This window comes from Quercus lobata, chromosome 2, assembly GCF_001633185.2.
Source record: "Quercus lobata isolate SW786 chromosome 2, ValleyOak3.0 Primary Assembly, whole genome shotgun sequence".
Lineage (NCBI taxonomy): Eukaryota > Viridiplantae > Streptophyta > Magnoliopsida > Fagales > Fagaceae > Quercus > Quercus lobata.
Window position 1 is genome coordinate 45,909,416 of NC_044905.1, and position 72,089 is coordinate 45,981,504.

At 37.1% G+C, this 72,089-nt stretch overlaps 1 protein-coding gene across 4 annotated transcripts; it reads right to left on the reverse strand.

The window, feature by feature from the left end:
* Positions 1-12,651: 12,651 nt before the first annotated feature.
* Positions 12,652-17,620, reverse strand: LOC115975699 (RNA-binding protein FUS). 4 transcript variants are annotated; one of them, XM_031096595.1, is made up of 4 exons: positions 17,206-17,620; positions 14,180-14,483; positions 13,219-13,881; positions 12,652-12,928 (listed from the first exon to the last, which is right to left on the reverse strand). In XM_031096595.1, the coding sequence occupies exons 1-3, from the start codon at positions 17,396-17,398 to the stop codon at positions 13,251-13,253; spliced, it is 1,128 nt and encodes a 375-aa protein (XP_030952455.1). In that variant the 5' UTR covers positions 17,399-17,620; the 3' UTR covers positions 12,652-12,928; positions 13,219-13,250. The 4 variants fall into 4 exon arrangements, with proteins under 4 accessions (XP_030952455.1, XP_030952452.1, XP_030952453.1 ...); XM_031096592.1 differs by having other exon boundaries at positions 12,652-12,958; XM_031096593.1 differs by having other exon boundaries at positions 12,652-12,963.
* Between the last annotated feature and the right edge of the window lie 54,469 nt (positions 17,621-72,089).

Below are 72,089 nucleotides of genomic sequence, written 5' to 3' on the forward strand. Positions count from 1 at the left end.
ACCCTCCAAGCCTAATCTACCCAATGTACCTAAGCTCTCCAAGCTCCTACTCAACTAAGGTTACGCCAAACCTATTTTTTCTTTAGCTTACCGGATTCCGCTATAACCTATAGCATCAACCAATATGAATTGGTCCCTTTCGAACAAAGCACCAAAAAGCCTTCTCACAGATATGGGTAAAGTGAGAAAAGTATTTGGTTAAAGAACCTCTCAAGGATGTAACAATGAAGAGGGTGAGAGTTGAGGAATTTGAAGAGCCACTATGTAAAGATTGTGGATGAGTCAATCTTGTTTTTCTTTAGGGTTTCTCTCTCAAAATTCTCTCTGGAAGCTCTCAATATTTCATGGGTATAAAGGGTATTTATACTAGGGTGAGAAAGGAATGTGAAGAGTCAGTTTTTCCATAACAAAGTGAACTGGCGACTTGGTCTCGCAACTTGACTGAGTCACAAGTTCAAGCCGCGAGCTAATTGAATGGCCAGTCTGGACTTTTTGTCCTGTAGTGCTACAGTTGGCATGACGGTTCAGCTTATCTGCATGCTTCATTCATGTGCATCTTCTGGCGGCTTGCAAGCCACGAGCCACCCATAAGATCCAGCCACAAGTCCCTGCTTCACTGCACAGTCTTAAGCATTTCTTCACACTTTCTCGCACACTATCCTTACATGATTCCCACCTAAACATAGGGTTACTAATTGCTAAATTATAAGCAAATTTGGCATGGAATAAAGTCAATAGGATGGTTGATATAATTCAACCTTACAGCCACAATTCAAGATTGAGATTGAGAAGCCTCTCAATTAGCCAGGTTCTAAGGTAGAGAAGCCCCTTGGTTACCTTACATTTAGATCGAGGTAGAGAAGTCAATTACCCAGGTTCTAAGGTAAAGAAGCCCCTTGGTTACCTTACATTCAGATTGAGGTAGAGAAGCCTCTCAATCGTCCCAGGTTCTAAGGTAGAGAAGCCCCTTCATTACCTTCCATTCAAGATCGAGGTAAAGAAGCCCCTTAGTCGTCACAATTCAAGATTGAGTTAGAGAAGCCTCTCAATCACCCCAAGTTCCGAGGTAGAGAAGCCCCTTGGTTACCTTCCATTTAGATCGAGGTAGAGAAGCCACTTGATCGACCCCCACATGCAGATTGAGATAGAGAAGCCTCTCAATCCATCCCAAATTCAGACTGAGATAGAGAAGCCTCTCAGTCATCTCAGATTTCAAGATTCATTTCAAGTTTATCAGTTATCAAGTAGGTCAAGTATTCCTAATTTTGATTTTGTCAAAACAGCAAAACACTAGTTCTATGTTCCCAAGGTTTTAGGTTCTAGGGTTAGGTAATCTTTGAAAAGTCAACCTCAATTAAATCATGGCTGCTAAAACCAGTGTCTTTGTTTTACAGTGACATTTGCTTTGCAAGCTATGTCAATGAGGGGCATTCTGTAGACACTTGATTTTTCACCTATAATTTAATCAAAGAAGATGGCTAGATTGACCATTCATATACCCGATATTTAGAGTTGTATTACATGCATTAATTTATTTATTGCATATCATAAAAATGATCTTAAGGTTCTAATGGTCGTGATGGTGTGTCCGATTTCCAAATCAAACCGTTAGATTGAAATATATCACATGATCAAGTTTGAACGGTCTGCATGCATTTTGTTTAAGTGGAACCGACCACTCATTATTAATTTAAATTAATTCTGATTGGCTAAACAATTAAAATTAATTAATAACTTTGTGATTGGTTGTTGGTTAGTGTCAAAAATAGAATTTCTTGCATGGGAATAAAGTGGATAATCAGAAAACAAAGAAGTTATGGATATTCAAGACTTTTTGGAATATTTATCTACAAGAAAATTATCACTTTAAAGACTTGAATATTCGGAAAAAGGGATTAATTTTTATAAAATTGATTAAAAATGTGTATAAGTACAATTCTCGGCTAAAAAATCCTCAAAAAAGGGAGTCCAAATTGGACCAAAACTCAAACATGGACTTGGCACCCAAGAGGACCATTTAGCACTCTTGGAGTGCCGATTGGCCCAAATTTTTGGCACGGCCCAGGGACTCCCTGATTGAGATAAGGCCTATCTTTTATGATTTTTTTAGAGATAAGGACGCGTTCCAATTCATATCCAATCTCATTTTTTAAGCATCCCAACATCTATAAATAGAGGAAACAAATCAGAATTAGGGGCTCTTCTCTTCTGACTTTTCAATTCCCCTTACGTTAAAGACGTTCTGGAGGCTTTTGCTTTAGGAACTTCTTTTTTGTAAGTAAGGTATTTTAGACCTCAAAGAGGTGAACAAGCTTCTTTGATTTCTAAAATATTCATTCATTAGAAGAGCATGCTCATGCAAGAGGTATTCTGTTTTCTTTCTTTTCTTTTTTCCATTAATTATTATGATGCATGAATATGTTTAGCATATTTCTATTATGTTCTGTTCTTGATATGGTTACCATGCTTAAATATGTTGCTAGAATTTTCTTTAACATGTGCTTAGGTGATTGTTTATTGTAACTCTTTTTCTTAAGTTTCTCTACAATGGCTAACAAAATTCTTTTATGAAAACTAAAAAAAAAAAAAAAAATGATCTGTATTTTTCAGATCTGATTTCTCTAAACACAAAAACTTATCTGTATTTTTCAAATCTGATTTTCTCTAAACACAAAAACTAATCTGTATTTTTCAGATATGATTTTCTCTATACACAAAAACTGATCTGTACTTTTCAGATTTGAATTTTTTTTTTTAAAAGACTCAAAAATTTATATGTATTTCTCAGATCTGATTTTTTTTTTTTAACACAAAAATTGATTTGTATTTTCATTAAATACGGATTTGACTTTTTAACACAAAAACTAATCTATATTTTCATTAAATACAGATCTGATTTTTTTAGAAAAAGTTTTATTTGTTACAAAATTGAAGAGTTTGAAGTTTAAAAGAAGGAATTGAAAGTTAGGTTGAACTCTTGCCTTTTTTTTTTTAATACATGATGCATGAATAATAAATTTATCTCATGAATGTGGATCCACTTTCAAAAAGTTTTTTATTTATTTCTTTTACATAAAAACGGATCTGATTTTCTTTACAAATCCAATTTTTTTATTCACAAAATAGATCTGAATATTTTTTTAAAAGAGGACACATCCATAAGGCAAATTTATTTAAATTAATTTTGTCAAGTATGTGTTGTGTGTGTTCAACATATCATTCAACATCATGCAAAGAGGACACATCCATAAGGCAAATTTATTTAAATTAATTTTTTCATGTGTGTTCAACATGTCATTCAACATCATGCAAAAATGGTATATTGGTTATTAGAGTCTAGAAAACCAAACTCTGTCTAGGTGGAATGGGTGCCTAACACCTTCCCATTCTGTAACCTAGCCCCCGAGCTTAGGATTTTTGGATAGGTGGATTAGTGTCTTGTCTTTTTATTTTGGTAGATTGTAACTAAGACCAAAGTTTTGTATTCTTTTGCCTAGATTGTAACTTGGACCCAAAGCCTTGTAAGGTTAATTTTTGAAAGTTGTACTTTTCTTTATTCAATCAATGACAATGAAGTGTTTTGGTCATGTAATTTGTATTTATTTTTTCTTATTTTTTTGTATAAAAAATAAGTGGCGACCCACACCACTTACCCAAAAAGAGAGGAGCCCTTAAAAACACCCAAATCTCTTTTTTGAGAGCACCCAATTTCTCGGTCTCTCACATTGCTGATTATTTTATGAAGTGGGTGGAAGTTGAGGCCTTAGAGAACATTCAGGACGTTGATGTAAAGAGATTTGTGTGAAAAAAATATCGTCACATGGTTCGAGGTACCCGAGGCACTGATCACAGACAATGGAATGCAGTTTGATAGCAAGGTATTCCAGAAATACTGCAATGATCTAGGAATCATAAATAGGTACTCATCCCTGGCATATCCCTAGAGTAATGGGCAGGTAGAAGTGATGAACAAAATGATTGTCAACGGATTGAAGAAGAGACTAGAGGGGGTGAAAGGGAAGTGAGCTGAGGAGCTACTGAGTGTGTTGTGGGCCTACCGAACTACACCGAGGAGGTCAACACGAGAAACCCCGTTTTCCAGGACGTATGGGGCAGAAGCAGTTATACCGATGGAAATAAGCCTTTTGAGCATGAGGGTTGCTAGTTTCTTTCCAGATAGTAATGATATTCAAGCAGTTAGACCTCTTAGAAGAGAGTTGAGACATGGCTTCCATCCGGCTTGCCAACTATTAACAGAAGTTGGCTCGAGGATACAATAAGAATGTAAGGCCCAAAGAGTTTGTTGCAGGGGACCTGGTTTTGCAAAGAGCAGTGGGTAATATGAAAGACCAGAGTGAGGGGAAAGCTCACCCCGAATTGGGAGGGACCTTATTGAGTGATTGTAGTGGCTAGCACCAGGGCTTACTACCTAGAAGATATGGAAGAAAGACCATTGCCCCGACCCTTGAATGTAAATAATTTGAAGAGGTATTAACATTAGCCGAAGCCAATGTACTCAGGAGTCCAAGATGTTATATAATGTAGTGTTAACAAGAGGAAGTTGAAAAATTGTTTATCGCCTTTTTTATCGATTTTGACGTTAGTATATTGTTCAACAAGAAACATAATCTAAGGATAGAAATTATCAACTAAGGATAGAAACCTAGCCTCGGCCTGACCCCGGTCATCGACTAGGTGAAAACCTTAAAGAGATTACTGTCTAAAGATAGAAACCTAGTATCGGCCTGACCCCAATCATTGACTAGGTGGAAACTTTAAAGAGATTACTGTCTAAAGACGAATGCATGACCTCGATCATCGACTAAGCAAAGATCTTAAAGGAAACACTAAGTGCATAAACATGTCACCAGCCTAACATCAGTCTTCTATAAGATAAAAATCAAAATGAAGAGTGCGTAGTTATATCTAGGAATTACTAGCACTTATGAAATACAACATATCATCCCAAAAAATATATTGAGCAGAAAGAAATGTTTTTTAATAAAATTGTTCACAAAATGGTAGCTGGAACCTGACCACAATTTCCTAAAAAAAAAAAAAAAAAGGAAAACAAAAAAAGGGGGGCAAACAACACCAATTGAAAAGATTAAAATTTGCATAAGTAAGTCTAGTCGGCAAGGGCCTAAGTAGTGTTTGGCTGAGTTTGGGGCAAGGTAATGCCTTCAGTAGGAGGAATGCTCGGTGATAGATTAGGCTTAGAAGTGCTTGTACCCTTCGAGGCAATATTAGAGTTCGGATTGTCGAGGTCAATCAATATAGGACTTTATCTGTTTGATGAGCTCCCTCATACTATGGCTATCCTCCCCTTCCCCCGTGACCCCATCTCTCATGGGTAATACTTGTGTTTTATCACCATCTTTACCTACTCTAATAAGGCTCTTGCCTCGGGGTGACCTTGGTCTTTATCTCTATCTCTACCTCTTCTCTTATGCTTGCATATTCAATTCCCTTGGGATATGTGCACAAATTTTGGCTTTCTTCTCTTCTGACTTGCATGGGATCTGTGCTTGCATATTCAATTCCCCCAGAGGATATGTGCACAAGTTCTATATTCTTCTCTTCTGACTTACATGGGATCCATGCCTGCATATTCAATTCCTAGAGGCTATGTGCACAATTTTTGTATTCTTTTCTCTGACTTGCATGTGATTTGTGCCTACATATTCAATTCCTGGAGGATATGTGCACAAGTTCTGTATTCTTCTGACTTATGAGGAAGTCCTTGATGTGTGATCTACTGGGGAAAATAACTTTGCTGAGGAATGTGTTGGTGGCCCACGGGAGAGCCGTCTTGGTGATTTTGACTTACGAGGAAGCCTCTGATGGTGTGTAGTCCATTAGGAGAATTTCTCTTTTTTTCTTCATGACTCAATGGGGAACTGGTATTGATTCTACTCACGAGGGAGTTTCCTCAATTTCATGGGGAAATCCTTTTCTTCACAACCCTCAAGGGAGTTGCCTTTGTGCCTTGGACCCTAGGGGGAGTCCTCCATGATACTTGGGAAAAACTATGTATTTGTAACTTACTAGGGTCTTGGTTGATGGTTTTAGCTCACGAGGGAGCTGCCTTTGTGATTTCCAATCCACTGAGGGATGTTCTTGATCCTTTCAATTCCACTAGGGATGCTTTGAAAGTCCATGTGTCTTCTACCCAACTGAGGGTATTTTCGTCATTTTTGGATGAAATTTTGAATTTTTCCTTTTGCATTTCTTACCTTCTAGGAGTCCACTGGGGATATTTTGAAAATTTGAATTTTTTTTTACTAAAATACAAGTAGTTTAGTGGGAAGGCCTAAACTTCATGTAGTTTAGCCACCAGGTGCCTTCCCCCCCTCTTCATATTTTCCCAACGATTACCAACTGTTAGTTTTTCTTTACATTCTTCTTCATTTTCTTCACCCTTTCATTTTCTTTACAAAACCCTCTCTCATTCCTTCACTCTCACAATCTGATTCTCTCTTCCTCTCCTAAACTCTCTCAAACCCTCTCATCTCTTCCCATGGCACCCAAGTCCAAAACCAAGAAAACCTCTTATGTGATTTTCGGGGTTGTGTTCAACCTTCCCCATTGGAATGGGGCTGTAAGACTAAACGAGTCTCCTCCACTGATCTACAAGCCATAAAACCCTCTCTTAGTAGGTGCAAGGACTGGATCGATAATTTTTTCAAACTTTTCTCATTTTCAAGTTCTGCTTTGATCTTCCTTTTAAATCCATTTTTAGATTTGTAAATGCTTGGGTTTTATTGTGGGATGGGTTTAGATGAAAACCTAATACCTTAGAAAGGGTAGGAGCATGTTTAGAGTGAGTTTTGATCAAAAATTGGCTAAGAATGTCGAAGAACACTCTCTATCTGTGCTAATGCGTGCGCATGTATCGGGCCTGCGTATGCAGCTTATATTCTTGCATACGCAAAATTACTCCTGTGTACGCGGGCTGTGTTCATGCATACGTGTTCATATTCTTTAGTTCATATGGATGCGTGTTCTAACATGCGTACGTATCCAAGGACCCTGCGCACACATGCACGGACTTGCGTGCGCATGCTAGCACTTAGAAACCCTAATTTTCTAGTAACTGTTCCTAACTTTTGAAAATATTTTTTATCTTGCAGATGTTTTTATGAAACATTGTAACTCTCCATTGGTGCCTATTGAAGGATAAAAACCATTTGGGTATAAATAATGGTTCATGTTCACTTGATAACTAATTTTCTTTTCTCTCTCAAATAGTTTCTAAGAAACACAAGAAATTATGTGGGTATTTTCCAAAGTTGCTATTTGTAGAACCCAACAAATTGTTGGAAAAATACATGTTTGTATTGCATACAAAACATATGCAATGGAAAAATTAACAGATCTACTTCATTTGCAATTGATAACATATACTATGTAAATTTCAAAAATTAAGAATAAGAGAGTGTACCTTGGTGTGGTGAATTTCAAAAACAAAGATTAGAAGTAATTGGGAACACTTTTAATCTTCACTCTAATTCCACTAATGCCCAAGAAGTGTGGTCTCTCAATCAGTTATATGAATTTGTTCAAGGGAGAATTAGAGTGTTCAACACTCACATACAAATCATTTCATGTCTCATACTAAAATTCTATATGTTTCTCTCCTTATAACTGATTATCTAATTGGGTTAGCCTTTTGGGCCTTTCCAATTGGACTCTATTATATGACTTGGAGTGGGACCAAAAGGGAACAAACAAGACACTAGCTACAATGGGCCTTGGTTTTTCTGTCAACTCTTGACAAGTCTAAAGTTAGCATTTATTATATTTAATACCACTATATAAATATAATTGCACTCTAGGCCTTATTAATAAATTATATCCCAAGACTTTATTGTACATGGAACCCTTTCATAAAATATTCGTAGTAATACAAAGTCATGAATATAGACTGCCAATTTGTAAATTACTACATCTTAATCCTTGATTACCCGGTTTAATCCTTTAAGTTATTCATTATATATTTATGAAATCCAATTTCATAAATATATACTTTAGTAACTATTTACTAAAGTAGTTAGGCCTAACATTCTGAATAACAAACTCATTAAACTTATCTCAAGAGAATATTTTGTAATTTCGTTGAGAGACTATGAATTCTATCTTAAGAATATATGTTCCATCATGAATTCTATCTTAAGAATATATGTTCCATCAACACTAAATGTGGCTGCTCAACATACTGAGGTTTTGACCGTAACTTTAGATCTCACTCCTGATATATCAAAGCAACCTACACTTCATGATCAGGTCTATTATTCTCTCAGGATTAAGAGTTCATGTAAATAAAAGTCGTGAGATTTATTATTCATTTGATAGTCGTTAGGAGAATAATAAAACTCATAGCGGTCCAATTCAATATGTTTTAACGTTTAAAACATATCAACATATCAACTAGAAGTCTTCACTTCCATGATCAAGACAAATCATCTTAGTTGATATGTTATAATCTTTGCAGAGGAAATGCCCAATTTCATCACTGACTACGAACTAAAGTTCTGAGTTTACAAAGAACTTGTGATTTATAGTTTCTGTGACTTTTCACATAAATCACATACTATGCATCTCATGGACTATATGATAATGTTCAAATATTCGTGTTACCATCATTTTAGATAATAATAAAGTAACTTTATTAATCACAACATTAAGTCATACATAATAACATACATAGCATCATACAATAGGATTTTAGGGCACAATCCTAACACAAACTTGGTTGTATTCTAAAGATAAATTTGTTGAAACCCTTTAGCAACATTTGTGTGGGGGCAAATATTGTCTAAGGATAATAATTTTGTGCCTCTAAGTTATATAATTTTCTATTTACTTTTTGTGTTCATTTTGTTCTTTCTTGATTGCTCCTTGTATTGTTCCCAACAAGACCTAGTGAACCCCAAACGCAAAAGCCATCTGTTGCAGGCATCAATATCACCACGCACCCCAACCAACCCACCCATAGCAAGATCGATGATGAGTTTGGTGATTAGAGAGAGAGGTTCATTGAGGAAGAGAGAGAGTGAGAAAGAGAGAGAGAGAGAGAGAGAGAGAAAAATAATAAATAATAAATAAAATAAGTATTTTAAATAAAATTAGGTGTAGAGTATTGAGTTTAATGTAAAGGTATCTACAAAAGAATAAGTCAAAATAGGTTTTGGACCAGATTTGACTAAAAAACCTGCTAGGCTAATGTGAATGTGTTTATGAACGATATCTCTTGGATAGAAGTCAGAACATTATCTCAACTAATGTTGAGAAAGAAAAAAAATTAAAGAGAAGCCAAATGTCATGGAGTGGAGAATATCATGTGAGATAGAAGATGTAGACTCGTTTACATCAATGATTAAACTATTCCTTTGAGTGAGTGCTGGGTCTTTGGCTTAAATTAATTACGGCATAATTATTAAATTAGCGCCATCGCAAGGCATAGATTTTGGGTGAGAAATCTACCCTACATCACATACTGAGAAAGAGGACAATTATTCATAATTCAAATGAAACTACTATTAAAAATGTTGCATTTTTCATACAACGGTAATGAAGTTTAACGTTTTGCTTAAATATTTTTACGATGTTTTAATTCAAAGTATATCACATGAAAATTGCAAAAGTTAACAAACTGTTATTGTTTAGTTTTCCGAAAAAAAAAAAAAAAATGTAATTATGTTTAACCTCAAAAGTTAAGCCGTCAATAGTCTTGAATTGCCTTTATTAGTGGATAATCCAATTTTTAACTCAGAATTTCTGTATAAAGCCAAAATAAAGTTGAAAAGTTAAGGAAAAATAATTGTAAGAAATATGCATAAAAATATTTTGGTCATTTTTTTATTATTAAAAAAGCAATATTTTGGTATTTATATTAGTACATTACTAAAAAAGTCATTCAAATCCACCATCACTTTCTCAAAAAAAAAAATGCTAGAGTTACAAATTATTTTAACAAATGTTAATGTGATGAGTAGTTATTGATAAATGAAAGAGTGATATTAGTAATGGATCCAAATAAAAACCAATAATACTTATCATTAACATTTTATAAAAATGTTGTAAGATAGTTTGTATCTATAACATTATTCTTCAAATAATGGTACCCATAAAAATTATTACAAAAAAAAAAGAGGGGAGGGGGGGGGAGGGGGCCCTTAAAGACAATGTTCATTGTCCACTTCTTAATCCTCCTTTTGATGTTTTATTTTTATTAAAATTGGATGCAGTATACTAGTTCCTATTTTTTATTTTTTTCGTTAGGTATCTTACTAATTTTTCGGGTGAGTGGAATCCACCCATTTTATGCATCGAATAATTATGAGGAATGCTTTAGGGGTCATATATTAGCTAAAGATACTTGGAACCATTATCTTATGGATCACAAGTCTTGAAAAACATTAACCAACCCTCTGAGCCTGAGGTTGAAATACTTATAAATTTGTGTTAGTTCTGTTTGATTTCTCTAATAAAATCTTAGAGAGAGAGAGAGAGAATTGATTATTTTCATTCATACATTATTGCCGTAACAATCAATGTCCTCGTATAACATCATAACTCACAACAATAAAACCAATTTCCATCTGATCTGATTTAATGCCCTCGTATCATATAATTGGGAGGGCAAGCAATAGTTTCATCAGATTACTTCGTTACTGCTTTCAGTATATATTTTTTTGAAGGCCAAAAAAAAGGGTCTTTGTTGTAGATTCACTAACCCCACACCCCATGGGTTGTTGTAACCAGTCAATGGGTACCACCCAAGCCATCACGGAGCTACCCAGACACCTCACCCCCAAACTGGACAAATAGGGGAATATAGGTGCCACTACTCGAACCACAACTTCCAGACTCGTAGGCATGACAGAACTAGAGCTCTTACCGCTAGGCCACACCCTTGGGTGGTTTTCGGCATATATTAGAACTATACGCACTGAGAACTGAGACGCATTGGATTCCTACTTTCTTTGTGTAGATGATGAGGTGGAACCCGACAAGACTTATTACACTATAAACATCCAACACGGCAACAATAATATCTTTTTAACACCAGTCCAGTTGCAATGGACAGTGAAGATTATAGGCAAATTACATTTAGATCATCATCATGTCATTATCCATCTTTGGAACCGTAAGTTCCATTTTATTATGTGACACTCTTGATTTTTGTTGCATTTTATTTTAACGTTAAAATAATTTGGATTAAAAAAAAATACACTGATAAAAATGTCATTTTGTTTCATGCTAGAAGAAGGAAGGAAAGACAAAAATGAGGACGTAATTATAATTCTATGCTATCCATTTATCCATTTTCTGTGACCACATTCCACTAGATCAAATGTAACAAATAAAGCAAAGGGAAATCATCCTACATTTTTTAAGGCAAACCACAAACAATGGATGTTCTTAAAGATCCAAAATTAGAATCATTATATAGCGTTCTTGATTAATAATATAAAAGCAGGTAATATACCCCATATACTACAGTCTAGACACCTTTCTTTTTAGTTCATTTTTTTTTCTCTCTTTCAGGACTCAATTTTGATTTGAATATGAGTTAATTCTACATATCAGATCTTCAATTTTGAATTGAAAATGAATTAATTTTACATTTTAGATCTTCGTGAAACCTTGAGTTCAAAACTTCCTAATTGTTATCTTAGGGTCATCCCCAAAAGATTTCTTTGTAATTATAATATTTGTGAGATTGAAGGACTACACACCCTTGAAGAATAATCACATGCTCAAAGAGTTACAAACACAGTTAATATAAAAATATAAAAAAATAAAAAATAAAAAATCCAGATTTCAGACACATAATAGCTTGTCAGAGCAAAGTCACAGCAACTAGGTTTAATTGAGTTGTGACAACACCATTTGCTGTAAACACTTCACTACTACCATAATCAAATCCTTGGAGCAGTGTTTCTCAAAAGGATGAGTCAGTAGCCATTAAACACAACGCCGGAGATATAATATATTATAACAGAAAAAAAAAAAAAAAAAATTATACAGTAAAAAGGAGAAAGTTTAGATACAAAATTAGTTGTAGCTTAAAACTACAAACTCATTCAATAAAATAAATATTACTACATATTTTGAAAATTTAATCATTGAATTGCATGTTTTTTACATTTTTTTTAAGTTGTTTTTTATACTCTTAATTCACATGTCAAATTTTGTGTCAATCAGATATTATTTACTATATAATTTATAAACTTAGATTTTATACATAATTTCAAATTTAAAAAATTTGCAATTTAAAAAACTTATTGATAACATAACTATTGATCTTTAAATTTTTTTTAAAATTTTGCAATCATAAATGATAAAAGAAGATGTAATCCAATGGTAGATTTGTCAAAATTTATCTCTAATAAAAAGATATTGAGTAAGTTTATAGCCTTAAAGTACAACCAATTTTATAGTTAAACTTTGTCAAAAAAACAACACATACGATATGATCATGGTTGAGTTCGAACAAACAATACTGGCACCTATAGGCTGGAACAAACAATACTGACACCTATAGGCTGGCTATAGGCACAACCGAAGTCCTGCAGACCGCTTAGTCAAACAAAAAAAGTCTAGTATCACAATTTTTTCACAATTTTTTGCCACAAAACAGACTGATTGGTGAAGAAAAAATAGTAAGTCCATACATAAGTGATAGTTAATTACTTACAATCTGCTACATCAGAGTTGTGGCAAAAAAAAATAGTGAAATAATTTGTGGTCCTAGAACTACTCAGCAAAACACTAAACATTCCCTTGAAGAGTCAGTGGCACAAGAAATTATGAATTTATCACATTGGCTAAAACGATTTTTTAAAGCAATAGAGTGGACCAAAACAATGCGAGAAGCGCAGGCGGCCTCCACAGTGGGAACTCCAGGCTCAAGCATCATCTACCAACAACAAAATAAGCAATCCAAGAGCTGAGCTGAGGGGAAAAACAAAAAGAACATAAAAATTCGAACAATAACAACAGACATTTTTCCCTTTTTTATGTCAAAACCAGGAGTAATGCTTGAAAAAAACGGGAGTTTTTTTACCTATTGAGAGTTCTACAATAATACATGGTCAGGAACAAATTAACCAAGTTTAGTCCTGAGCTGTGAATATTCCTCCCTAAACAAAAACACAACACTGACTAATTAAACCAAAAATACACCTGCAAATTCTGCCCACTACCCACCTTGCTAATACGCATCTCCAATTCTCTCCTTGCTAATATGCATCTCCAATTCTCTCTCGCCCCACGGCACGCCGATCATCCCGCCCCCGCTCCATGTACATATCTCGTCGATAGTCTTTTGCCGGTGGGCCACCCCTTATTGGGGAACGGCTCCTCTCTCTGGCATCACGAGCCCAGCGGCCACGGTGTGGAGCAAATGGTGGTGGTGGTGGTGGTGGTGGTACTAGTGGAGGTGGAGAGGGTGGCCTCCTCTCAAATCCTTTCCTTTCATTGAATAAAGCATCTCGTCCACGGTCCCTATGACCCCAGTCCATTGGCATTGGCCTATCAAACTTGTTCCTCCCCCTGTAGTCATCTTCTGGATAGTCCAGCCGATCTCTACGCATGTGGTGATCAGAAAACCTGCCCTCATGCCTGGGAGGTGGTAGACCACCAGCCCCAAATTCCCTAGGGCCATCCCTAGCCCAGCCACGAGGAGGAGACCTATATCCATTCATGGTCCTGCCAGGGGAACATTCAATTGGAGGGCCAGGGAAGCGTCTAGGGGGAGCATGTGGAGGAGGTGGGCCAGGATAGCCTCTCCGAGGACTTCCCCCAGGTCCATAGCGAAACTTGTTGCAGTTGTTACAGTACTCCCGCCTTGCAAAATTCAGGTTTCCACATCTGATGCATGGCTAGAATAAGTGAAGCATGACCAACAATGTACACAGATTCTCTAATTACAGATGCAGAGGTACTAAAAGCAAAAAAGAAGGGGGCACAAAAGAACCTAATGCTTACAGGAAAACTAGGAATAGAAAAGCCAAAGAAAAGGAAAGTCTGCACCAAGAACTTGCAATACGCAATAAACAAAAGCAAATGACATTGTAAATGGCAAAACAGTAGCATAATCATGTATTACAGAAAATCAAGGGAAAAAAAGAGAGTAAATTGCAACATGAAATGCACGATAAGTACTTACAAAGGATCTGAGCAAACCCAATCTCCATCTCTTGGGCGCACATTTGGATTATTTCTACTCATACCTTCACCTCTGAATGGGCCAGGACCAAGCCCAGGTCCATCAAAAGCTCTACTAAATGGCCTGCCACCACCCCTTCCTCGACCATAAGGGGGTGAAGAGTCTCTATATCTACCAGGATCCCTCCCACTGCCAAAATCACGGCTCCGTGGCAGACCACCAGAATGATTAAAATCAGGACTGTAACGATGATCCACATCTCTATGCCGTACAGGAGAACCAGAACCTGCACGAATTCTATATCCTGGAAAAAGAAAAGCCAGCGAAGTCTTGACATAAGCAACCCCTAATAAGATAAGGGGAAAAGTGAAAGTATAGTAAACTTATGTAGCTGAAGGTCTGTGACCATGAAACTGCTAATTCAAAAGTTTGCAAGGACAGTTACCACCGTTCAGGGAATCTCCTTGCAATAGGTAGCAGAAAACAAAATATTTATGTGAAAGAGTAAGCAGTTCATATGATAACCACCCCATTGTCACTTCCAAAAAAAGTGGTCAATTAGCAAGTACAGCGGTTACTTGTGCTCACCACATACAGTAACTGCTCATAGTCTTCAAAAAGAAAACAATCCCAGTATTCCTATATACAAGAGCCAGATCCATTACCTTGTAGACCATTACATACTTTATATATATATATATATGTATATTTGAACCTAAAAATCTGAAAAATCAACCCTGAAAGTCATGGATCTGGTTCAACCATACTTAATACAGCATTGTAGTAGTGATAAGGAAGTGAGCTTCATCTGCAGATAGAGAAGACGGATATGTGCCTAATAAATACTAACCCAACACAAAAAGCAATATCCCAGGTACAACGTTTTCCAAAACCTCACAGTTGAAACATGCCAGCAAAAAGGAGCAGCAAGAGCAATAGACTGAACCACAAGAGGACCCTAACGCCAAAAGAAAATCCACCAAAGAGGAACCAGCCCAATTTCCCAAAAACCCAAATTTATCCACAACCAATTTGGTCTGCTTCTTTTCAATAACCATCTCAGCATCTTGTTAACCCCCCTAACTTGACTCTTTTTTATAAAGTAACCCCCAAAATTTGACTTAAAAGAAACACGAACTTTAATTATATCCTCCAACCAAATTTAACATTGCTCAGAACAAGAAAGTGAGCTGAAGCCATAAAGGCATGTCAAATCCCAAAAGTGTAGTCCATCATTACCATCTGCCACTAACTATGCCTTCTATAACTAAAAAACGATAGAAGTACAAAAGATAAGGAAACATCAAGAAAAACAATAGTCCAAGAGTTTTTAAGACCTGAAGCCATTTTCTGTACCAACTCACCATTCATCAAAAATGTGATTATAACAAAACCTACTGAAGTTCAGCAGAAGCTATAAAGTAACCCACTAAACTTCCACACAACTCTGAATAGTACAATGTCATATTAGTTATCATAAAACAGTCTGAATAAACCCTATTTCACCAACCAACTGCACTAAACAATGAAAGCCCAAGCCAAAACATCATCCTCACAAGTATAATCCAAATCCATACACCCACAAAAGAGCTGCTATAATCTATCAGCTAGCAGAAAGCACACCAATATATATTTCCATTTACTAAAGAAACCAGAGAAAACCAAAAACAATAAAGCTCAATGTTCACCAGTAAACATCAGCTTCCAAATACTAATTCATCTTTGGAAAGGTAAATTTGGTACCATTTAACCACACCAAACTTATTGCAGTAGACAAGTCCGTTAACTCTCTTTCTTTCTTGTATGCTTCTCTTGATTAGTTACAAAATAAAAATACCATCACAGAAATGCTTAATGATGTTGTAATTTTCCAACATTTTATCAAGTCATATGACCATCTTGGATCCTTGCAAATTCCTCTTGAGATTGTCTGGCATTCCCGATTAGACACTTTTTGATTTGAACCCAACCCATCAGCTTCATTCCCACAAAACGAAATCCAATACCCAGGACCATAACTTGTAACAAATCAGAACCAGGGCCTTATTTTTTGTGGAGCTGCACCCAGCAAATTCAAACACAAAGAACAATATCCATCAACAGCAAGTACCACAAACATATTTACTTTTAAAACAAAAACCCATTTCCCTCAGACCATGATCCAAGACTGCACTCACACTAACATGCCTTCCTCAAGGCCCAGGTGCTTGTAGGCAACATTCAGAGCTGTAACACATAATAGCAAAATTTATTCACAGTTTGATACTCCATAACTGGTAGTAGATCCACATGCTTGACATGCAACACAAGGAATAGTCAACAGGTTGTAAAGAACCATCGTTGATTGACTAGAACAGACCCATCAGGCAATATAATTTGAACAAAAAAGTCTACGGGTGAAGACAATATATATATATATATATATATATATATTATTTTGGAAAAAAAATATAACAAAATAAGAAATTCACTGGCAACTAGAAAGTGTATAGCTATAATTTTAATTAGGTGCAAACATGAAGATGAGGAATCATAAAAGAGATATCGCATGGAGATCCAATATTGTATGAGAAACATGCAGGAATCCAATGAATATGAAGATCAATCACTCAATGTTACCCTGAATATGCACATGCCTTCAGAGAAAACTCAGAATATAACCCTGTCCGCTAGCATGACTTATTTGCTCAAATGGAATTCAACTCCTTCAGTACCAATCTATTAATTCCCTAAACTCATGCTCGATGATAATCCCAGCAAAAAAAAAAAAAAAATTTGACATAACAATAACAAACAAACAAAATTAAAACCGATTTCTAAGCTAATCGATCATAAACCTAACACCAAGATCTAGGGTTTAAAAAACGCGTCGTTTTCTCTAATTTCAACAGGTACAGACTTCAAGATCTGATGATATAAATAAACAACTAACCCTAAAAAATATACAAACAAGTTGAACAATTAATTAACAAAAAATAAAAAAATAAACGAAAATTAATTAAAAAACGAGAGAGAGAGAAACGAACCAGGGTCGTCGGAGTAACGATCAGAGCGAGAATAAGAAGGAGGCTCACGGCGAACCTCACCGGGCTCGTAATCGCTGACACGACCACTTCCGGCACCGTCAGCGCCACCGTCGCTGACGGAAGGGCGGACAACGAGGCTGCTAAGTAGAGGCGGGTGGTGCGGTGTGATTTGGTCCTTGTCTCTCGAGGTCATTTCTTTCTTTCTGTGTATCTATGACCGATGGTTCCGTGTCTGATCTCTGAGATTTCGATGACGAGTTAATCTGAGCCAGAGCCAGAGGTAAATAAACCCTACACTCACTCCGACTCCGAGAGAGGAGAATTGTTGTTGCTCAATTTTACACGCTACTGCAATGCAATAATAATTAGTCTTCTCTTTTAACCTTTGTTTTTTAACTTTCACTCTTTCTCCGACACTTTCCGTTTTGGGAAAGTATCACCTCTAATTTTAAAACCTCCTGTTTATACTAGGTGAGTGACACGTGTATGTAAAATGACCTATCGGTTTGAAAAAGAAAAACCCAACAGTTTCTTATCTCTCTCTTACGTCTCCTTTCACTATCTTTGGAGCCAAATTAATCTACCAAACATACCACCATTCAACTCAACACTACCACTACCTTCACCACCTCCACAAGGCCTCTCCGCCGCTACATCACTGCTATCAAAAGCCACAACTGTCACACCATCAGTTCGAGCCTCCCTTGAGATTTGTTAGTTTTTCTCCATCCTTTCGTGAAACTGATGCTGCAAATCTCTTCTTTGGCCTTTAATTTGCAAAACCCAATAGTTCGATCTCCATTTTTGGAGACAAGCGCTGCCACGCACGGTGGCCATCGACCTACGCACCGTCACAGATTCCCCGTCGATTGGTGGTTCATGAAACCAACACCACAGATCTCTTCTTCGGCCTCCGATGTGTAAAACCCAAGAAGCCAGCGTCCATCTTCAGCCTCATGCGCCTCCACATGCGGCTTGAAGTTTTGCTGTCAACCCACACACCGTTGAAGAATGCCATCGACCCACACAAATTGCTAATTTCCTAACTGTTGGATCATTGTTTTTACACATGTCACTCATCTATTTTAAAATGGGAGGAAACTAGAGGTTTTAAAACTGGAGGTGATCCTTTCCCCTCCGTTTTTATTGGTAAACACTAAAAACTAAAATTTTTTTGAATTAGAGCATCGTCGTTTTGTCTCCACAAACTCCACGTCCTACTATTATGCCTTTTTTTTTTTTAAAGGAAAATGTCATGTTAAGTTAATAGTAGTCACTAACCCATACAACGCATGAGATACTTAAATAAAAAAAATTGGTCAAAAATACAATTAGTTTTTATTTATTTGAAATTGAACCTATAAAACATATAGGCTAGGACAATAAAAATGATATTGGATATCATTATGATGACCAAATTGAAAACAAATATTTGGTCAAAACAAACAGAAGATCAAAATTCATCCTTAATCAAAATCAGGATAACTGTCACGCCCCAAACCCAAAAAGGGTCCAAAGCATGAGGAAACTACAACCCAAAGTACATGTAAATATTTTAGCAATTCAATCCAAAGAATTTCCACAAGCATCAAGTAATTTTCATAATAATTTCATCAAAAGTGCTTCCAAAGTAACTTAGAGCTCTATGCAATAATTACAAGGACCATTGCCACAAAAGAATGGAGGTCTGAACAAATATAATTACACATTATCAACTTGTCCTATCAGTGGGAATAGAAATCATCACCACTATTAGATACAAAAGAATGAGCCAAGCCTCCTCTAGGATGTACAACACGTAAGGATCATCATCACAAAAGTTCAGCCACCATTAGTAGTTTGTCTAACTACTGCTATCCTCAAAAACCTGTCTCAAGAGATCATTGCATTCTTTAAAGAAGTTTGTGAAAGAATGGGATGAGACAGAGCCTTGTATGTAGCATAATTAATGGAGGTAGGAGAAATGCAAGTTTCATAATAATGAATATTTTACAAAGCATGTTATAATTTGGGAATTTCTATATAAATTCTACAAAACCATTTCCAATGATAATATGACAAGAATGATTAAAATGATACATCACAAAGCTTCTCAAAATGCTCACATGAAACTACATACTATATTTTGTGAGCAATAGCAATACAATTCCAAACCCAACGCCACATGACAATGCCATCATAAAGACAGAACTAATCTGCCGTCACAAAGAAGGAACTAATTGTCGACACACAGCCAGAACTAAATATGCTGTCACAAAGACTGAACTCAATAACCATCTTAAAGACGGGTGCTAAGATACCAATGTTACACAGACTATAGTATCTAGCTAGGTAATCAACAAGTAATCACATGTCACAACATAAGAGTAAAACATAAAGAGCTCACAAATTACATTTTATTCAAAATAAGTAATTCATTTTCAAGTAGTTTCATAAAAACCTTTAAAATACCCAATATATTCACAAGGTTCTCAAAACCATTTCTTGTCAAAAAGATTTTGTATTAACTTGCCAAGTAACAAAGGTCAAGATAAATCATTTTTAGAAATTGCAAACAATGCAATAATTTCATGAAAGCCATCATCAAAGGATTAAATTAACAATGCTTATATTTTCCATACTAACAACTCATGCATTTCCCCATATGCAATACCAAATATGATGCAATAATAATATGCATAAAGGTTACAACACAATAGTTTTTAGGAAAATATAGTTTCCATAAATAGTTTCCAAAAATGTGTCTAACCCAAAAACAAAGTTTTAGGCAACATGGTTATTTTTTAAAAATCCCATTAAAAAGCTACTTACCTTGCAACTCACAAAAAACCTAATTCTCCAAGCTCCAAAGGAGATTAGCTAGAACCTAAAACAACACCAAGCAAACTTATCACGATAAGCATAAAGCCTGACATTGTATCTAGTTACAAATTTGAAATCACTAAATAAAAAATTAATTAGGTAAGCCTAAGTATTTAACCTCACAAATAATGTATTCCACTTCAAAAGTTTCTCAACAATTTAATTTACAAGGCATAGACTCCAATTTATAAACTTAAGTCATTCAAAGTGAAAGCTCAAAAGTGTTAAAAACACAAGAGCTGTTTAGACCCTCAATTAAAAATTAAAGTTAGATTGCTTTTACTCTAACTTATCTAAGTGCGGAAACAAGAGTAAATGAAGTGCATGTTGGAAATATGCATATACGCAGCGGAAAGTTAAACGGATCTACTTCATTCACAATCTATAACATGCACTATGTAAATTTAAGAATTCAAGTATAAGAGAGCATACCTTGAAGTGGTGAATTTCAAAAACTAAGATCGAAGCACTTGGGAATATTTTTAATTTTCACTCCAATTCCACTAACGCCCAAGAAGTGTGGACTCTCAATTGGTTACAAATGATGAATTTTAGAGTGACATACACTCACCCACACCATTTTTTACAATGATGTTTCTCATACTCAAAATTCTGTACGTTTTTCCCTTTGTATCTAACCAATTATCTAATTGGGCTGACCTTTTGGGCCTTTCCAATTGGGCTTAAGTGTGTGGCTTGGAGTGGGACCAAAAGGGACCCATAAGACACTAGCTCCAATGGGCCTTGAGCTTTTCTGTCAACTCTTGACAAGTCCAAAGTTACCATTAACTATATTTAATACCACTATATAAATATAGTTGCACTCTAGGCCTTATCTATAAATTATATCCCAAGACTTTATTGTACATGCAACCCCTTCATAAAATATTCGTAGTAATACAAAGTCATTAATGTAGACTGTCACTTTGTAAATTACTACATCTTAATCCTTGAGTACCTGGTTTAATCCTTTTAAGTTATTCACCATATATTTATGAAATCCAATTTCATAAATATATACTTTAGTAATTTCTTACTAAAGTGGTTAGGCCTAACTCTCTGAATAACTAAACCCATTAAACTTATCTCAAGGGAATATTTTATATCTCCGTTAAGAGACTATGAATTTCATCTTGAGAATATATGTTCCATCAACACTAAATGTGGCTGCCCAATATAATGAGGTTTTGGCCGTTACTTTAAATCTCACTCCTGATATATCAAAGCAACCTACACTTCATGATCAAGTCCATTATTCTCTCAGGATTAAGAGTTCATGCAAATATAAGTTGTGAGATTTATTATTCAATTGACGATCTTTACAAGAATAATAAATCTCACAGCGGTCCAGTTCAATATGTTTTAACTCTTAAAACATATCAACATATCAACGTATCAACTAGAAGTCACCACTTCCATGATCAAGACAAATCATCTTAGTTGATACGTTATAGTCTTCGCAGATGAAACGCCCAATTTCATCACCGACTACGAACTAAATTCTGAGTTTACAAAGAACTTGTAATTTATATCTTCTGTGACTTTTCACATAAATCACATACTATACATCTCATGGACTATATGATAATGTCCAAATATTCATGTTACCATTATTTCAGATAATAATAAAACAAATTTATTAATTACAATATTAAGTCATACATCATGTCATACATAATGTCACACATAATATCATACATAGCATCATACAATAGGATTTAAGGGCACTAATCCTAACAATCTCCCACTTGTCCTAAAGACTATTGTGCACTAATCTAACTCCCATTCCCTCCAAATGCGACTCGAAGGTCTTTTGAGGCTATGCTTTGGTAAAGGGATCTACTAGATTATTTGCACTTTCAATCTTTGCTACCACCACATCTCCACGAGCAATAATATCTCTAATGATGTGGTACTTTCTCTCAATGTGCTTTCCTTTCTTGTGATTCCTTGGATCTTTAGATTGTGCAACTGCTCCACTATTGTCGCAAAACAAAGTAATGGGAACTTGCTCAATTCTTACTACACCAAGGTCAGAAAGGAATTTCTTGAGCCATACAGCTTCTTTTGCTGCTTCACAAGCAGCAACATATTCTGCTTCCATGGTGGAGTCCGCAATGCAAGATTGCTTGACACTCCTCCATGTTATGGCTCCACCTCCCAAGGTGAAAACACATCCTAATGTGGACTTTCTGAAATCTAGATCCGATTGAAAATCTGAGTCTGTATAGCCAATGGGAATCAAATCCTCACAACGGTAAACAAGCATATAATCTCTCGTTCTCCGAAGATACTTGAGAATGTGCTTTACAGCTTGCCAATGTTTTGGTCCTGGATTTGATTGATATCGACTGACCATGCCTACTGAATAACAAATATCTGGTCTAGTACAAAGCATGGCATACATGAGACTTCCCACTGCAGAAGCATAAGGAACTTGTCTCATCATATCTACATCCTCTTGAGTCTTAGGTCTTTGGTCATTAGATAGAGGAACTCCATGTCTAAAAGGAAGTAAACCTTTCTTGGAGTTTTGCATGCTAAACCGTTCTAGAACCTTATCTATATATCCAGCTTGTGATAAGCCTAACATCTTATTCTTGCGATCTCGACAAAGCTTGATCCCTAGAATAAAATTAGCCTCACCCAAGTCCTTCATATCAAATTGGCTTGACAACCAAACCTTTACTGATGACATTACCCCTACATCATTTCCAATGAGTAGAATATCATCAACATAAAACACTAGGAACATTACTACTTTATCTTGATGTCTTTTGTACACACATGGTTCATCAAGATTTTGTTCAAAACCAAATGATTTGATTGCTTGATCAAATCTGATGTTCCATGACCTAGATGCTTGCTTAAGTCCATAAATGGACCCATATAGATTTCCTCATCAAGATTGCCATTAAGAAAAGTAGTCTTGACATCCATTTGCCAAATCTCATAATTATAATGAGTAGCAATGGACAAGAGAATTCTGATAGATTTAAGTATTGCTACTGGTGTAAAGGTTTCTTCATAATCAATGCCTTCTTTTTGTGTATATCCTTTCGCCACTAGCCTTGCTTTAAAGGTTTCAACCTTTCCATCTATCCCTCTCTTTCTCTTGTAAACCCATTTGCAACCAATAGGTTTAATGCCCTTAGGTGCCTTTACAAGATCCCAAACTTGATTGGAATACATGGAATCTAATTCAGATTTCATAGCTTGAACCAAATGATGTGCATCTATATCATTAATAGCCTCTTCATAAGTGTAGGGATCCGATTCAGCCTCTTCTGAGATAGCTTCATAAGTTTCTCCTAAACCTATGAATCTTATAGGAGGTCGAACAATTCTCCCACTACGACAAGGCACCTGTGTACTAGACACCTCTTGAGTAGTATCTTGTGATGTATCTAATGCATTCACATCATCCCTAGTTTCATCTATTGGTTGTACATTTACAGGTTCATTCATTTTAGCCAACACAACTCTACTTCTAGGAGTATAATCATTCATTTAGTCATTTTCCAAGAATTTGGCATTTGTGCTAACAAACACTTTATTATCTTTATGACTATAGAATAAACCTCCAATAGTTCCTTTTGGATACCCTACAAAGAAAACCACTTCTGTTTTAGACTGTAACTTGTCAGATTTTCCTTTCAACACATGTGCTGGACAACCCCAAATATGGAGATGTCTCATACTAGGCTTACGCCTATTCCACAACTCTACAGGTGTTTTAGGAACCGACTTCGAAGGTACTAAATTCAGAAGATACATTGCAGTATTTAAGGCATATCCCCAAAAAGAAATTGGTAAAGTTGAATAACTCATCATGGACCTAACCATATCTAAAAGAGTTCTATTCGTTCTTTCCGCTACACTATTTTGTTATGGAGTTCCAGGTGCAGTCAATTGGGATACAATCCCATTCTTAGTTAAGTAATCCTTAAAATCCCCAAGAAGGTATTTGCCACCACGATCAGATCGAATGGCCTTTATGCGTTTACCTAATTGATTCTCAACTTCAGCCCTAAACTTTTTGAACTTTTCAAAGGATCCGGACTTCCGTTTCATTAGGTACACATAACCAAATCTAGAGTAATCATCTGTAAAAGTGATGAAGTACTCATAACCACCTCTTGCTTGGATTGACATAGGACCACATACATCTGAATGTATTAGTTCTAGCAAATCTTGGGCTCTTCTACCTTTTGCATTAAAAGGTCGTTTGGTCATTTTACCTTCAAAACAAGATTCACAAACTGGAAATTCATCAAAGTCCATGGGCTCTAAGAGACCATCTTTGATCAGTCTTTGAATCCTATTTGAGTTAATATGACCTAAACGCAAGTGCCAAAGATATGCATCACTAGTTGAAGGAAACTTTCTCTTTAATGATTTTAGATGAGAATCATTATCTAATTCAGAATTATATAATTCATGCTTATTAGGAGTTAAAATATAAAGACCATCCACAATATTGCCAGAACAGATAAACATTTTACCCTTCTTTATTACAACATTGTCTTTAAGGATAACACAATATCCATGTTTACCAAAGTAAGTAGCAAAAATTAAATTCCTACGAACATTAGGTACATACAAACAGTCTTCCAATATTAAAACTCTAGACTCAAAACATAAATTATAAACACCAATAGCTACAACCAGAATCCTGCTCCCATCAGCCAAAGTAAGAAACAATTCTCCTTCTTTAAGCTTTCTAGTCTCTTGGAACCCCTGCAAGGAATTGCAGATATGATTAGTACAACCTGAATCCACACACCAGGAATCTGTTGGATTCTGTACCAAACATATTTCTAGAAGGAATGTATTATTCATACCCTTATTCTTGGCAGTCTTGAATATTGGACAATTCCTCTTCCAATGTCCTTTCTCACCACAATGGAAACATTTTCCTTTGATCTTCTTTCCTTTATCAGCAACCCTTAAGGCAATTTGTTTACCCTCTTGCTTGGTGAAGTCCTTCTTCTTCTTCTTCTTACCCTTGCCTTTTGACTTAGGTTGAGAAGTAGAAGCTTCACCCACATTGGCTTCAACATTAGAAGTACCAAGGATGCCTTCCGCCGCTACCAACTCATTCATTAATTCAGACAATGAGTAAATCTTTTTGTTCATATTGTAATTAAGTCTGAATTCCTTGAATGATTCCGGTAGTGATTGGAGTATCATATCCACTTGGGATTCTCCATCAATATCGGCACCTAAAACTTCCAATGTATTCAGATTAGAGATCATTGTAAGACAATGCTCCCTTACTGAACTTCCTTCAGCCATTTTGGTATTATAAATTTGCCTTATGGTCTCTTGCCTTGTAGAACGGCCTTGCTCACCAAACATCTCCTTCAGACTTAGCATGATGTCTGTACATCCTGCATTTGATGCTGTAGAACATTTGAGATAGATGCTAGGATGTAGCACTTGGCCATCTCATTAGATTTCTGCCAACGATCATATCGTTGTTTTTCCTCAAGAGGAGCATCTAATGAAGGAAAGCTGGGACATGGTTTAGTAAGCACATATTTGTGCTCTTCAGCTGTGAGAACTATGTCCAAATTTCTTTTCCAGTCAACATAGTTGGATCCAGTCAGTTTGTTTTGATTAAGAATAGTTACAAGTGGGCTAAATGATGCCATGTTCAAATCTGAAAATAATAAACATGAATATAATAAGTAAACTAGACATTATCATTTTAGCATATAAACATATAGTATGGAACCTTAACAAAACCATAATATAATATATGCAACGACAACCTAATCCCATATTCAATATCCCTCAGCATAGAGTGAACATTAAATACTATGATTGAATGAGAACTCTTCTCATTATTAGTGCTATCATGATAACTCTTACCAACACTAATAATATGCCGTTTTACATTTGGCCTCTAAATGATAATAGTAAGAACTCAGCATAGAGGATACTATAATATTTAGTCTAGTGTATACCATTGTCTAGAATCATGTGTAGTCACATTTCATCCCCTTAACAAGTTTATTTTGTAGTACCATGATACAAAACACCCTACGCATGGAATGCAAAGCTCGAGGCTAAGACAAGGTGTTTGATCAAACTACTATAAACCAAGTAATTCATTCTTGTAAGACCATGAAACAAATACTCTCCGCATGGAATGCAAAGCTCGAGGCTAAGGCAAAGTATATATTTCACACTACTATGAACCAACAATGGAGGCCATGAGATTCAACCCTTGTATCTCTCTCCCACTAGATGTTTTAAAATAAAGGTTTTTAAATTTAAAACATGCATAATCTAATTACACATAGTCTTATTCTTTTTACATGTGAAAACACTTAGAAAAAAATTCTGATTTTCTTTCTTTCGATCGATCCAATGTGCCCCTCGATCGATCGAAAAAATTAAAAAATTCAAACTCAACCTTCTGACTTGTTCGATCGATCGAAAATCGTGAAACTCAAATTTCCAGAATTTTTCTAAGGCAGTTTTCTTCGTTTTTCATGAACAAACATTCAACATATGAACATTACAGACAGAGATTGATGTCAAAACTGAATTCTATTGATGCTATAGCCTTAAGATTCAATTTAACATACTTAAATTTAAATTTAAACAACATCATAACATCAATTTCAGTTTTCATCAAATCATAGTTTCAACAACATGTAGAAAATTAAAAAGCATAATCTTCTAACAATATGAAACTACCATCTCTAATTCTAAAATTCACAAAACATGTTAAACAGATTGGCAATTGAAGACCGCTCTGATACCAATTGTTGGAAATATGCATATACGCAGCGGAAAGTTAAACGGATCTACTTCATTCACAATCTATAACATGCACTATGTAAATTTAAGAATTCAAGTATAAGAGAGCATACCTTGAAGCGGTGAATTTCAAAAACTAAGATCGAAGCACTTGGGAATACTTTTAATCTTCACTCCAATTTCACTAATGCCCAAGAAGTGTGGACTCTCAATTGGTTACAAAGGATGAATTTTAAAGTGACCTACACCATTTTTTACAATGATGTTTCCCATACTCAAAATTCTATACGTTTTTCCCTTTGTATCTAACCAATTATCTAATTGGGCTGACCTTTTGAGCCTTTCCAATTGGGCTTAAGTGTGTGGCTTGGAATGGGACCAAAAGGGACCAATAAGACACTAACTCCAATGGGCCTTGGGCTTTTCTGTCAACTCTTGACAAGTCCAAAACTACCATTAACTATATTCAATACCACTATATACATATAGTTGCACTCTAGGCCTTATCTATAAATTATATCCCAAGACTTTATTGTACATGCAACCCCTTCATAAAATATTCATAGTAATACAAAGTCATTAATGTAGACTGTCACTTTGTAAATTACTACATCTTAATCCTTGAGTACCCGGTTTAATCCTTTAAGTTATTCACCATATATTTATGAAATCCAATTTCATAAATATATACTTTAGTAATTTCTTACTAAAGTGGTTAGGCCTAACTCTCTGAATAACTAAACCCATTAAACTTATCTCAAGGGAATATTTTATATCTCCGTTAAGAGACTATGAATTCCATCTTGAGAATATATGTTCCATCAACACTAAATGTGGTTGCCCAATATAATGAGGTTTTGACCGTTACTTTAGATCTCACTCCTGATATATCAAAACAACCTGCACTTCATGATCAAGTCCATTATTCTCTCAGGATTAAGAGTTCATGCAAATATAAGTCGTGAGATTTATTATTCAATTGACATTCTTTACAAGAATAATAAATCTCACAACGGTCTAGTTCAATATGTTTTAACTCTTAAAACATATTAACATATCAACTAGAAGTCACCACTTCCATAATCAAGACAAATCATCTTAGTTGATACGTTATAGTCTTCGCAGATGAAACGCCCAATTTCATCACCGACTACAAACTAAATTCTGAGTTTACAAAAAACTTGTAATTTATATCTTCTGTGACTTTTCACATAAATTACACACTATACATCTCATGGACTATATGATAATGTCCAAATATTCATGTTACCATTATTTCAGATAATAATAAAACAAATTTATTAACTACAATATTAAGTCATACATCATGTCATACATAATGTCGCACATAATGTCACACATAATGTCACACATAATATCATACATAGCATCATACAATAGGATTTAAGGGCACTAATCCTAACAGTGCAATCAATCGATACTACTCTAGTGCATAAACATGAACAACAAACAATAAAAGTAAAGCACAAGAGTAAGGGAAGAGAGATGCAAACATAAGATAACACGACGATGTGTTATCAAAGAGGAAATCGGAGAACCTGGTGAAAAACCTCTCCGCCGCCCTCCAAGCGATAAATCAATCCACTAGACAATAAGTTGGGATACACGAATAGCAAGAGACCCTCCAAGCCTAATCTACCCGATATACCTAAGCCCTCCAAGCTCCTACTCCAACAAGGCTTCCCGAAACCATGTCTTGTCTAGCTGTCCGGATCCCGCAATACGCCCGATTGCATCCACCAAGCCTTATTGGCTTTTTTTGGCAATTCCCCAAAGCTTCCTAAGTTTTAAAAAACACACTACACTTTGAATAGGTGTGAGTTGTGTTTGGGTACAAATCTCCTCTCAAGGTATGACAATGGAAGAGGGAAGGAGAAGAGGCTACAATGATTTCTCACTAAGGATGGGTAGCTTTCTCTCTAAAAGATGGATGTGTGTATTATAGAAAACCTATCTAGGGTTTTTCTCTCTGAATGACTTCCTTTACATTGTGGGTAATGAGGGTATATATAGTATAGGTGAAGGGTAAGAAAGTCACACTTAAAAATCCTCCAGGCGGAGAGTCTCGTGGGTATCTTGTAGGAAGGCCTTACTAGCGAAATACTCGCAAAATTGACAGCCTGGTATGACTCTTCAACTTCCAGTCATGTGCTTCTCACATGCCCTTTTCGTGGAAACTCTTCTCGTGAACTTCTCACGAGCTAGTCGTTAAATGCACTGATCTTCATTTAAGCTCGAGTCTTCACCAACTTAATACTAAACCTAATACAATAAAATCCCACAAAATACAAGGAACAAAATTAAAGCAATTACAACAATTTTTGTCATGGAATAAAGCCAACATAAAACATAGTTGTAAACCACAACTTTACACAAGGTATTCTCCCTAACATTAAAACCTCAACACTTAATAAGTAGTTCCCACAAGGTTTGCACAACATCATCAAGAGACCCATGAAACCAAAATCACAATATCCTCCAAGACAAACAATTTAAATCCATAACTAGCTCCAAATAAACCCAATAGCAATGGAAAAAAAATATTAGATTTACCAACTATCACATGATATAACTCAAAACCCCTAAATTTCCACCATAAATAAACCTTAGATAACCACTATTTGTAAAACCATAAACCCACTCATCAAATAAATCCACCAAGTCAAAATCCATAGACATAAATCACATGAATATCATTGAAAACTCACTTAGTGTATAAAACACTTGTGAATATTTAGACCCCCAAATACAAACTTTCCAATATGAGCTTATATTCAAACAATATATGTGTGAAATATGAAATATAAGCAATACCCAAATGACCAAACTACTTTAAGCCATTAATTAATCACAACTAGCAGAAATTAAAGTTAAGAGTAAGGGAAAGAGAGATGCAAACACAAGATAACACCGGTACATGTTATTGAAGAGGAAACCGAAAAACTAAGTGAAAAACCTCTCCGCTGCCCTCCAAGTGGTAAATGATCCACTAGAAAATCAATTGGGATACATGAATAGTAATAGACTCTTCAAGCCTAATCTACCTAATGCACCTAAGCTCTCCAAGCTTCTTGCTCCAACAAGGTTATATCGAACCATGTCTTCTCTAGCTTTCTGGATCCCGCAATTAGCCCATTGCATCAACCAATATGAATTAATTTTCTCTTGAATTGCTTCCCAAACACCAAGAACCTTCTCACTACTCTGAATTTGGTGAGGTAAGGATTTGGTTTATGATCTTCTTATGGGTATGACAATGGAGAAGGTGAGAGTAGAAGAATTTGGAGAATCAAATGTATAAAATTGTGGATGAATAAATCTTGTTTTTCTTTAGAGTTTCTCTCTCAAAATTCTCTCTGGAATCTCTCTACATTTCGTGGGTATAAGGGTATTTATGATAGGGTATGAGATGGAATGTGAAAAGTCATTTTTCAACAAAACAGGGTGTATTGGCGAGTCACTTTGCGACTAGAATGAGTCGCGAGTTCCAGTCGCTAGTTACCAAACTAGGCCAGACTGTATTTTTTATCTTGTAGTGATCTAACTAGCCTAACTTTTCATCTTCCTGCATGTTTCACACGTGTGCTTCATTTTGGCAAGTTACCACTCGTGAGTCACCTTCTTGTTGCACACTCTTGATCAAATCTTCACACTCTCTCATACACAACCCTTACATTATTTCCACCTAAATAAATGATTTTTAAATGCTAAATTACAATCAAATTTGGCACAAAATAAAGCCAACACATAGTTGAATAAATTCAACTTTACAATCTCCCTCTTTGGTTATTCCGTGACAAAATCCTAAAATAGACTCTAGACTTAAAAAATGTGAGTTGGGAATAGTTGCCAAAACTCACTTACACCAAATTCTAGATCTGTGAAGCTCTTGAACCATATAAACAAGTCTCCTAAAAACAATATCACAAAATGCACTTATTAAGTTCATTGTAGGCAGAAAACTTAGAATGCATATGGAGCAAGAACAATATGATCAAGCAAATATGAATATGATAATGAAGCATAACTTGACCATACAAGAACAATAACTATAAATAGTGACTATATTGAAAATTCACATGGTGAATGAACATTCGGACATGCAAGCTAATAAGCTCAATGCAAAATATCATTTGCATGTCCAACACTCAATCGATGCAAGAACACTAAAACAAGAAGCATTAGGTTTAAATTGCATCAAGGATACAAGATCCAACAAGGACACAAGAGTACTAAAGAAAATGCAAGACATTAACTAAAAGTACTAAGGTACATAAGCAAGGATACATTAAAAAAAAAAAAAAAAAATCATAACATTGTCAATTATGCAACATAAGCTTAAAATATGAAATATGAACATAGACTAGTAATAGCAACAAAGAAAAACTAGAAGAACTTGTTGTTTGATTTGCTTGCTCTTGCATTTCTTGCTCCCCCTTTGATTTAGTTCTCTCCTTCTATTATAGTTCTCCCTCTATCATGAACACCATCTCCCCTTTTTGTCATGGAATAGCTAGTCATCATCTTCTTTTAGCTTCCTTTAGATTTGATCCAATTGAGTTTGGAGAGAGGTAAACTTTGTCTCAAATCAGTTGTGCTGAGAGTGCATGATAGTTGAGAGGCTAGACAATTTTGTGCTAATGTCTTGCATGGAAGGCATGATGTTGTCCAACTTCTCATCATAGGAGTGTGAGCTAAAGCTTGTATCACCTTAAGGAGCATTACTCTCTTGCTTTACATTCTTTCGGATATGGCCTCTTATAGCATTAAGAGTGATAATGTTGATTGGTCTTTGCTTTGATTAAGGAACCTCATCTTCCATTATGGGTACTCCTTTTAGCTTCAATATCTTTGTGATGAGGAAACAAAATGGAAGACAGTTCCTAAAGGCTGTCCTCTTAGCAGTTTTGACCAAAATGTGAAAGATATGAGAGCATACATCAATTTCTTCATTGGTAATCAAGTCATGAAGAAATAGAGCCCGACTAAGATTCATATATCTGATGCTCAAGAGAGGATAGAGATTATGAAACATTATTGTTGTGAGCAACTTCAACTCAAGAGATAAAGATTATAGACCAATTGATTTCCCATTTGTGGACACATCCAAATTTTCTCTAAAAGTGTCGTGAAAAATTTCAAGATTCGGTTCCATCTCATCATACATCGGTGGTTTTGCAAACATTGGTCGGTTGATGTTCAGAATGAGAGCAAGATATGAAGGTGTAATAGTAAAGTCCTTTCCTTTCACCCAACATCGTAGCTTTTTCCCATCAAAGAGGACATTCGCATAAAACTCTTTCACAAGCTCTTCATAAGGATCATCAAAATTCGATAGAAGGTAGTTCCAATCCTTAGAAGCGAGCCATTTAGGAATGTTTGTATCAAGAAGAGTAGCTTGCTCAACAATCCGTTCAATTACCATGGGGGCACATTCGAAGTAGCTTGAATACCCTTGAAATGCGGTATAGGATCTAAATTGGGTGTCATCAAAAACTCCAGCTGAAGATCGAGTTTTCTTTGACTTAGGGGAGAAACTAGTGAGGTCAATGACTGGTTCCTTCCTTTTGTTGCTGCTTCCTTTCACTGCTGACTTTTTGAAAGGAGACATCTTCAAGCAGAGATCATGAAATAGCAAAGAGCAATATAAAAACAAATGGCAACAAACTTGATTAGCAACAAGTTAGTACAAAAAATAAAAACTACGAATTAAACCCTAAAAATTGAAATTTAAAGAGCAATTCAAAAAAATGACATGTGAAGATGCTAAACATCAAAGCATGATATAATCATGGCATTAGACATATAATATGTCAAAGATTGTGTGTGTGTGCATCACATGGAAAAGTGTGCATAAAAGAGGCATGAAATCATGCAAGGGGCAAAGTGTGAAACACATAACCATTAGTTGTTTCAAACATGGAAACATGATTATCCCCAAATTTTGTACTCGACGAAGTCCAAAATTACACACAAAAACATCTAAATAGACATTTTATCAACAAAATGGTATGCACACCACAGCACAAAATATTGAATAATGCAAGAGCATGTAATAAGCTTGACATAAACATGAAAAACAAGCATTATACCATCATTCTCAACCCATATATCAATTTCATCAAAAACTACAAAAACCCATTTTCTTCAACAATATTTCAACATCTCAACAAAACCAACAAATCCATGAAATAGAATGCTTTAAACTTGAAATAAAGTAAAAAGGAGTGAAAACTCATACCTTTTCTTGGATTTGGAGTGAAGATTGATGAGAACAATGGAGGTTTTTGGAGTGAAAAGAGTGGTTTTGAGAGAGGGAGAGTCGGAGAAGACAAATAGACAAACACGTGATGCGAGGGAAAGTGAAAAGTTTTGAAAAACTGTTTGACTTTTAACCCTATTTTTGCAAAACACGCGTTTTCGCGACTTAACTGACTCATGAATGAGTCGCCAAGTTAGTCGCCAAAATTCCTTAAACCCAGATTTTGAAAAATTTTCTAAGTCTATTTTGCGACTAGGACTTACACTCGCCAACCAATCGTGAGTGAGTCACGAATGCCTTGGGTTGGAAAAATAGAAAAATCAATTTTTCTAAAAATTTTGAAAATTTTTCTAAGTCTTTTCCTCGACTTGAGTAGACCATTCGTGAGTGAGTTGTGAAAATGCAGAGTTGCAAATTTTTGGATTTTTGAGAAACTTTTCTAATCAAAATACTTTCCAAAACAACTAAAACATTCAAAAATCCTTTTGGGTTTGATCAACAGATGTTTGAGCATGTACATCACATTTTAATCAAGTAAAATCACACAAATGAATAAGGCATTCATTGAACATAGACATGTGTGATGTGGGTGGGTATCAATTATGAGATAGTCCTTGGTCTAATATGAAACTTCAATGATCGATTCAACCAAGTCATACACAACTAGCACTAAGTAGAGTGACCTATCTCAATTGTAGAAATGAACATATATGACCTCCCACATAAACTTGATTACATTGAGTTAGAAGCTTTTCGTTTGGCTTCTTTTTTTTATGATAACATTTGATCATTTTGATCTTAACATCTCTTTTTGAGATCGATGCATGGAATTTTTGATATTTCAATTTAATGAGTAAGCCTTTAGCTTTTGGCACCATACATTGTAAATACATGTCACTTACCCTTTTTCCTAGTCAAATACTAGTTTGTGTGATGGCTTTTTCAGGTCATTATCTCTTTTCGAGATTTGACATTAGTTGAGCTTTTATGAAAAAAAAAAAAAAAAAAAAGATTGGGAAGAGATATAAGCACAAGTCTACGCATATCTCAAGATCAACAAAACTATTGACTAATCATTAATGACAAGTTTGAAGATCTATTTGCAATAATCACATAGACGTCAAGATGTTTCCCACAAAGATATAAGTGCATAGAAAACAAGCTAAGCTCATTAATGCACAAAGCCATTAGTACGGAGATACAAGGCTAAACATGCATGTGACAATGCACAACACTGCCAATCAAACTTTTTGGATTTTATACTTATTATGTGTTTTTGGATTTTTGACACAAAACAAAGGAAATAATGATAAAAAAACAATAAACAACCAAAGCTTTTAAACAACAAAAACAATTAAAAACATGCTAGAATGTAAAATAAACAAGCAAACAACAATGTCACATTATATAGAAAGAATTAATGCATGGACATGTTATAATGCTTATGCATGAGCACCCTTCTTTACCCACACAACACGTGCATTTGGAGTGATATCCTTTGAGGATTGGGTACTTAAGTCATGATTCTCAAACCTTAAGGTGAAGTTGGCCAAACATGAGGTGATGGTGTCAATCATCTTCAACACACCACTCATAACGGGTTCTCCTTCTTGCCCTTTTGGTTGCTTGGGTTTCCCATTGCCTTTTCCTTGTCTTCTTGGCTTTTGAAGATCAGCATTCTTCAATGCTTGCAGCTTGTAGCAATTTGGTATAGTATGCCCTTAGATTCCACAATGATGGCAATAGTGTTGTGTTTGTGGACCTCTTTGTCTCCTAGGAAGAGACTTTCCTCTTGCCTTGGGCTTAGCCACAATTGGCTTAGGAGACATCATCAAAACCATTTGATTCACCACATTTGGCTTCTTTTCAGATTTTACATTGTCAACAAGAGGAGTTGATGCTTCTTTAGCCTTGACAAACTTCATTTTCTTTGACACTTTAGAGTTTGAGCTACCTTCTCTGGTATTCCCTAAGCCACTTCTATCCGAAGAGGGCTTTTAATAGGCAAGCACTTCATCAAGTTTCTTGGCAGAAACATGCTCCACTTTGGCATTTGCTTGAACAATCTCAAGCTCAAGAAACTTTATCTTGGAATAGGTACTGTTTAGTTCTTCATTTAATCGTTCAACTTCACACTTGGTCTCTTTGTACCGCGTTGGGATGCTTTTATAGTCCTCTTCAGCTTTCTTCATCTTTCTAATGGCTGCCTTATCCACTCTTGCATATTCTCCACTCTTTTCAAGAAGTGCATTGTAGGATTCTTGCAATCTGTTTGTTCTTTCATAAACGCACTCTTCTTCATCATCATCGGATTCATCTCCAACACCAATAGATTCCACTCCGGTATGCTCACCAAGCTTTTCCTTTAGAGTACTAAAATCTTCCGAAAAATCTACGGGTGCAATGGTGATGAAAGTAGAGTAGTTTCCTTCCCCATCACAAATTTCTTTAGAATTGGAGTTTGAGCTATCCGAATCACTAAGGGTTGTAGCAAGAGCTCTACCCTTTCCCTTCAAATAGGAAGGGCATTCTTTCTTTAAATAACCATTCCCTTTGCACTCATAACAAGTGATTCCTTGAGAAGGAGAAGAGTCTTTGGAATCCTTCCTTTTGAAGTCCTTGTCTTTCTTGAAATTGGAGAATTTTCCTTTCTCAAAGAACTTCCCATCCTTTTTGAACTTCATGAACTTGCGAAAGTTCTTTGCAAGGAATGCCACCTCTTTTTCAACATCATCCTCTTCTAAGGAATCTTAAGCTTCAATTCTCTCATTGATCATCTTAAGAGTAAGGGATTTGAGCTATCCGAATCACTAAGGGTTGTAGCAAGAGCTCTACCCTTTCCCTTCAAATAGGAAGGGCATTCTTTCTTCAAATGACCATTCTCGTTGCACTCATAACAAGTGATTCCTTGAGAAGGAGAAGAGTCTTTGGAATCCTTCCTGTTAAAGTCCTTGTCTTTCATGAAATTGGAAAATTTTCCTTTCTTAAAGAACTTTCCATCCTTTTTGAACTTCATGAACTTGCGAAAGTTCTTTGCAAGGAATGCCACCTCTTTTTCAACATCATCCTCTTCCGAGGAATCTTGAGCTTCAATTCTCTCATTGATCATCTTAAGAGCAAGGGATTTGCTCTTCCTTTAAGATGGTAGAGTGAGCTCATATGTTTGAAAAGAGCCAATAAGTTCTTGGACCTTTATCTCATCAAAATCCTTGCTCTCTTTAATGGCAGTCACCTTGGCTCGGAAGCTCTCTGGCAATGATCTAAGGATCTTTCTTACTACTTTGGAGTCTTCCGCCTTCTCACCCAAGTTCAATTTCCCAATTACCACTTCATTCAACTTTCCATAGAATGAGTCAAATGATTCATCTTTGCTCATCTTCAATTCTTCAAAGTTAGTGGTAAGCATTTGAAGCTTGGTATCCTTCACCTTCTTGGCGCCTTCGTAGGTAGTCTCCAAAATTTGCCATGCCTCCTTGGCAATTGACACATAAGAAATCCTGTGAAATTCATCTGGTGAGACACCACAAAATATAGCATTAAGTGCTTTGCTATTAGCATTAGCTGTTGTGAGAGCTGCCTTATCCCAAGTGGATTTGGTATCCTTCGACCTTGTCCAACCAATTTCTATAGCATCCCACACACTCTAATCAATGGAGCATAAAAATGCAAGCATACACACTTTCCAAAATGCATAATTACTCCCATCAAAGAAGGGAGGTGCATTAAGGGATTGAGACATATACATCCTAGGGGTTAAGGATCATGCTAAGGATATAGAAATCCGACAAAGTGTACCCACTCTGATACTAATTGAAAACTCACTTAGTGTATAAAACACTTGTAAATGTTTAGACCCCCAAATACAAATTTTCCAATATAAGCTTATATTCAAACAATATATGTGTGGAATATCAAATATAAGCAATACCCAAATGACCAAACTACTCAAAGCCATTAATTAATCGCAATTAGCAAAAATTAAAAGCTAAGAGTAAGGGAAAGAGAGATGCAAACAGAAGATAACACCAGCACGTGTTATCGAAGAGGAAACTGAAGAATGAGCGAAAAACCTTTCCGCCGCTCTCCAAGCAGTAAATGATTCACTAAAAAATCAGTTGGGATACATGAATAGCAATAGACCTTCTAAACCTAATCTACCCAATGCACCTAAGCCCTCCAAGCTTCTTGCTCTAATAAGGTTGGGCCGAAACGTGTCTTCTCTAGCTTTCCGGATCATGTAATTAGCCCATTGCATCAACCAATATGAATTAGTTCTCTCTTGAACTGCTTCCTAAACACCAAGAACCTTCTCACTACTCTAAATTTGGTGAGGTAAGGATTTGGTTTATGATCCTCCCATGGGCATGACAATGGAGATGGTGAGAGTAGAGGAATTTGCAGAATCAAATGTATAAGATTGTGGATGAATCAATCTTGTTTTTCTCTAGGGTTTCTCTCTCAAAATTCTCTCTAGAAGCTCTCTACATTTCATGGGTATAAGGATATTTATAGTAGGGTATGAGATGGAATGTGAAAAGTCATTTTCAGCAAAACAGGGTGTACTGGCAAGTCACTTCGCGATTGGGATGAGTTGCGAGTTCCAGTCGCCAGTTACCAAACTGTACTTTTTGTCTTGTAGTGATCCAGTTGGCCTGACTCTTCATCTTCCTGCATGCTTCACACGTGTGCTTCATTTTGGCAAGTCACCACTCGTGAGTTAGTCATGAGTCTAGTCACGAGTCACCTTCTTATTGCACACTCTTGATCAAATCTTCACACTTTTTCACACACAACCCTTACATTATTCCCACCTAAATATAGGGTTTCTAAATGCTAAATTACAAGCAAATTTGGCACGAAATAAAGCCAACACATAGTTGAATAAATTCAACTTTATAATCATTATCAAAGCTTAGATAAAGAGAACCTCTAGCAAAAGGATATAAACTCACCAAAAGATTAGGAGTTTTTATCTCAAATAATAGAAATGAGTGAGCCTTAACTTTTTCCTATGGAGTTTTCCTGTAAAATTCGCCGAAAAAAGATGGTGGAGGTGGTGGTGAGGAGTGGGGTACTGGCGGGAGAGTGTGATGGAGAGAGTGAGAAGTGTATGTGAAAAATGAAAAAGAAAGGTGAAGAGTGACATGGCCGGCCAAAGAGGGAGAGAGAGATATTTTGTGAGAATGAGTGGTTGGGAAATAAGGGGTAGGTAGGGGGTTCACGTGGGTCTCAAAAATCTGACCAAATTCTTTATAAAAAAAAAAAAAATTGGGCTGGGGCGTTACAACAACATATCAACTTATTCACAACTACTACCTTAAATTTAAAGAAATAGGATATTTATTTCACGGTATTATAGGGATTAGGGAATGATGAGAGTAATTTCACAAAATTATAAACTAAACTTTATTTCTAATGTAAATATATCATCCAAAGTACAAAAATAGTCTAATGGAACCATAGACCATGAGAATATATGCTTTTCTCATTGAGAAAAAACACACTTGTGTATTTCATGTTCAACACTTCATCAAGCACCTTATTTGCATCCCTCTTCATTAATTTTTTTTAGTAAAAAAAATATACTTCTAACAAATTAGAAAATTAAAGTGTGAAATCAACTACTAAATATCGATTTACAAAGGAACCCAAATTATATAAAATAATCAAACATCATGAAAGCTACCTGATGATGCACAAAAATCATCATTAAGATGATTGTCCACAAGCACTCCAATGGGGTGCTTGAGAAACAAGAAAACCAAGAACCAACAGAGAACACCGGTGGTGTACAAGCCAAAGACCCTTCGAAGGTTAAGTCAGTGAAAGAATAATGGTCAAGAACTCAATAATGTGAGAGTTAGAGATTTTCTGCATACCTTAGGTATGAGGAGGCTTGGTGCCTTTATAGTGGTGGAAGTTTAACTAAGATCCCATGAATGTAGGAATTTTCCTTGTATAGAGGATACAGAGTTAATGCTCCGATATCTTAAAGCCTTACTTCCCATATTAGGAAGGCACAAACGTGGAGTAGGGTCTTAGGGCGTGGTATGCAAGTTATTTTCATGTAGGGGTTTATGCGTGGAGAATTCATAAAGGTTTGTGGGGCCTAACACATTTGGTCGTTAGGTTCATGCAAGCCCATTTGTCTGTCTTGGTGTTATTCTCTTGGTTGCATTGTACATCTTACCTATCTGTCGTCTCTTAAGTGCTCGCCACTCATTAGGATCATTTGCTGAGTGCCCAATGAATCCCTATAGAGTTGACAGATCTCCATGAGGCTAACGAGTCATGTGGAGAAGGGGTAGGGACCTATCCTGCCTATCGTCAGGTCAGGTGCCTTCATCCATGAAAGAAAATACTTATGCCAAAAATACCCTTATCAGTTGCCCCTTACTCCGTGGTTTTTCAAGACAGCCGATGGATCACAAAGTACATCAAGATCTTCAAGGTCATTAACTGTCTTGTCTCGAGGTTTGGGTCATTAATGAGGGCATTAATGCCTTTGACTTATGCTAGGCGACATGTGGCGCTTTTGGATTGGTTGTTTCAAACAATCGCGTTGCTTCGTTCCTTGCACCTCTTCGCCCTATAAATAGCTCAATTCTTTCATTAGCCTTTGTGTTCTTTTGTTTTACTTGTTTTCATGCTCTAGGCTTCTTCATTCGTTGTCACTTTCAGGGATCATTTATCAATACAGTCTTCCAAAAGCCGGTTTTCAAAGTAAGCCTTTTGTACTCGTTTTTTATCTTTCATTCGTACCTCTTTTCCTTTTATCCCTTTTTGCAACCCCCATAGTCGTCGGTCTAGTGTTCAATTCTCATGTGTGTAGATACTTAGTATTCATTTGTTGCTTTGTAGGTGAGAAAATGTCAGGTGATAGAGAAGCGACAAGTGAAAAATTCGTTGTCAGTCCGTCTGGTTGCGGGTGATGATGAGGTCCATCCGTCAAGACATGAACCCATGGCGGAGGATCTGGCTGACTCCCTAGAAAGGGAATCATTGAGATGTGTAGACACTCAATTTTGCACCCATAATTTAATCTTGGAAGTTGATTGAAATGACCATTCTAAATACCCAAAAATCATAATTGCATTTCATGCATTAGATCATTCATCATATGCCATAAACAAGATCTTGAGACTCTAACAATCGTGACGATATACCCGGTTCCTAAATTGGACCGTCGGATTGAAAGATATCACAAGATCAAGTTTTCACGGTCTGCATGCATGTTATGTGGGTGAAGCTAGTGACGTGTGATTAATTGAAATTAATTCTGATTGGTCAACAATTAAAATTAATTAAGTAATTTATGTGATTGGCTATTGGATTTGATAAAAAATAAGCTTGGTTGCATAGGAATAAAATAAATAATTAGATAATAAGAGAGTTGTTGATAATTAAGTTTTTTTTTAAATAATTATCTTTCAGATAATTATTATTTTAAGGACCTGATTAACAATCAACACATCACTAACAATTAACATGGCATGAATCATCCCTAACCATTCATCTAACAATCAACATGGCATGAATCATCCCTAACCATACATCTATCATGTCAATCAACCAAATCCTAACATGCACATCATCACATCACAAACCCTAGCATACATTTAGTATAATGTCATCACATCCAAGGCAGAAGCATATGATCATTTCAATCAAGGTAGAAGTAAAGCAAACAAATCGTGTCATTATCCAAAACATTAAGAACAGAATTGTATCATTAAACCTAAGCAAGGCCATGCAAATACATTATCAATGCATGACTTACCTTTACTTACCTTGCAGCAACTTAACACCTATGGCATCATGCATGAACATATGAATGAATGGCATAGTATCAAAGTAAGAACTTTAAGAGGAAAACCCTAATCTAGCATACAATGACAAATGAACATGTGAATAGAGAAACAGAAGATGCAAAAGCATACAAGAAGGTAAAATTAGAAATATATGATATAGAATAAAAGAAAGAACAGAAGCAAAAAATCAAAATTAGGGTTTTGGGCATGAGTATGTGTACACATACATAGGCCTGTGTACGCAGGCCAGTTGTCTACATACACATACTTCAAGCTTGCATACACATGCAAGAAGCATGCGCACGCAGACACACCCTAAACCCTAATCCATAAACAGAAACACAGAAAAATGCTTAAAAGCTTAAATCTAACAACCTACATGCTTTTAAGACATACAAAATTATAAACCTAGACTACATAAACATATTAAGGCATAAAACAAGTAAAGAAACAAACAAAAAAGAATTAAACTGAAGGAAATAAAAGAAAAAGTTTGAAATGAATATCTTAAAGCAAAAGCTCCTAGCTTGATTCTTGACCATTCCCCTCAGTCAAATCTATTCACAAATCAATAAAAATGTGATTAGTAATCTTAAACTCGAAGATCAAGGACAGAAAAAGACCCAATCAAGTAAAATTGACTTGGGGGTGTTTTGTAAAAAAACTCCCTCTTAGATTCACTATTTCTAGTGAATCTTAGTGTTTTCCCGTGTGATTTCTGTGTGTTTTGAAAAGGTACCATGTATGGCTATTTATATTGTGAAAATGGGGGTTTGGAATGACTCCCAGACGATGTGGGATTCGTTCCAAACCTCAGTCTTTAATGCAGAAAACTTGTCTTTTATAGGTTTCTGAAACCCTACATATGTGCACAGGCTTGTGTCCGCGTATGCAAGCTTTAAGGTTATGTACACAAGTTCATGCTTGCGTGTGTAGGCTGAGGGTTTCCTTTGGCCTTTTTTTTTTTTTTTTTTTTTCTTCCAAAAATAGATTGTTTGCTCATTGAAAAGTTATATTTTCCATTTTAACACCTCTAAAGTCAATTTGTAATCTGATTGGGCCTTAAACCAACCTTGGGTAGTGGGGGCTTGAGTCATAAAGGCTACAAAATGTGGTGTCTACAGATGCCCTTCTTTTGATTCGTGAGCTTCACTCATGGAATCAAAAGAATAAGAGACAACATTTTTTTTCGACGTATGATTTGGGCCCAACCCACGCACACAGCACACAACAAACATACATGGGGTGGGGTGTAACTCCACAAAGTCACGTGGGATTCATATGTTTGAATTCCCACTTTTGTTACTTAGGAAACAAGCATCGACGGGTTCACTATCCCAAAACCTATTTTGTCAATTGCAAGCAAAAGGCAAGTGACTCACTATCCTAGAGTCAGTTAAAAAGAAAAAAAAAAAAAAAAAAAAAAGAAAAAAAAGAAAAAAAAAAAAAAAAAAAAAACAAAGGTGGTCTTACGAGCTCAAACAAACAATGTAAGGTTGAATTTATTCAACTATCTAATTGGCTTTATTTCGTGCCAAATTTGCTTGTAATTCAGCATTTATTAACCCTGTATTTAGGTGGGTTTGATGTAAGGGTAGTGAGTGAGATAGAGTCAAGATTGCTCAAGAGTGTGCAAGAAAACAGAGACTCGCAGCTGGGACTCGCGGGTGACTCGCGGCTGCAAGCCGCCAGACGCAGCACACGTGCCAAGCATGTTGGAAGATGAACAGTCATGCTAGCTGGAGCACTACAGGACAAAACAGGACAACTGACCATACGGTTATCTCGCGACTTGGTCAAGCCGCAAGGTCAAGCCGCGAGCCACCCCTGTTTTGTAAAACCTGACGTTTCACATTCCTCTCCCACTCCAGTATAAATACCCCTTTTACCCACGATTGAAAGAGAGCTTCCAGAGAGAATTTTGAGAGAGAAACCCTAAAGAAAAACAAGATTGATTCACCCACAATCTATACCTTAGAGTCTCTTCAAATTCCTCAACTCTCTTCCTCTCCATTGTCAAATCCTTGAGAGGCATATACCAAACCTGGTTCTCACCATTATCATCACTGTGAGACAGTTGTTTGGATTTCTGGGAAGCAGTTAGGAAGGAACCAATCTTCATTGGTTGATGCTACGGTCTAGTAGCGGAATCCGGGAAGCTAGAAAAGAAAAAGGTTCGGCGCAACCTCGTTGGAGCAAGAAGCTTGGAGGGCTTAGGTGCACTGGGTAGATTAGGCTTGGAGGGTCTATTGCTGTCCTTGTATCCCAACTGTATTTTCTAGTGGATTGTTTACCGCTTGGAGGGCGGCGGAGAGGTTTTACGCCGAGGGCTTCGGTTTCCTCTTCGATAACACATCGCATGTTGTCTTTGTGTTTGCATCTTCCTTCCTCTCTATCTTTGCCTTTTTATTATCTGCTGTGGATTTTATTTTGTTATGGCTTAGATAGTTTTTAACCAATTTCGTATTATAGCATATGTTAAGTTTCCACACACTAGTTGTTTGACATATTGCTTGAATTGGTTAAGTTGTATTTTGGGGGTCTAAACGTTCAAAGGTGTTTTTACACATTTTTGAACTTTCAAACAAAGGTGCTCTTTCGAGCTTAAAAGGATATAAATCTATGGTGTCCATCTAGGGCTCTTGCCTTAAACTTCTCTAGGTGGCTTACGCCTCTTGTCTTCTTCATCTCTATCTCTACCTCTTCTAGTGAGGCTCTTGCCCTGAGGTGACCTTGGTCTCTATCTCTATCTCTACCTTTTCTACTGTGCCAACTTATTCAATTCCCTCATGATATGTGCACAAATTTATCTATTTTGACCCACAAAGGAGTCTTGGTGAATGATCCACTAGGGATGATAAGGGGAACTCACTGAGGAGTATGACATGCTTGAAGTTTTGGCGACCTTCGGGGAAGCCTTCTTATTAGGGAAAAAGAACATACTGAGAATTTTGGTGGCGATTCTGACCTACGAGGAAGCCTTTGAAGATATGTGATCAACCGGGGAAGATTTTCTTTTTCTTTATGGCTCATTGGGGAACTTGTGTTGACTCTACCCACGAAAGGGGTTTCATCAACTTCACAAGGATTATCTTCTTCACAACTCTTGAGGGGATTGCCATTGTGTCTTAGACCCACTGGATAGTCCCCTTATAGTGTTGTACTTTACTAGGGATTTTTTTTTTTTTGAAAATTTGAACTCACGAGGGTATGCTCTTGATGCTTTCGATCCACTGTGGATGCTTGTGTGGTATTTGTGTCTTTTACTCAACTGAGGGTATTTTGGTCATTTTGACATGTTCTTGAATTTTTCTTTTGCACTTCCTACCTTCTAGGAACCCACTGGGGATTTTGAGGGATTTTTTTTGCTAAACTACACGTAGTTTAGTGGTGGCCTAAACTATACATAGTTTAGTGGTGGCCTAAACTACATGTAGTTTAGTCACCAGGTGTGTTTCTGCCCCTTTATTTTTTCCTCAATGGTTACCAACCGTTTTTTTTCTTTCCTTCTCTTCACTTTCCTCACCTCTTCATATTCTCTCTAACTCTTCAACTTCTTCTTTTTCTCTACAAAAGCCTTTGTTCTCTCTCTCTCTCTCTCCTTATCACAATCTAACTTCTCCTCTCTCATTCTTTCTGAAACTCTCTCCCTCCCTAAACTGTCTCATCTCCTCCATGGCACCCAAGTCCAAGAAAACCTCCTATGTGCTCTCAAAAGATGCTTTCAACCTCACTCGTTGGAGTGGAGCAATGAGGTTGATGGAGTCCCCTTTATTGACATACCATCTGGAAGATCATCTTTCAGCAAATGCCCGAGTTAGATTGGTAAGTTTTTCATTTTTTTTTCTCATTTCGAGTTTTCCTCTAATCTTCTATTTTGATCTATTTTTGGACTTGTAAATGCTTGGGTTTTGTTGTGGGATGGATTTAGATGAAACTTTACAGATCAACTAGAACCCATGGGTCAACAATCCTCCTACTACGACTCCCGACTTGGAGGCATCTACAGTTGTCATCTCCAGGATCACCTAGTCTTTCAAGGGTGCGGATTTGAGGGAGCATTACTTAGCGAAGTAGGTACGCTGCCAATTGGTGGGTGAAAATACCCCACAAGTACCTATGGATCCATTGGAGTTCATGCTTGCCTTGCTCTCCATGACCAATGCCAAGTATGCCTTGTGGAGTCTTGGTATGGCCTATGTTAACCGGCTTAAGGAGGAGTTGGACTATGATGAGTTCAACCATACTCACCTTATGCCCTTCCTTATTGTCGAGGTATGTGCTCTTTCTTCCCATCTTTTTCTCATTCCTACTCTCTTCTTTTGCATTCTTGTACATGGTGACATTCAACTGAAATTCTTGTAGCAAGATGCCCCTGCTTCGAGCGTTCCTATTGATCCTTCTTGTCTACCTTGGACGGTCTGTGCTTATGGTGTCGTGCCCAATAATACAAATGTCATGGGTTATCCTTTTCTGGACGGCACACAGGTGGTGAGTTCTCTTCCACTTCTTTCTTTGCTTCTTCTCTTACACTTTCAATTGCTCATTTTAACCTATTTTCCTTCAAATTTCAGCCCACTATTCAGGAGCATGAGGAGTTGGTTTGGCTGGCTAGGAATCTCAAGCTGGAGGTGACTCAAAATTCAATGGACTTGTACGACCATAGAGGACTAGTTTATCCTGACAATGATGATGATGATGATGATGATGATGATGACATTGATGGTGATGCTGAAGAAGAATTGGAAGTGACCTCTAGTTACTAGCCATGGAAGAGGCACTTCCGGTGATCTTGTATGATAGACAGATAGACACACAACACACACAGCATATCTCTTTTCTTTTTGTTGCTTTTATTATTATTTTCTTTTAGCACATGTTTCTCCACTCTGGATTTGATTTGATACATTGGGTTGTATTTTAAGAACATCTTTTACATTCATGCTTTTATTTGGGATATGTACTTTATTTACAACTTATAGGAAAAAATGTACAATTCTATGCTTCCCTTGTCTTTAATACTTGAAAATTTAAGCTTGAGTTGTGTCTTGAATAGTCCTTTGGGCGACAAGAACCATAGAAGAAGCATATGGAAGAAAACCATACTCAAAACAAGGAAAACTAGGTCTCTACCTCTCGTCATGCGTGCGAGTACATGAGCCTGCATACGCTACCTTGACCCTGCGCACGTAAGTTTGATTATGCATATGCATGCCGCGGGTCAAAAAAACCCTAGCCGCCCTCCTTTAGTATAAAATAGCTGTTGGGGACTCCCAAACCTCACCGAACATATTTTCCTCTTAGAAAACACTCCTCTAAGGCTTTCCAATGGCAAAATTCTCCCTTTTCGAAGTCTTGACTTGGATTAGGAAGCTTGGCCCTAGTTTCAAAGAGGTTGCCATTCCTTATGGTCTCTCTTGCATTTTTCCATACCATTAGATCAAGGTAGATGAACCTCTTCTTCATGCTGCTGCCAATTATTGGATCCCTACTCAGTATGTTTGTCATTTCAATGGTGTAAAGATATGCCCACTCTTAAGGAGTTTAGTGCAATCATGGGTGAACCTTCGATGAATGAAATTGTCTTTCCTACCATTGGTGGTGATCTTCCCACCTTGATTCAAGCTTTATTGGGTGTTCCTCTTGAAAAGGCAAAGCAGTGGTGTGTTTTTGGCAAGTTGAATGTTCATCTCATCTTTGCATACTTCTCTCAACTAGCTATCCCAACGACCAATATACCACGCTCTCTGTTTCTCAATGCCTTCTATCTATGTATGCTTGTAAGATACTTCTTGGTTCATGAGACCTATTGTGTAGATCACAGGATGTGCTTGGTGGTTGCCAATTTGAGGAATAGAAATATTGTAAGCATGATCTTGGCTAAAACCCTTAATGGCTTGGATGCATTTCATAGGAAGGAAGCAAACTTCTTTGTAGGGAGCCCTCTCCTCCTTCAAGTATGATCCCAAATTTTTTCCTAGGTTTCCAACCTAGCGAGACTCTTCTAATTTTTGCATGGATTGCCATTCGATTTTCAACCCATCTAAGCACCTTATATCTTCTTTTCCATTTTCTTTAATTTTATCTTTCTTCTCTCTGTTTTTTTTTTTTTTTTCCACTCATGCACTATCTCTTTTCTCCTCTCTTTCTCTTCTTTCCCTTCTTTTGTAGATATGGCTGTCTAAGAGGCTTCATTTGCTTCGACCTCCTACTATTCCTCCTAGTCAATATCTACCCCAAGCATTATCAAGACCATAGGTCCAAGCATGCTAAGATGAGCTTTAAAGAGTTTACTGAGCTTATGGAGCGCATTGATGCCACAAACATCCAATAGGTGGTAGAGTGGTGGCGCATCTCAAGCATGGCTCACCATAGCCTCAAGGACAACTATGTTCCCTTTGTAGGATATTCGCTATTGCTCTTGCTACTCCACATGTTGCATTGCCAGACAGTTTGGTGACCGCCAAGGGGCTCCTAATGATGATGGCTCTTTCTACACCTTGGAGTTCACTAATAGGACTTTAAGCAGAATCTGTGAGGCTTGGCCACGACGGAGGGTGACTAGAGACATTTGTCCTCAATTTCTTCATTCAACTTCGGGGTACCAGAAGTGGCTACAAGATGACATGAAATGGGTCCTCATAGATGAAAAAGATTACAAGAAGTCCAGCAAAAGGAAGAGGGTTGAATGACAAACTTGATATGGCCCAAATTTTACTTTTATGCACTTTATGATTCTCATGTCTTTTCTTTTTGAATTTAATAAAGGATTGGAATGTTCCAAATCCCCTATGAAACAATTTATCATCTTTTAATTTAAGCAATAAAAGAGTCATTTATTTATTATCTTTGCTTATTATCTTTATTTTTCTTTCTTTTTTTCTTTTTCTATTCTTTTTTTTCCATGCCATGTAATTTTTCCCATGACGTCCTTGAAGGAATTTTCGCCTTGACCATGGTCTTTCCCCTATCTTTTGCCTAGATCGCCCTTTTGGGTTTTCAATCCAACAGGGTTTTTCTGCCTTAACTTTTGCCTAGGCTACCCTTTTAGGTTTTCAACCTAGCAGGCTTTTTTTTCTTTTCTATTCAAACATTGTATCTTCAGAGTCTATCCATATTGATTGGGCAAAGCATTTCTTCCTCATCCAAATTTGTAATCCTTGTAGCACCCCCTGACATGATCTTCTTGATAATGAAAGGCCCAGACCATCTTGGCTTCATCTCTCCTCTTGGATCAAAAGTTTCATCTCTAAGCACTTTTAGGACCAAGTTCCCTTAAGGTTTCTAGGTTTCACTTTTTTGTTAAATGCTCTAGCAATTCTCTTTTGGCACCCTTGTGCATGGTATTATGCCCTAGCTCTCTTCTCATCTATCAAGGCCAATTGCTCATATCTTGCCTTCACCCAATCTTCTTTTAAGACCTTGGATTCTATTAGCACTCTCAAAGATTGTATCTCCAACTCAATTGGAATTACCACCTCACTACCATAGACCAAAGAGTAAGGTATTGCCCCAATTGATGCATGGATAGAAGTTCTGTAACCCCATAAAGCAAATGGAAGTTTCTCCACCTAATCCTTGTATATCACTACCATTTTGGCTATGATGTCTTGATGTTCTTATTGGCTACTTCTACGGCCCTATTAGTCTATCGGTATGGTGAAGACTTGTGATGCTCAACATTGTACAAGTCCATAATCTTTCGAACCACCCCCTCAAAGTGAGAGTCATTATCTGAAATGATCTCTTAGGGTACCCCATATCGGTAGATGATCTTGTTCTTTATGAACCAAGCCACGTGCTTGGCTTTCAACACGGAGTAGGAGGCTGCCTCCACCCACTTGGTGAAGTAGTCAATTGCTACTAGGATGTACTCATGTCCATTTGAGGCTTTAGGGGCTATTCTTCTAATCATATCTATGCCCCAAACTGAGAAAAGACAAGTAGAGGTCATGCTATATAATTCACTAGGCAGTATGTGGTTCAAGTTTGCATGCATTTGGTAGTCAAGGTGTGCAATTAATTGTAATTAATTCTATTTGGTTAAACAATTAAAATTAATTAAATAATTGTGTGATTGGTTGTTGGTTTTTATTAGAAATAAGCTTGGTTGCATAAGGATAAAATGGATAATCAGATAATAAGGGAATTGTTGATAATTAAGTCTTTTTAGAATATTTATCTATCAGATAATTATTGTTTTAAAGACCTGATTATCAAAATAAACAGAATTAATTTTAGAATATGAGTTAAAAATACATCTAGGTGCAATTCCCGACTCAGAAAATCCCTAAAAAAGAGTCCATATTGAACCAAAATTGGGAATTGGGCTCGGCACTTAAGAGGGATAATTGGCACCCTAGGACTGCCAATCGGCACATGGCAAGGACCAATCAGCACTTCCTAAGTGCCGATTGGCACAGCTTCATGGCCCGGCCCAAAAATGTTCTAATTAAGATAAAATGCATCCATTTCGAATTTTTAGGAATAAAGATGCAACCCAATTCATATCTAATCCAATCCAGCTTATTTTTTAAGCACCAAACCTCTATAAATAGGGCACAAAATTCAGAAATGAGGACCCTTTTTTTCTGACCCCTCTCTCCTCTTACGTTAAAGAAATTCTGAAGTTTTGCTTTAAGAATTTCTTTTCTATTAAGTGGCTCTTATTCTAGATCTTTAAAAAAAAAAAAAAAAATCTCTTTGATTTCTAAAGTTTTCTTTCCTTGTGGAACACGTTCATGCAAGTAAGTTTCTATCTCTTTTTTTTTTTTTTTTACATGTTCATATAACTAATTCAATTCTTCATGCTCTTAATATGTCCTTCCTTTTGTTTGCCTTGATTCTTTTTTGGTTATGTGATGTATGTTTTAGCATATGTATTTATGTAATGATGTAATGCATACCATTAAATATTAGGTCTATTGCTTTATGTTAAAAAAAAAAAAATCAAATCTGAAATATTTTTCCAAAATCTCGTTGTCTTCCTTAAACAAAAATCAGATCTAAAATATTTTTCCAAAACCTCATTGTTTTCCTTAAACAAAAATCAAATCTGAAATATTTTTCCAAAATCTCATTGTCTTCCTTAAACAAAAATCAGATTTGAAATATTTTTCCAAAATCTCATTATTTTCTTTAAACAAAAATCAGTTCTGAGTTTTATGTTAAAAAGTTCATTCTTTTCACTTTAAAAAATTAGATCTGAAATTTCTTTTAAAACCCATTCTATATTTAATTAAGAAATCAAATTTAGGAACTTTTCATAAAAAGTCCATTCCCTGTTATTTAAAAAAATCAAATCTAAATTTTTATCACAAAATTCATTTTGCTAATTTGAAACTTCTCATAAAATTCTTTCTTTTCACAAATAAAATTTAGATATAATTTCTCTTTACATAAATGCGACGGATCTAGTATTTTGCCTATTAACCAATTTTAGATCGAATATTAACACAACAATTTGCATGTCATTTTTTGTGGGTATTTAATGGTCATTTAAAGTCTAGAAAACTAGACTCTATCTAGGCAGGGTAGGTGCCTAACACCTTCCCGTCTTGTAAGCTAGCCCCCAAACCGCCTATCCTTAGAATCTTCTTGGTTAACATCCTCCCATTCATATGAGGACCACAAATCCCTTAATAAACTTCCTTGATAAGTCTTTCCACTTCTTTCTTTAGGCAACGAAAGTGTATACTATCATAGGACCTCCTATAGAGCTATCCTCCACATTGAATGTATTGCATTGCCATCATCCTAAAATCAAATGACGTTCTCTCTTGTCAGCACCATCTGAATATACCCCTAACTCCAAGAATTTCATGATGTAATAATACCAAGGAAGCCTTTCCTCTTCTATAACCAAAACCGACAACTCACTCTTCTCCTTGTGTACTAACTCATAACTCTGTCCAATCTCTAAAGGTCATGTCCATACTTCCTCCTTGGGTATTTCAACCATGGATGCCAAGGTAGCTAAGGCATCTGCAAACAAATTCTGAGCTCTAAGGATGATTGTGTATTGAATTTTGTCAAAAGTTTTGGTCAAATCCTCTAGATATTACTGATTAGGCTTCACATGTTCTTCCTTTAGCTTCCATAACTTCTAGGCTTGAGCTATAACCAAGGTTGAATCTCCAAATATCTCTACCTCTTTTACCCTTAACTCTCAGAGAGCTTTCATTTCGACGATACGAGCTTCATATTTTGCCATGTTATTAGTTGCCTCAAAGTTCAATTTGACAGCCAAAGGCATATGGGATCCATCAGGGGAGATCAAAGGTACTCCTATCCCATTCCCATATTGGTTCACAGCTCCATTGAATTACATTTTCCATGCCCCTAGCTTGATATCCAAGATGTCCTCATCTGGGAAGTCTTCTTTTCCATCCTTTTTCTCTATGGGATTTTCGGCACAAAAATCAGACACAACGCTCCCTTTGATAGTCTTCCTTACCACATACTTCAAATTGAATTTCGCTAATAGAATCAACCATCTTGACAGTTTTCCACTCACAGCTGGTTTCTCAAACAGGTACTTCAATGGATCCATCTGGGCTATTACCCATACGTGGAACGGTAGGATGATGTGTCTCAACTTCTGTATGGCCCACACAAGTGCAAAGCATGATTTCTCTATAGGGGTATACCTAGTCTCATAAGGGGTATACCTAGTCTCATAATCATGGAATCTTTTGCTCAAATAGTACACTGCCCTCTCTTTCTTATTATTGTCTTCTTGTGCAAGCATGCTCCCAACCGCATCTCCTATGATAGAGAGGTATAGTAGCGAAGGCTTTCCTTGTTATGGAGGTACCAGGATAGGTGGATGGAGGAGGTATTCCTTAATAAGTTCAAAATTCATCATTCCATGTGTAGGGTTCATTTTTCCTTAGGAGTTCAAAGATGGGCTTACAAGTGGAGGTGAGCTTAGTGATGAATCGACTGATATATTGTAGTTGTCCTAGGAATCCTCTCTTTTCCTTCTCATTCTTGGGTGGAAGCATCTCCAATATGGCTTTAATCTTGGATAGATCTACTTCTATCCTTCTATCACTTACTAGGAAGCCTAGCAGCTTTCCAGCTATTACTCCAAAGGTACATTTTTGGGGGTGTAGACACCGCATTTTGTACCTCTTATGACTCGGGCCCCCATTCTCCAACGATGCTCGAACTCTAAGGCCCAAGGCCAGTTTAGAGCCATATCCAATATCAAATTGACTTGAGGAATGTTAAAATGGAAAATATATCCTTTTAAATAAGTAAAAATCTCTTTTTAGAAATGAAAGACCAACGTGGCCCTCGGCTCACGTACGTGGGTAGTGGCTTGCGTACATAGGCCAAAGCATGAGTACGCAGGCATATTCTACGTACGCAGCTAAGGTTTTAGAAGCATGGAAAAGGCAAGTTTTCTAAAATAATGACTAAGATTTAGAATGAATCCCACATCACCTAGGAGCCACTCCAAACCCCATTTTTTCACTATAAAAAGCCTTACATGGTACATTTTCAAAATGCTCAGAAATCCCATAAGAAAAACCTAAGATTCACTAGAAAATAGTGAATCAAGAGGGAGTTTTTCACAAAACACCCGCAAGTTAATTTTATTTGATTGGAACCTTTTATGGCCCCAATCCTTTTAGTTTGATATTGCTAATCGCTTATTTAATGACAAGTGATAGATTTGACTGAGGGGAACGATCAAAATCAAAGCTTGGGAACTCCTTTTTGAGGTATCAAGTTTCTACCTTTCTTTTCTCTTTTTAGTATTTTTTTTTGCTGTTTAATCTGTTTTTCTTGTTTTGTTTGTGTTATAACATGTTTGCTTAGTTTAGTTTTACACTTGTTTGATGTTTATAAACATGCTAGGTTGTTAGAATTAGGGTTTTCTTTTATGCTCTCCTTTTCTGTTTCGTGTTTCAGGGTTAGGGTTTTTGAACAAGTCCCACGCACACATGCCTTAAGCATGTGTATGTAGATTAAACCCTGTGTACGTAGGTCTCTGGCTACATACGCAGGCACTTGCCCAGAAACCCTAATTTAGATATCTTGTGCTGTTTGGCTTGCTTACTTCACGTGTCTTGCCTCTATTTAAACCCTTTTGATACGTATATACGTATTTAAGTCTTTGGTTCACATGCTTTATTTGTTGGTATCTCTCATATGCTAGATTAGGGTTTATCTTCTTGTTTCTTAATCTTAATACCATGCCATTCATTCACATGCCCATGTATTGATGCCATAAATGCTGAGTTACTACAAGGTAAGTAAAGCTAGGTCATGCATTGAACATGCATCTTTGGTGATGACTATGTTTGTATGATGTTTGGTTTTTTAAGTATGGATGTTTACAAGATCTTGTGATTGCCATGATTAAGTTGCTGCCTTGCTTTAGATGTATGATAGGGTTTTCACAAGCTAGATGAATGTTAGGGTTTGTATATATGAGTGGTTTGGCTCTTTATTACTTTATGGATTGATATGTGTTTTGGGATGAATGATGACATGTTGTATGTTTGATGCATGCTAGTGTGTGTGTGAGTTAGAATACAAGTGTTGAATTTCTTTTTAATAAGGTTAAGACATAAGACACAACAATAGGAGGCCAACCTTAGGGTTGGGCAATCTTAAGTGCCTAATAGTTTCCCAAGAGCGTACCTAAACTCCGAACCCATACTCTAGTAGTAAGATCAAAGGTCCTTCCTCGAAAGGACACTATATATATAGTTCCCAAACCATTGCAAAAACTACGTGGTGACTCCTCCCTTGTGTCCATGGGGGATTCAACCTCAATCTATACTCCTTGATCGTTTCGAAGAACTTTCTTAGTTTAATGATGTGACCTCCCCTATCCTTAAATTTCACAATCATGTCATCGACATACACCTCAACCTCATTATGCATCATATCATGTAACAAAAACTGTAACCATCCTTTGATAAGTTGCACCTACATTTTTGAGCCCAAATGGCATTACTGTGTAGCAATAGATCTCCCATTCTGTGGTGAAAATGGTTTTAGTCATATCCTCAGGAGCCATCTTGATTTGGTTATATCTTGAGAAACCATCCATAGAAGACATCAAGGCACTACTAGCTATATTATCCACTAGGATGTCTATGTATGAAAGGGGAAAATCATCTTTAGGGCAAGCCTTATTCAAATCCCTTAAATCCACACACATCCTTACCTTCCATCATTCTTGGGTACGGGCACAACATTAACATCCATTCGGCTTGGTGCATAGGCTTAATGTACCCTGCTTTCAACTATTTCGTGACCTCTTCTTTGATTTTTAGGAGCCATTTAGTTCTCATGTGCCTTAAATTTTGCTTAACAGGGACCATGTGGGCATGGGTATCAATATGATGTTGGGCTATCTCGGGATCAATTCTGGGTATATCTTCATAGGACCATGCAAACATTTCTTGAGTTCTTTTCTATCTTCTTCATTTAGGGTTGAGCCAATTTTAATAAAACGTGGATTCTCATTATTGCCCAAATTAAGAGTTTCAAAAGTTGGTTCCATATGTTCAATTTTCTTTTCCAATTGTTTATTAATTTCATTTTCAAATTCAATTGAATCATTTAAGTGTAGAATTTTAATATTATGGGATACATCAAAATAAGCCAAATCAGAATTCATCTCATTGAAAATATTGAAAAGTACATTAGGACTTACATTACAAAATTTCTTTTCCCCATTCTTAGAAAACCCAACCTAAGTCCAATTATTAAGTTGCCCCATAGTAGGCATGATGAATTCCATCTTCTTTCTTTTTCAAGGCTTGTCACTCTTCTTCTCGTCCCCTTCTCCGAACAAAGTCTTCAACTCAGCGGACCAGTCCTCATCTTTCAAAGGTTCCCATATGTGCACAGCCTTGGTTATGTCATATAGAACCTTGCCTTTATTAGGGAAATCTCTTCCTGCCTCATCGAAAAACTAGTCCTTGCCATCTTCACTCCAATAGCTAATCACTCCATCATCTCCTTCCTCTTCTTCTTCATCTTGAGTCAGCACAAGGTGCTGATCGTCATCGAAAGAAGGGTGCATGTCACGTTCAAGCATGAAGCGAGCTAGGGTGACTTGAGTTTCCCTTACCATCAAGGTCCATTCCGACCAGTCATGATCTTCCCAAGATCTCGTGTCTCCTGATTCAAAAAAGTCATTGACGTTGGCCCTCTTGAAAGTCTATGGTTTGGGAGCACTCTTTAATTGCGGCATAAAGTTGGGTAGAAGCAAGCGGACCTTCCCTTTTGTCATCATCTGATCGATGTCCTCTTGAGTCGGCTCTTTTTGTTCACAATCGACCTTGTTCCCTCATCCCATTCTTCCTTAAGATCTTCTTCTACCTTGGAGAGGCAGCTTATTATCTTATCAAGGACTTTACCCTGTGCCTCCACACACTCGAGTAGCTTTTGCACGAGGGCTTCTTCACTTGAAGCATTCATCCTTTCTTGGAATGTCTCGCCTTCCACTCTTCTTTTGGAATTGGATTGTAGGAGTCCTTAAAAGAAGTCCCTTTTTCATTAAGTCCATGTCCCAATTAAATGGTTCTTTTTATTTTTAGATGTTCTTAGAAAGTCTTTAAGTTCATTTTAATGAAGGCCCAATTACAAAGTCATTCTATTTTCTCTCACGAACCTTGCCTCTTGTTTCATTGTGCTTTGGTCCATTTACAATAATGCTTTCATCTTACTCTCATGGGCTTTCATTAGAATATGCTTTAGATGTTTTCAACCCTTTGTCTCAAACGTGGGCTTACAATGCATTCATCACCTTTGGGCTCTTCTCTTTTCATTTCATTATCATCATCATTTTTTTGAAGTAGCCCTTTAGCCAGAATATATTGTAGCTTTCCTCACAAGATCCATGAAGGTCTCATCATTTTAGGCATAGGCATACAACAAAGAGGCCTCTGATTAGGGAGATTCACATTGACTTTGTAGGATTTTGGATGCTAAGTCCATAGCATACTTGTTATCTTAGGCTAAAAGTCCTATTTTTCAAAAGGGCTTTTGATTTGGGCTTATGATAGCAATTAGGCTATGATCTTATGAACCTTTCAAGTTAAGATATACCTTTGAGTTTAGGGATAAGCCTCTTACATGTGAGAACTTTCTTTCTTTTATCCCAATTGTCTTAGGGTATGCCATAACTTTAGGGTCATCCTTCTACTTTTACGTCTTTTTTTTTTTTTTTTTTGTCCTTTAGAATTAGGTGAGTACAAGATATATGGTTGAACAAACAAGAGATATGTAAAGGGGTATCCTCTTTTGATAGGATCTAGGATCTCTCTAAGTGTGGGTAGGCTCCCCAGAGCTAAAGGTAGAGATAAGTAGGTCATTCACAACTAGGTGGGTCATGATTCCAACCAAGGGCCTAAGTGGACCTTTGTGGATTGGTGGCAAACCGTTAACGTACTTAAAGCCCATTATAGGCAATGGCACACATTGTGATTTGGTGTGATGAACTTTGAAAGACTTGGGCCTAAATAGAGCCTTCCATCTTCCCACTCATCACCAATCAAGGTAAAAGGGACAATAGAACCAAGTGATGTGTGTGCAAACAAGTATTGAATAAGCCTTTATTAAGGTTAAGACATAGGACACATAGGAATTAAACTCATAATCCCTAGTAGAGTTGCCACTATGGATACAACGGGGAGTCGCCACCTAGTTTTTGCAATGGTCTAGGAACCATATATATAGCTTCCTCTCAAGGAAGGACCTTTTCATCTTACTGCTAGAGATATGGGTTTGGAGTTAAGATATGGTCTTGGAAAGGTGTTAGGCACTCAAAACTGCCCAACCATAAGGTTGGCTTCCCCTCATTGTGTCTTATGTCTTAACCCTATTAAAGGCACACTCAATATTGTATCTAAACTCACATACACACTAACACTCGTCTAACAATCAACATGGCATCAATCATCCCTAACCATAAATCTATCATGGCAATTAACCAAAGCCTAACATGCATATCATCACATCACAAACCCTAGCATACATCTAGTATCATGTCATCACATCCAGGCAAAAGCATATGATTATTACAATCAAGGTAGAAGTAAAGCAAACAAATCATGTCATCATCCAAAACATTAAAAACACAATTGTATCATCAAACCTAAGCAAGGCCATGCATGTACATTGTCAATACATGACTTACCTTTACATACCTTGTAGCAACTCAGCACCTATGGTATCATGCATGAACATGTGAATGAATGGCATAGCAACAAAGCAAGAACTTTAAGAGGAAAACCCTAATCTAGCATACAATGATAAACGAACATGTGAACAGAGAAATAGAAGATGCAAAAGCATACAAGAAGGTAAAAGTAGAAATATATGATATAAGATAAAAGAAAGAACAGAAGCAGCAAACACAAAAATAGGGTTTTTGGGCACTAGTATGCGTGCACATACACGCAAGCCAGTTGTATGCGTACGCATACTTCGAGCCTGAATACGCATGCAAGAAGCATGCACACGCAGACACACCCTAAACCCTATCCTAGAAACAAAAACGCTTGAAAGCTTAAATTTAACAACCTACATGCTTTTAAGACATACAAAAGCGTAAACCTAGACTACATAAACATATTAAGGCATAAAACAAGTAAAGAAACAAACAAAATAGAATTAAATTAAAGGAAATAAAAGAAAGTTTTTGAAATGAATACCTTAAAGCAAAAGCTCCTAAGCTTGATTTTTCTTCGTTCCCCTCAATCAAATCTATTCACAAATAAATAAAAATGTGATTAGTAATCTTAAACTCGAAGATCAAGGCTAGAAAAGGCCTTAATCAAATACAATTTACTTTAGGATGTTTTGTGAAAACCTCCCTCTTTGATTCACTATTTCTAGTGAATCTTAGTGTTTTCTCGTGGGATTTCTATGTGTTTTGAAAATGTACCATGTATGGCTATTTATATTGTGAAAATTGAGGTTTGGAACGGCTCCCAGACAATGTGAGATTTGTTCCAAACCTCAGTCTTTTAGGAAATGTGAAGGGTAAGAAGAGGAATTCTACTATTTATAGGCAGTGAAATTTGGCATCTAAAATGACGTGACCAACCAGAGAACGCCACATGCCATTTTCCTCAAAAAGTTAAATCGACGAGACAAATCACAAATGAGGTCATGACATGTGGCATAACCTGGAATTATAAAATTCGACCATAGAAGTGACATAAAAGGAGAAAATAAGCAAACCAAGTGAAACGAATAAAACACATGCAAGAATAAAACAATTTGAACCCAACTCCAATTCATCCATAAGAGTCATCCAGATCAGAAAGGTTATCCTAACTTAAGAAGGTTGTCCCTCGTATGAAAGTCGTCCATGGGCATGAGGGTCGTCCATTAAGAAAGCACCTGGACGACCCCCAACACTTAAGAAACTTCCAGAAATGGATTTATCTACAAAAGCTTGTGAATCGGACCACGTGCTACTATTTTGAAACATGAGCAAGATCCTTGTTCATTGCTATAACTTCCAACTAAGTACTTTACTCCCAATGGAAATTGTAGAAGATAAGATGAAACATTCTAACTTCTATAGCAATTGTGGAAGTTAAGTCTGAACCTTCTAACTTCCATAAATATTGGGGAACTTACGAAACAAGTAACTACTCCAAAGCTCACTATATAAGGACTCATCCACATCAAATAAAAGTAAGTTCTCACTACTCCCAAAGTTGGAATTCCAACATTCCAGAGGAAAAAACTAACTAATGCATCGAAGGGTTCTTGGTCGGTTCATCCCTGTCGCCTTTAATCTTGTGTCATTTTCTTTTCAGGCCTCCCAAGCAATCATTAGCCCATTAAAGCCTAGAGCATTCAGCCTATTGATTTTCTTTGCATCATCATGTATTTTTCAAGATATTTTGTAATGTTTTGTATAGTTTTCTTAGTTTACTTATAAAATAAGTGGCAACTCCATATGATCTTGAAAATGGAAGGTGTCGATGCCCAACCTCTTTTCTAAGGGCCGAGTTTTCACCCTGATCTCTCACAAGATGTTTTTCTAAGGAAGAGGGAGGAGAAGGAGAAAGGGAAGAGGAAGAGGAGGAGAGGAAACCCTCTAGCTTGTTGGGCGAGGATTTCAAGCTATTCATCCTTCTGCCTATCTAGTCAGTGAACGACTTTATTCCAAAGATGACGAAGGACATCTTTAGTAAGCTTCGTCCTTACTTCCAAATTCCTGACGACATTCCCATATAAATGGCGAGAAAAAAATGAGAAGTGCTACTCTGGAAAAATTGCTAATTATCTAGATGTGTCTGTCTGCCAAATCACCTCAAACGCATAGAGGATTTTTCTAGGGGCTAAAGTGTTGTAGGGCCAAATAAGTGGGAGTTTTCTTCATCTCACCCTCGACGAATTTTTCTATTGTTACAAGCCCCAATAGATTGTGGCATCCAAGGGTTTCTTCAACTTTGTATGTCGTAAAACGTCACTTAGGTTAGTGTCTAATATTCTTGATTCCAACCGTGATTAGAAAGGCAAGTACTTCTTCGTACAAGGTTCAAATTAGGTGTGTAGACCCAACGAATGGGATAGTATGCTTGACGGGTTTGACAATACTTGGGGTGTTTTAGATAAGTCCAATGAGTCGTCATTCCTTGCTTAGTGTCTCGTCTGTCGACCTTTATTTTTATCTAACCTTGACACATGTCATTCTTTATCTTTCCTCAGTTCAGGTGCACCCGACGATCAACGAGGAGTAGGAGGACTTCATCAATCGTATTCTCTCAATCCCTCTTGCAGATAGAAGTTGGAAAAAGTTGGTCACCCTCAACATCCTACACGCTTTCCGTGGTGGACCTGTACTGATGGACGAAGCCCGACAGTTGGACGCTTAATCTTGTTTACATAAGTTTTATTTCCCTTCTTACTTTGTTCGTCTAATTAATTGGTTCATCGGCTTCATTACCTGTGTGTTGGTTTCAAAAGGTCTCTGGAGGTGAAGAAGGCTACTGCTGCTGATTTCAAAGCAGGGGGATTGTCGGCCTCTTTAGCAAAGGTAGGCCCAGAGAAGAAAGGCCAAGGCAATAATGATCGTCCAGCCAAGAAGGTGTCTGATCCTTCTACCAGTCTAGACCAAGTAGGGCCTTTTTAGAAGAGCTCTAAACCCCCGCATCATGGCGTGGGTAAAGGTCTCATGACCTCTTAAGGACCTGTCACCCTCGCACCCGTCGCCATGCTTATGAGAGACAAGTAGTATATTATGGAGACGGCCCGATCCATTATCAAGGATGCGGACCTCGATGAGTGCTCTAAGAATGAGATGGAGTCTTTGGGGGATTCTGGTCTTTTTGACTTGACGAGGGTAAGGTCCCTTTTTTTCTTCTAGTAGTTTACTTCCTTCATCTGTATTAAATCTAACTAGCCATCGCCTTTTTCTAGGCCTTAGTGAAGATGCAAGCCTTACAAATTAGGTGCATAGCTCAGGAGGTGGTGGTCAGGCGCCTGCATACCCGTACGGCTGTTGATAGCGACAACTTGAAGAAATTCAAGGATGCCCTCCGTCTACTTAATGGTGAAGTAAATGACCAGAAGGCCTAGTGAGAAAGGAGCACCCATCGGGTAGAAGAGTTGACCAAGGCTAACACTAACTTAACAACAGAGTTGGCTACCCTTCATGAACAAGTCGACATGGCCAAAGCCAACACCGTGGCGGAGTATAAATATTCTCAGCCCTACTTCGATGAGTTGGGTGACTAATATGGTGAAGGCTTTGAGGACTTTTGTAAGCAGGTCATTGCCTTCTTTCCTAGTTTGGATTTCTCTCAGATCTGGATCGACACCATGGTCCCGATGGCTCCTCGTAGGGGTGACGTGATTGTGGAGGTTGATGACGACAGAGCTGACGGGTAAGTAAAGGGAGAGGAGGCTGGCTCGACGAATGAAAAGGCTGACGGAAAGGTGACTACTATTGGTTAAAATATATCTGATGCTCCTCCAGCTTAGCTTAGCTTAGCTTTGTTATCCCCTTTTTTTGCATTTATTAAAGTCAATTTGAAAACAATTTGGATGCCTTGTTTTAGGCATAAGTGACGTTTCATGGCTTTGTCGGGTTTGATGAAGTCTTTATTTATATATTTGCATTCTCTCCATGTTATTCTTGCATGTGTTTTATTCGTTTCACCTGGTTTGCTTATTTTCTCCTTTTTGAACTTTCTATGTCATTCTTATCAAAGTTTACTTACCAACTTTATTGCGCCCCATCCGTCGACTTGCTTTACTTATTAGCTTATGGTAGACTTAGAATTTTTATGAATGATTAGACACCCGTCGGTATCTTCAGTTATCGGTCCACCCTATAGGTAGGACTTATTATTATTCTTAATGACTAGGCACCCGTTGGTGACCTTAGTCATCGGTCCACCCTGTAGGTAGAATTTATTGTTTTTCTAAATGACTAGGCACCTATCAGTGTCCTTAGTCGTCAGTCCACTCCGTAGATATAACTTATTGTTTTTCTAAATGACTAGGCACCCGTTGGTGACCTTAGTCGTCTGTCCACCCTATAGGTAGGATTTATTATTTTTCTAAATGACTAGGCACCTGCCGGTGACCTTAGTCGTCAGTCCACCCCGTAGGTAGGACTTATTATTTTTCTAAATGATTAGGCACCCGTCGGTGACCTTAGCCGTTAGTCCACCCCGTAGGTAGGACCTATTATCTTTCTTAATGACTAGGCACTCGTCGGTGACCTTAGTCGTTGGTCCACCCCATAGGTAAGACTTATTATTTTTCTAAATGATAGGCACCCGTCAATGACCTTAGCCGTCAGTCCACCCAATAGGTAGGACTCGTTTTTTTTTTTTTTTTTTTTTTTTTTTTTTTTTTTTTTTGTAATTGTTGTAGACACAACTTCTTAAGAATAGTTCTTTTATTAAAAATAACCTCAATAAAATATAGCAGATAATCCTGCCCAACTGGGCTTTATGGTCTTAAAAATCCTAAAAGAAAAACAAGAATTCCAATGATTTTTTATGAAAAAAGAAAAGCAATAACATTTTGAAATTTTTGTACTACCGGTAGTTGTGAAATTTTGAAGTACTCGCAAGTGTATGAATTGTATTGAAGTATAGTTTGACAAGAACAAGGTTGAACCCATAAGGACTTCAATGAATGTAGGAAAATTAATCAAACCTTAACCCAATTAATCCTAATCTAGTTTCATAAAAATTGGTTGTTTGAAATTAAATAAACTAAGAAAATAATTAAACTAAGCAAAGATATAATATAAAGCAGTAAAGAGATGTAAACAATCTAGAGAAAGGAATTAAGGTTTTGGAATCCGCCTTGTTAATTCATATCTACATATATTCATGATCATTAATTTTTCCTAACCACTGCACGATAATCTAGAAATCAATCTGGCTATCATGGAAAACATTCTCATTAAAATCCTTATTTTAAAAATCTAATGCATGCTTTTCTTCGCTTCCAAGGTATAAAATTCTAATCATCAATTGTATCCGTTGACAAACAAAGTCACAAGAAATATCCAATTCTAAAAATCAAATCATCAATTATATCCATTGACAAAAAAATCACAAGAGATATCCAATTTTAAAATCAAGAAATAATAAATCAAGCATTCAATTAATTAAGATAAATCCTAAATCATGAGAAAAACGTGATTGAACTCATATCTAGAATCTCATCTTAGTCAATTGATATAAAGCAAGAACAATTTAAATCATTAAAGAACAACTATTGTGGGAAAAATTAAATCACATAAATACTACTAATAATCTTTAACAAGGTTTCATCCTGAACCTTAATTATAAATTTAGCTACTCATAGTAATTGAAATAAAAAACAAAACTAAAATACTAAACATTCAACTAGACAAATCAAATAGAGAAAGAAATAGTCATAGTGCTAGAGAAATGCCATAGAGGAAGCCACATGCGACTACTTGCTTCTTGCACTCCAGCCCTAGCCATCTATTTTCTCCCCCCTTTTACAAACTAACCTAGAGGTTTAATCAAGGGAAACCACTCCTAACATAAGTCTGATTCATATTGCTTTGTTTTGCTCTTTTATAATCCATCACATGTGGCTGACCTAAAGCCTTATTATTAAGATCCTAATGTGGCCCATTATAAGAACTCCCAGGTATGTGTTTTGGTGAAGAAATAATTAGGTCCACATCAAACATGCAATCAAGCCCATTGTACATGTCTTGTCCACAAAAGCACTCTTATTCTTTTGCTTTCTACACTTCAGTGACTTCACGCCTGGATCTTTTCTTTTAATTTTTGGTCTTCTCTTGAATTCACACCTGATTGGATGTCAGTTGGCTTGATTCAATTGGCCTAGCCCCACTTTGCATGTAAAGCCCTTTTACCTACAACACAAAGATAATATATAATCAGTCTCAAAATAGCATAAAAGTAAGGCTAAATATGTAGATATGAGAGTACTTTATTATTTACATTTCATGCACATCAGTAGTATCTCCTTAGATGTTCGGTGTTCCACGGGTGGTGTAGCCTTTGCCCGCCTAGTGTTTCCAAGTGGTAGGTGCCCTTTCTGTAGTAATCAACTACCCTATAGGGTCCTTCCCAAATGGGGCCTAGCTTGCCTTGTGCAAGATCTTTTGTGGCCATTTTCACCTTCCTCATAATGAGGTCTCCTATGCTAAAGTGTCACGGCTTAACCTTTGTATTGTAGTGCTTGGCCATCAGGTCTTGGTAGCGAGCCAATCGCTATTCAGCCATTGCCCTGACTTCATCTAGCATGTCTAAATGTAGACATATCCCTTCTTTATTCCTCTTTTCATCGTAATAAACTATCCCGTAGCTTGCTAGCCCCACTTCTGTTGGAATGACAGTCTCACTTCCAAATGCAAGACGGAAGGGTGTCTCACCTATTAGCATTCATGCCGTTGTTTTATATGCTCATAAGACACTTGGTAGTTCATCTGACCATAAAAGTATTCTTTCTATTCTTTGTTTTAGAATTCAAGGTTACATGCTATCTCTTATGAATGAAATAGACCCGTGATTGTTGCTTCCACTGTGTGTTTTGTATGAGATGCAAAACCAAATTTTCCAACATCGAATGTCTTCCAAAGGTCGTCTAGGTGGTGATCTTCCCTCTTACTTTCATCAACATGTCTTCTATGTATACTTCCACATTTCATCCAATTTATAGGACAAACATCTTCCTCACAAGGCTCTGATATGTCGCTCCCACATTCTTCAGCCCAAACGGCATAACCTTGTAGTAGTAAAGTCCTTGGCTCATAACGAGCGAAGTCTTCTCTTGAACGAGTTCATCCAACCTGATCTGGTTGTAGCCATAGAAAGTGTCAATGAAGCTTAATAGTTGGTGCCTAGTTGTTAAGTCCAAAAGGAGGTCAATTCATGGGAGTTGGTAACTGTCCTTTAGGTAAGCTTTATTTAGGTCGGTGAAGTCGACACATATCCTCCATTTTCCATTTTCCATTTTCCTTTTTTACCATCACCACATTGACCAACCAATCTGGATAGTATACCTCTCTGATGAAATTCACTTCTAGCAGCTTGCAAACCTCTTTAGCTATGGCTTTGTCCCTCTCTTGGGCAGAGACCCTCTTCTTTTGTTAGACAAGAGGGAAGGATAAGGAAACGTTGAGCTGATGAACCATGACATTGGATTAATCCTTAGTGAAAGTTTGGATTTGTGCTAAAACACAAGAGCTTGTTCAGACCCCACAATTAAAAATTACAGCTAGATTACTTTTACTCTAACTTAGACTAAGTGCAGAACAAGAGTAAATAAGCACAATGAATTGATAACACTACCCTAAGCCATATTCATCCATCATTAATAATCAAAAGAAAGCTTAAAGAGTAGGGAAGAAAGATACAAACATAAGATAATACTGAGATGTGTTATCGAAAAGGGAACCAAAGAACTCGGCCAAAAACCTCTCTGCGACCCTCCAAGTCAAAATCGATCCACTAAAGAATAAAGTTAGAGTACACGAATAACAAAAGACCCTCCAAGCCTAGTCTACCCCATGTACTTAAAGCCCTCCAAGCTCTTGCTACCAACGGACTTCTCGGAGTCATGTCTTCTTTAGCTTTTTGAATCCCATAATACCGCCTGATTGCATCCGCCAAGCCTCACCAGCTTCTTTTGGCAAATCCATAAAACTTCCCAAACTCCAAAACACTCTCTACACTCTGAATAGGTGTAGGTTGTGCTTGGGTACAAATCTCCTCTTAGTGTATGACAATGGGAAAGGGAAGGAGAAAAGACTACAATGATTTTTGATTAAGGATGAGAAGCTCTCTCTCTAAAAGGTGGGTGTGTTGTATTGTAGAAAACCTATCTAGGGTTTTTCTCTCTGAATAGCCTTTCTTACTTTTGCGGATAATGAAGGTATATATAGTATGGGTGAAGGGTAAGAAAGTCACACTTAAAATCCTCCAGGCAAAATGTTTCGCGGGTACCTCACAAGATGGCCTGTCTCGCGAAGTACTCACGAAATGAAGCCTGGCACTCGACTCTTCAGCCTCTAGCATGTGCTTCTCGCATGCCCTTTTTGTGAGTTACTCTTCTCGCGAACTTCTTGCAAGCTAGTCACAAAACTGCATTGATTCTTCATTTTATGCTCAATTCTTCACCAACTTAATACTAAACCCAATACAATAAAATCCCACTAAATAAAAGGAAATAATTTAATGCACTTACAACACTTTTTGTCATGGAATAAAGCCAACATAAAACATAGTTGTAAATCACAACTTTACACTTGCCATGTCCTCGTGTCTCCAAGCAAAGACGTCTTGGTTATTACTTAGGAAGATGGTGAGCTCCTTGCGGATCAAAGGGCCGACCTGCATACCAATACAGGTGATTTAGCCCGCACGATTGTCGTCAAGGGAGATTTCTTCCAATGCCTTTGTCGGCTTCACGGTGACCTTTCTTTCTTCAATATTTAACACTTGCAAATGATTGTCCATTTTCAACATAGCTATGTAATACTCACAAGCCACCATTTGGCCTCCGAGCACTTCCCCTATCTCGTACTCTATCGAGAATTTCACCAGTAAGTGGTAAGTAGAGGTGGCTGCTCTCCATGTGTTGAGTGTAGGTCACCTGATGATGGCATTATAGACAAAAGAGCATTCGACGACCAAAAAGGTGATCTCCTTGGTGAGCTACTAAGGATAAGTGCCAATTGTAACTGGTAAGGTGACGGTTCCTACGAGGAAGACTTTACTACCACTGAATCCTACGAATGGCATGTCTGATAGTAGAAGCCATTCCTTGTCAATCCTCATTTGCTGGAAGGCAAGGTAATAGAGGATGTTATCCGTGCTTCCTTTGTCTACTAGGACCCGTTGTGTATTGAAGTCAACTATCGACAAGCTGATGATTAAGACATTGTTATGAGCTTGGTAGAGTCATTGGGCATCATTTTCTATAAAGCTAATGGTTGGGTCATCGATTCTTGTCAGCTTAGGTAGATGCCTAGTGATTTGCACACTTTGCACCATTCACAAGTAGGTCTTTCTTGCTTTCTTCGAAGAACCAGCCATGGTGCTTCCTTCTACGATTACCCATATTTCTCCAAAGGGAGCTCTTGGCCGCTCTTCGACCCATCGGTTGGGTTCTAGATCCCTTTATGGATTACAATCTCCCTCTTTCCCAAAGAATCTCTGCAGTTTCCCTTGCTTGATGAAGGCTTTTATTTGTTGTTTCAAGTCGTAGCATTCAGACATGTCATGCCTATGGTCCCCTGATGGAAGCGGTAATACTTGTTCTTTGGCCTCTTATTCAGGTCGCCCTTCAATTTGTCTAGCCATTCCAGTGTTGGGTCATTCCTTATTTGCATGAAGACTTAATCAATAGTTGTATTCAACGGGGTGAAACTGGCCATCCTGCCAAACAGAGGTCTGGACCTTCTTTCGTCCCTTTGTTCATTTGTCCAAGTAGTCTTTCTTCCTTTGTCTAGGTAGGGATCATCTTGCCTTTCTCTCTTCTTAGGTCTGCCCCCTCAGGCCGTCATGGCATCCTCCATGTTCATATACTTCATGGCCTTGCATAACATGTCAGCCATTGTCTTTGGGTCATTCTTGTAAATGGAGAAGAGAAATTCCCCAAATTGGAGTCCGTTGGTAAAAGCCTTAACTAGAACCATGTCATCAGCTTCGTCAATCAACAGGGCCTCCTTATTGAACCGAGTCATATAAAATCTCAAGCTTTCGTCTTCCCGTTGCTTGATATTCAGCAGGCTTGCCGACAACCTCTTGTATAGGCCCACCAATGAAATGGATGACAAAGTGCCCGCTCAGTTCCTTAAAGGTGGAGATAGGGGTCAGCTTGCTGAACCATACTCTTGTGGGTCCCTTGAGCATGGTAGGAACACCATGCACATAATTTCATCTGGAACCCCTTGGTGTATTATGGTTTTGAACATCTCCAGGTGGTCGAGTGGGTCTTTCGATTCGTCGTATGCTTCTACCTGCGGTATTCATAACTTGGTTAGGAAGGGGAAGGAAGTGATTTACACCATAAAGGGTGATTCAATACATAGGACTAGTTTGTCTAGGTGGTGGATACTCCTCCCCTAATGGCGTTCATCATCATATCCATCTTCTCTTTCATCATTTGCATGTCTTGTGCCATGTGTATTGTGCTATTCTCTAATTTAGATGAGAGGTCAGTGTCCTCTTATCGATATCATCTGCTGGGGACTTTTCTTTCTTCCTGATCTTCCCTTTCCCATCGATCTCCTATCGAGAGGTGACTGTCGTTCTGCTCTTTGTTGTCTCACTCGTCATGCTAATCATCGGGACGTCGTTCATTCCTTTGATTCAACTGCTGCTCCAACTCTTGGTTGCGCTAGGTGAGCCGCTCAACTACCTCGACTAGGGTTTGCACACGTCTTTCCTAGGCATTGGAGGGGTTCCCTGTCTCCTGGTTGATGATGCCCTTCAATCATGCCTAGACCATGCAACTCTTTTGTCTTCGGAGTGATGATATGGCTAGTCACACGTTCCCACAAATGACACCAGCTGATGATGCACAAAAATCATCAGTGAGCTGATTATCCACGAGTACTCCAATGGGGTGCATGAGAAATAAGAAAACCAAGAACCAATAGAAAGCACCGGTGGGATATCGGCCAAAGACCCTCCGAAGGTTAAGTCAGTGAAAGAATAATCGCCGAAAACTCAATAGTGTGAAAGTTAGGAATTTTCTATGTACCTTAGGTATGAGGAGGCATGGGGATTTTATAGTGGTGGAGGATTAACTAGGATCCTATGAATGTAGGAATTTTCCTTGTATAAAGGATACGAAGTTAATGCTCCGAGATCTCAGGGCCTTACTTCCCACATTGGGAAGGCACAAACATGGAGTAGGGTCTTAAGGAGTGGTATGAAAGTTATTTCCATGTAGGGGTTTATGCGTGAAGAATACATAAAGATCTATGTGGCCCAACACATCTAGTCGTCAGGTTCATGCAAGCCCATCTGTCAGTCTTGGTGTTATTCTCTTGGTCACGCTATTCATTTTACCCAACCATCGGCTCTTAAGCACTCGCCACCCATTAGGATTTGCTAAATGCTCGATGAATCCCCATGGAGCTAACGAATCTCCATGAGGCTGACGAGTCTCGTGGAGGAGGGGTATGTGGACACAACAGGGAGTCGCCACCTAGTTTTTGCAATAGTCTAGGAACCATATATATAGCGTTCTCTCGAGGAATAACTTTTTTTATCTTACTACCAGATATATGGGTTCAGAGTTTAGGTATGGTTTTGGGAAGGTGTTAAGCACCCAAAACCGCCCAACCCTAGGGTTGGCTTCCTCTCACAGTGTCTTATGTCTTAACCCTATTAAAGGCATACTCAATATTGCATTCTAACCCACACACACACTAGCATACATCTAAGCATACAACATGGTATCACTCATCCCAAAACCTAGTCATTCATCTACCATGGCATATCTTAACATACATCAATCATGGCATCTCAAATCAACCTAACATTCATCTAGCATGTCAAATCAACCTAGCATTCATCTAGCATCATATCATCATATCATATCCAAGGCAGAAGCATATAAACATTAAATCAGGGCAAATCATAGGCAGCAAATAATCATGGTATCATCAAGAGATCATTGGAAAATATTAAGAACACAAACACACTTATTCAAACCACCATATCATGTTCATCCACCCTAGACAAGATTATGTCACAAACAAAATGCATGTACATATGAATGCATGACTTACCTTACTTACCTTGCTGCATCTCAGTACCTATGGCATTAATGCATGAACATGTGAATGCGTGTTCATGGCATCAAAACAAGAAAACACAAGATAAACCTTAATTTAACAGAGGTATTGTGCATAACAGATGTCTTCAGCCATTCAAAATAGTAAGTTAGGCAACGTTTGAAACAATAAAGGAAAGTAGCATCTCGAGTTTTAGAAACTCGAGATCCATATTAGAACTCGAGTCTAAAAGACTCGCTTTGCGAGTGTGAAAATGCCACATAGATCTCGAGTCTTTAAAACTCGAGTTTCATGCAAAAAAAATTTAACCTATAGTGGTGTTTTTAAGTCTTACAGTGATGTTTTAAAGCCCTATAGCGACGTTTTCCTGCAAAAATTTTTTTTATAAGTACAGGTTTAAAGAGTCCTATAGTGGCGTTTTTAAGCCCTATAGTGACGTTTTATAGACCTATAACGGCTTTTTTATTCAATTTATGGAAATCGAGTCTTTAAAACTCGATTTTCCGCTTGATTTTTTCCTAGTTTAAACTAATCCACTTACAAATCGAGACTTAAAAACTCGAGTTTTATCTTGGAACTCGAGTTTTAGACACTCGAGATGCTAGTTTTCAACATTGTTTTGAAACGTGACAATTAACTAAATTTTTTTAATATTTATTGTTATTTAGAAAAAAAATTCTAATTTAACATGTGAAAGGCAAACAAACAAACAAACAATGAAACAGAGAATCATACATACAAAGGAGGTTCAAAAGAGAAGCATATTTATGCAAGGAAATAAGAAACAGTATTAGATAAATTAGGGTTAGGGTTTCTGGGCAGGATCATGCGCACGCATAAACAAGCATGTGTGCGCATAATCCAGCCTGTGTGCGCAGGCAAGATTATGAACACATGGGTTTGGCCACAAAAACCCTAGCCAAGAACACAACAACACAGAAAATAGAGCAGGACTTCAAAACAATAAATCTAACATCCTAACTTGCTTTAAAACATAAACACTACAAAAACCTAAATTACATAAACATATTAAAACACAAAACAACCAAAGAAATAAGATAAACAATAAGATTAAAACAGAAAAGAATTTAGAACTCAATACCTCAAAAAAAAAAAAAAAAAAAAAGCTCCTAGGCTTGATTTTTAATCATTCCCCTCTGTCAAATCTATTCACAATCAATAAAAAAGTGATCAGTAATATTAAACTAAAAGATCAAGGCCAGAAAAGGTCCCAATCAAAAGAAAATTGACTTGAGGATGTTTTGTGAAAAACTCCCTCTTTGTTCACTATTTCGAGTGAATCTTAATGTTTTCCCTTAGGATTTCTGTTTTTTTTTTTTTTAAAGGTACCATGAATGGCTATTTATATTGTGAAAATGAGAGTTTGGAATGGCTCCCAAACAATGTGGGATTCATTCCAAACCTCATTCTTTAATGCGGAAAACTTGTCTTTTTTGTGTCTCTAGAACCCTACATGCACACGTAGGATTAAACTTGCGTACGCATGCATCATGGTTGTGTGTGCAAGTTGATCCTGCTTGCACAGGCCGAGGGCTTCCTTGGCTTTACTTTTCCAAAAATAGATTTATTTTTTCATTAGAAGTTATATTTTTCATTTTAACATTTTTCAAGTTAATTTAACATCTAATTGGGCCCTAAACCAATCTTGGGTCTTAAAATTTCAGCATCATTGGGGAATGGGGGCCTAAGTCATAAGGGGTACAAAATGTGGTGTCTACAGATGCACCACTTTTGATTCATGAGCTCCACTAATGGAATCAAAATAATAAGAGATAAAACATTTTATTTCAATGTACGGCTCAGGCCCGACCTATGCACACAACACACGTCACGCATACATAAGGCAGGGTGCAACTCCGAAGAGTTACGTGGGATTCATATGTCTGAATTCCCACCTTTGTTGCTCAGGAAATGAGCAATGACAGGTTCACTATCCCAAAACTTGTTTTGCCAATTGTAAACAAAAGGCGAGTGACTTACTATCCTAGAGTCAGTAAAAAAGAAAAACAAACAAGGCCAATGGCCGCAACCATCAACCAAGCAAACAAAGGTGCTCTTTCAAGGTCAAAAGGATACATATATGTGGTGTCCATCTAGGGCTCTTGCCTCAAACTTCTCTAGGTGGTACTTGTCTTCTATCTCCATCTCTACCTATTCTGGTGAGACTCTTGCCTTGGGATGACCTTGGTCTCTATCTCTATCTTTACCTCTTGCACTATGCCTGCATATTTAATTCCTGGAGGATACATGTACAAATTTTGTATGATGTGCCTACATGTTCAATTCCCATAAGATATTTGCACAATCTCTGTATTGTATAGGGTCTGTGCCTGCATGTTCAATTCCTGTAGGATATGTGTACAAGTTTTGTATGATGTGCTTGCATGTTCAATTCCCGTAGGATATGTGCACAAGTTCTATATGATGTGCCTGCATGTTCAATTTCCATAGGATATGTGTACAAGTTCTATATTCCAACTTTGCTTGACTAGTGTGTGGCCGTGCCCGCATATTCAATTCTCATAGGATATGTGCACAAGTTCTGTGTTCTTCCTTTTTGATTTGTATAGTTTTCATGCCTACATGTTCAACTCCCAAAGGATATGTGCATGAATTCTGACTTGCTTGACTATTTTTGGATGAAAGATCCATTAAGGATGTTGAAGGACTTATTAGGGAGTGTAATCTACTGAGAAATGTATTGGTGATGATTCTGACCTACCATGAAGTCTTGATGGTGTGAAATCCACCGAGGAGAGGGTAGCTTACTGCGGATTTCTTAGTGGTGTTTTGCTCATTGGGGAAAAACTACCTTCTTATTCTTATGACTCACTAGAAATTGATGCTAATTCTATTC

Excerpts from the sequence above, each read along its gene's own strand:
- LOC115975699 (XM_031096595.1), bottom strand. The coding sequence starts at position 17,398 with ATGACCTCGAGAGACAAGGACCAAATCACACCGCACCACCCGCCTCTA. Across the intron at positions 14,484-17,205 it reads TCGTTACTCCGACGACCCTG|GATATAGAATTCGTGCAGGT; the intron begins GTTCGTTTCTCT and ends TTCTTTTTCCAG. Across the intron at positions 13,882-14,179 it reads TGGGTTTGCTCAGATCCTTT|ATGTGGAAACCTGAATTTTG; the intron begins GTAAGTACTTAT and ends GCCATGCATCAG.